Source organism: Plecotus auritus, assembly GCF_963455305.1.
Source record: "Plecotus auritus genome assembly, chromosome: 7".
Taxonomy (NCBI): domain Eukaryota; kingdom Metazoa; phylum Chordata; class Mammalia; order Chiroptera; family Vespertilionidae; genus Plecotus; species Plecotus auritus.
In genome coordinates, this window is record NC_137774.1 from 174,069,902 (window position 1) to 174,141,990 (window position 72,089).

At 46.8% G+C, this 72,089-nt stretch overlaps 1 protein-coding gene across 1 annotated transcript; it reads right to left on the bottom strand.

Annotated features, from left to right (window-relative positions):
- Positions 1-16,486: 16,486 nt before the first annotated feature.
- TARS1 (threonyl-tRNA synthetase 1) lies at positions 16,487-43,115 on the bottom strand. Its single transcript, XM_080678408.1, has 19 exons — positions 42,889-43,115; positions 39,105-39,185; positions 34,651-34,832; positions 32,426-32,549; positions 31,063-31,184; positions 30,184-30,301; positions 29,897-29,961; positions 29,734-29,812; positions 28,789-28,935; positions 27,181-27,279; positions 26,071-26,237; positions 22,985-23,147; positions 22,531-22,668; positions 22,111-22,188; positions 21,855-21,955; positions 21,593-21,697; positions 19,805-19,877; positions 17,682-17,796; positions 16,487-17,016 (listed from the first exon to the last, which is right to left on the bottom strand). The coding sequence occupies exons 1-19, from the start codon at positions 42,943-42,945 to the stop codon at positions 16,868-16,870; spliced, it is 2,163 nt and encodes a 720-aa protein (XP_080534534.1). The 5' UTR covers positions 42,946-43,115; the 3' UTR covers positions 16,487-16,867.
- Positions 43,116-72,089: the final 28,974 nt, after the last annotated feature.

A 72,089-nucleotide genomic window follows, 5' to 3' on the forward strand; every position in this document is an offset into this window, starting at 1 on the left:
AGGGCAATGGCCTGCTTCTCAGCTCTCTCACCCAAAACAGCGTCCTTCTCACGGCCGTTTTCTGCATGTTCAGTGCTTCGTGTTGGTGATTTCATGTCGGGGATTTGGCTGCTTAAGGTGGCCTCCAGTGCAGTGCGGAAGTGCATGCCGGTGTGTCCGACACAAGCATTGGGGAGCATGATCTCTGTGGAACAGGGTGTTATACAACCACACGGCTGGGGGCCAGCACTCACTTTGCATTTCATTATCATTAGCCTGCAGCACTGGACCACAAGCCCATACAAGAATGCTCATGCAGCTTTATTCAGAACGAAGAAACAAACTGATCTGTTTATACAATAAATACCAGGAAATGAGCTATTGTTACATAACAATATGCAAGAACCTCAAGACATTATGCTGAGTGCAAAAACTTTTACCCCAATGAATACATACCACGCAATCCTTTATCCCAGTGGTCGGCAAACTGCGGCTCTCGAGCCACATGCAGCTCGCGAGCCGCGGTTTGCAGATCTGTTGACTATTGAGTTTGCCGACCACTGGGATAGGGGCTTAATCACAAGGAACAACAACAGCCTGTAATTATTGGAATGGAGAGTCTAGGCCAGTGGTTGGCAAACTCATTAGTCAACAGAGCGGCAAACTGAGGCTCTCGAGCCACAGTTTGAAGACCACTGCTTTATCCTATCTAATAAAGAGGGATATGCTAATTGACTATCACTCCGTCACAAAGATGGCTGCACCCACAGCTGAGGTCAAGTTCCCATAAGGAGCCTTAATGAGCAAACAGCAGGGACCTGATGCTATGCCCTCCCCCACCCAGCAGGGCTTGACACGGGACCTCAGGCCATGCCCCCCGCCCTGGTGTCAGGCCAGGGGACCTCAGACCGCAACCCCCACCCGGCAGGGCTTGATGGGGGACCTCAGGCCATGCCCCCCGCCTGGCGGGGCTTGACAGGGGACCTCAAGGTGCACCCCCAGTGCTGGGTCAGGGGAACTCAGGCTGCCCCCCCACACACACAGCGGGGCTTGACAGGGAACCTGAGGCTGCGCCCCCCCACCTGGTGGGGCTTGATAGGGAACCTCAAGGCATGCCCCCCGCCCCAGTTTGGGCTGGGGGACCTCAGGCCATGCCCCCTGTCTGGCAGGGCTTGACAAGGGTGGGACTGGCCGGGTCTGGATCTAGCCCAATGGGCAGGGGGCGGCTGGGTCTGGGTCTCATGCGATTTTGAGGTGCATGTGGGTGGGTGGGGACTTGACTCTGGGTCCTGTGGCGCGCCCCAGACTCTGACAGGAAGAAGGTTTTCATATACATTTTACTAATTTTCTTTTATCTCTGACACTTCTATTATAGAGAAAGGGCAAATAGCAATATTAAATTATTTCCTCTAGTTAATCCCCTTTTAATGTGCACAAATTTTGTGCACCGGGTCACTAGTTTTAAATAAAATCTGAAAGCAGGCCATAACAATGTATAGTGGGAAAAATCAGGATAGCAGTTGCCTGTAAGGGCTGGGTGGGGGTGCGGATTGACTAGAAAGGGCACGTGAGATATTATGGGCTCCACCCCCAGGATTTTGGGTACAGAACCAAGAATTTGCATTGGTAACAAGTTTCCAGGTATGACTGATGCTGCCAGTCCTGGGGCTCACACTTCCGGAACCACTGCTCTCACCTCGCCCTGCTGGATGCAGAAGCCACCTCTGGTGCCCACGCACGCGCCAGACCCCTCTCTGCTTTCTGCTCCCGGGCACCCTAAAGTCAGGAGCAACCCTCAACCAATGGGGGACAAAGTAGGGTGCAAGTTCTGGGCCCTCAACCAATGGGGGACAAAGTAGGGTGCAAGTTCTGGGCCCTCAACCAATGGGGGACAAAGTAGGGTGCAAGTTCTGGGCCCTCAACCAATGGGGGACAAAGTAGGGTGCAAGTTCTGGGCCCTCAACCAATGGGGGACAAAGCGGGTCCATGTTCTGGCCCCAGGCTCCAGGTGCACAGAGCTGGAGGATACCGCTTACTTCGTGGGAGGTCCTGGCATTCCTGAGCCCGGTCGCCCACCGCAGCCACCGCATTAACACGCCCTGAGGTTGGATTTTCCTCCTTCCCTGTCTCACTCCCTGCTCCCTCATTTCTGTTTCCCCAGGTCCCCTCCCAAATAAACTACTTGCATACAAGTCCTGGTCTCGAGCTCTGCTTTTGGGGAACCCAAACTAAGATCATCGGGTGTGAGTTGGAAGATGAAAGGATGTGGAATGGGATCAGAAGGTCAACATCTTCATGTGACGTAGAAAAGAAAGACCGTGGACAGCGGCTTGGGGGTGCTGCCTCCTTATCAAATCTGATGTTCCCACATGTCCCACTGGACCCTGGGGGCCCACTCCGATCTTCTGCAGACCAGGATCCGCCTGCTCTCAGGTCTGCCTGGTGGGGCGGAGCCCAGGTGGTGGCGTGGTGTCACAGGGATGGGTACGGCTGGCTCAGAATCAAGGCCCACCCTCCCCACCCCGCCGCTGGTCATTCACGCCTGTTTCTCAGGACACTCGCTGGATTCTGACCTCTGGTTCCCTAGGAGCTCCGCCTGATCCCAAGCCCCTTGGAGAGTGTCCTGGTCACAAATGTAGCCTCACATTCCCATATGGATCCTTCCTCCTTGGGATTAGGTCACCTTGCCTGATCCTCGTCTGTAGGGAGAAGGGTTGGTGAGAATGCCTCTTCCCCCCGCATCACATATGGGACACAGAAGGATGGCCGTGTACGGAGACGGGACCAGGCGGGACCAGGCCTGGCCGCTCTGAGTACTGAGGGGTGCAGGTACGCCTCTGCTCCCCAATCCTAAAATCTTAAACACAGAAACTGTCGATACTCACAGGGGAGAACCACAACTCTCTGGAATCTGGGGAACGAAATAGTATCAACCCGCAGTGAGAGGAGTTCGGAGACACCCAGCCCAGCCTCGGGTGCGCTCCTTTCTCCCGCGTCCCAGGCAACCCCTAGCAAGCCCACACTTCCACGCCCCTCTAGCCTCTTCCTCTCTGAAGACGGAGTCCAGGGAGCCTCCAGGGCAAGGGCAGTCCTCCTGGTCTCCTAGCGGCTGCCCTTTCCAAACCTCTTCAGTCTCCCCGCTGCCCGAGGTCATGGTACTGCCTTGGTCCCAAACCTAGGCCCAGTCATGCGTAGGCTGCCCCCTGGTGGCTGTCTTCAGGAAGAGAAGAACTGTGCAGCCAGCACATAGCTGGTATTTCCCATTTAAAACCCAACACAGATGTAGAAGGATAACCGTGTACGCCTGACATTTTGTTTGTTTTTTTACCCCAAAAATTTAACTTAAAAGAATAAAATCAACACCGAATCTCAGCAGGAAAGAAGCCCCGTGTGAGGAGAAGTCAGAGGGGAAGGCAGTGGCGGTGCTGATCAGCTGGCAACGGGGATCACCTTTCTCCAAGTCTGTGGACAGAATTGCCAACAAAGGCCGATGCGTGGGGCCGCAGGGGACCAGCTTCGCTCCACAGCTGCACAGATGGCAATGTGCTTCCAGCCGATGGGCGTGCATCTGGCCTTGATTTTAGACCACAGATGAACTAGCTAATGAGGCATGCGATTCAATTAGCTCCCCTGGCCATCGTGGATTGAGAAATGGTCTCCTTATGTATCACTGAGGAGCCCAGTGTCCTTTATTGCGCGCAGAGCAAGAAGAAAACTCTCCTTCATTTGTCTGGTGATTGGGGACCCGCTCAGCTGAAGGGGCGTCTGAACCTCAGAAGGTGAGGACAAAAGACACAAGCTGAAACACATTTCTTCTCTCCTTTTTACTTAGGGAGATACAACTCAGAGGAGCAAGAGCATTATTTTTAATGTATTTTTATTGACTTCAGGGAGGAAGGGAGAGGGAGAGAGAGAGACACATCAGTGATGACAGAGAATCAATGATTGATTGCCTCCTGCACGCCCCACACTGGCGATTGAGCCCACAACCCGGGCATGTGCCCTGACTGGGACTCGAACCGTGACCCCTGGTTCATAGGTCAACACTCAATCACTGAACCACGCCGGCTGGGCAAGAGTATTATTTTTATTTTTTTAAAAATATATTTTATTGATTTTTTTACAGAGAGGAAGGGAGAGGGAGAGATAGTTAGAAACATCGATGAGAGGGAAACATTGATCAGCTGCCTCCTGCACAACTCCCACTGGAGATGTGCCCGCAACCAAGGTACATGCCCTTGACCGGAATCGAACCTGGGACCCTTCAGTCCGCAGGCCAAAGCTCTATCCACTGAGCCAAACCGGTTAAGGCAAGAGTATTATTTTTAAATTAACTTGTCAGATCACTGGGATCAGGGACATTGGAAATGAAGATAGCACAGCTGTGAACCTCCATTGTCAGGGTTTTTGTAGGGATTTTGTTTTTCGAGATAAACATCGTGCGGAAATCTTGCTGACTATTCATTTGTCCCTAGTGCTCCTAGGCTCCACATATAAACACTTTCCCAGCACGATTCCAAATGCCAGCTTCCCAGACCAAGGTGCCTTTGCAAGACGATTGTTCTTGACTTTGAGGTCCTATGTGGGAAGGGAGGACATCCACCCTGGCCAAGAAAACAGCAAGGGTCCCAGCAGGTTACTCAGCACATGGTCCTCCGAGCCATGTGTAGTTGGCATGGCCTTGTCCAGGGTCTTTGGTGAACGACAGTTGCTCTCCTGCCATGGAAGACGGTGCAGGTGAGACAGTGGGAACCTGGCGTTAGCGTAATTTCCCGGTTCCAGCATTCATTCACTTGTTCGTAAAGATTTTATTGACTTCCCATTGGGCAACTAGCGCTGTGCTTTAAGCGACGGGGAATTTGAAGAAGTTTTAAGAGAAGTCTTCACCTGCCAAGAATTCACCATCCAGCAGAGAGCTAACCCAAACATCTAAAAAGAGAACTTCCAAAGCATGATACAGTAAAAAGGAGCAAGACACCACATAGCAGAAGAGTTAGTGGACAGGGGATCAGAATAATGAGCCATCAGAGTGTGGAAGAAAAATCAGTTAGCAGCCCAACCTCAGAGGAATAGACCCCATAACCAAAAGCAAGTGAAAGTGGTTCTAAAGTCTGCCAGCATCTCCCAAAGAAAGTGAGGGCACGCAACTCAAAACCTGCCGCTATATTGCTTTCCATTCTTTCTTCTCCCTTCTCGCCGTCCTGCTTTCAGAGACCATATTTTCGGAAGCCCCAGTTCTTCCTGCCTGTTGTCAGGAAACCCCAACCCTTCCCCATTCACCTCCTAACCACGCTCCATCGGCAGCATAAACCCCGAGAATGACCTCGTCGGTGCCAGGGCCTCCTTAGAGGGTGAGTGCAGGAGGGAAGCTGGGCCATCCGTCCAGGAGAAAGTGGGAAGGGAGCACAGCAGCACTGAGAAACTGCTCCCGTCATCACCAAGACCAGCGGGTGGGTGGGACCTGCCGCCTGGAGAAGTAGCTTTGGGGATGAGCAGGGAGACAGGACACAGATCTCCCCTCCCCCGTTTCCCATTCCCACCCCTCCTGGTTCCTGGCACAGAGCTCCTGACCCCTGACATTTCCCGAGTGACAGGAGTGTCTTTGTTACTCCTAACAAGCCCTTCTCAACCATCTCGGAGATTATACTCAGATGAGTCGTGCTAAGGCCCCTCCACAGCTTCCGGATGGGGGCCCTCACCAGGCAGTCGAGGGTTTAAAGCAGCCGTGGTCAAACTACGGCCCGCGGGCCGGATCCGGCTGTTCTATCCGGTTCTCTTGCTCTCCCCTCCGCTCCTTTACTTTGAATTTATATTAGTTCACACAAACACTCCATCCATGCTTTTGTTCCGGCCCTCCGGTCCAGTTTAAGAACCCATGGTGGCCCTCGAGTCAAAAAGTTTGCCCACCCCTGGTTTAAACTTTCAGCCTCATCTCCTGACCTCCAGGGAGGAGAGAGGGGCGAGCTCAGTCGCCAACAGACAACGGCTTAATCAATCAACCTACAGAAAAAAGTCTTTGATCAACACTCCTGCACAAAGAGATTCAGCGAGCTGGTGGGTGACAGTGACTGTGTGGGAGGCTGGCCGGCCTGGTGAGGGCATGGAGCTCCGCTGTGGGCTGCGGCACCGAACTTCCTCTGTCCTGCGTTTGGCTGATGGGGTGTGAACCATGGACTGATGTTCGCCCAGAGCCCCACGGGGACCGGGCTCTGTGTGCTGGGCTCAGCTCTCACGGGGCTTGGAGGGAAGGAGTCAGAAATGGATCCCAGGTTCCCAGTTCATTCTCCAGCTCCCCGCTCAGGGCCTTCTAGCAAGACAGACACATTCGGCTGTCCCAGCTCAGAGGCACAGCGAAAGGGGAGTCTCTCTGCAACCGGAGCTCTCCTGAGCCCTCTCTCCTGGGATATGAGGCAACAATGAACCACGTCTTCATTCCAGTCCGCTGCACATTCCCTTCAAATGGGCTCCGTCTCTTAGTTAGACACGCTGGGTCCCTCCAACAGCTCCTCTCCCTCTGTGCCTCTCTGGGACTGGGTGTGACGTTGCAGGATATGGCTTAGTGACCTGGTAGCTTTGGGGGGAGCTGGTGCCCTCGGGGAGCCCTAGAGACCTTGGGCTGCCCGGTGGATCTCCTTGCTTCTGGAGGACTTGCTTTTCCTCCGGTGGCCAGGCCCCTGCTGGCCCACGGTCACCCTGTCTAGGTGGGTATTACTCAGGGTTGTTACTGTTCCTTGGGCAATGCACCCAAGTGAGTGAAGTGAGAGTAGAAAGGAACTCTGGGAAAGAGGAAGGCAGGGAGTTCTGGAAACTTCCTCCAGGCACGGTCTTGTTTGAGCAGAGTTCCTGAATAGTTCCGGATGACCTGTAATCAGGATGGAAATTAGCTGCTCTGAGTGCAGAGAGAGAATAATGAAGGACAATTTCCCACTCCATTGAAACAGGGCTTGCCCACAGGGCCCCTCTGCCCGCTTCCTTCGTTCCTGTCCCCCTGGGAGCCACGTTCCCGACCATCAGCAGGGCCGGTGGCAGGACAGGAGGGGAGGGCCCGAGGCTGGCTGAGACCCCCTTGCTCGGGCCTGCTGATCTGCATGGCCACGTCGCCTGCTTCCTAGGTGGCCTGGCAGCCTGGGCTTCGGGTGGGCGTGACTCAGCAGCTGCCACCCTTGTCGAGGCACCCTTTCCCACTTACTCGGCTACCGCTGGGTCCGAGAGAACCCTGGATCCTACTCAGCTGCAGGTTCCCCTTCCCCAGAGGCTCTGCTCCCTGCTGTTCAGTTCTGGGAGCTGCACGGAGTGGGCGCCACAGCCTCTCCTGGACCACAGAGGCCCTGCCCCGAGGCCGGCCTTCAGGGGCCAGTGCATCCCAGACACCGAATCGCAACACTTCTCCTCTTGGTGGCCTCGGTGAGATTTCCATTTTTGATAAGTTTCGGAACCAATTGTACGAGTAAGAATGATTGAAAAGGGACGCCACGTGTGTGCTTTTCCTTTTCAGACACCAAACACGTCGTTCCAACACCGATTCTCTGACACCAATGGGACGCCCTACAGTTGAGTTCAACCTGACCCTCCCGGGGTGAGCGCAGGCCCCGCAGGCCAAGGGCTCGGCTTCACAGGACGGCCCACTGCCCGCGCCTTCGCAGTGGGGTCTGGGGCTCCCTGTCAAACGCGTTCCCACCGTCCAGCAAACTGAACTTGCTGGTATCACCCAGGAACACCACCTGGAAGAGGTGCCCGGGGCAAGGGAGCTGGGCGGGGCTTCCTCCTGGGGCTGGGGAGGCTCTGGGGAGAGAAGCCACCCATCGCCCGCCCTGCGCTGGTTCCACGTCAGCATCAGGGGGGACTGTGGCAGGAGGACAAGCAAGGCTTTGGGGGGCTGAGCCGGCCACGCCATGTGCAAGGGGGAGGGGTCCTCCCAAGCGTCCCTGGGGTGATGGCCCAGCGTGCAGACCTGCTCCATCCCGGTCCACTGAGTCACAGGCCTTGCTGACGCCAGGAACCCTCTAGATCAGTGGTCGGCAAACTCATTAGTCAACAGAGCCAAATATCAACAGTACAACGATTGAAATTTCTTTTGAGAGCCAAATTTTTTAAACTTAAACTTCTTCTAACGCCACTTCTTCAAAATAGACTCGCCCAGGCCATGGTATTCTGTGGAAGAGCCACACTCAAGGGGCCAAAGAGCCGCAGTTTGCCAACCACTGCTCTAGATCAGTGGTTCTCAACCTTCCTAATGCCGCGACCCTTTAATACAGTTCCTCATGTTGTGGTGACCCCCAACCATAAAATTATTTTCGTTGCTACTTCATCACTGTAATTTTGCTACTGTTACGAATCGTAATGTAAATATCTGTGTTTCCCGATGGCCTTTGGCGACCCTGCTAGCGGTTCTCAACCTGTAGAGCCTGCAGCCTCATGGCCAGCCCCTCCTGGCCCAGGACCAGCCCCCGGCGGAGACCTCCCCACGGGGGGCAGTTCCTGCCGCTGGTGCAGGAGCAGCTCGAAGACCTGGGGTGCGAGTACATCGGGGTCCTCCTTCGGGATCACACACAGGCCTCAGGCTCTGAGCACGGGTCGGTGGCGGACACCGGCGGTGCCAGGCCGCGGGCCCTTCAGACAACAGTGTCTGCGGAGGAAAAGTCCGAGCCCCACCCGTGCAGCCACCGTGCCCCTGTGGGCATTCGCACGGCGGGGCAACTGGGAACAGGAGTCCGGGCGGCACCTGTGAGGAGGGAATGGAACCTGGGATCCATTTCTGACTCCTCCCTCCCTTTCTCTTGCTCCCTCTCTCTCCCTCCTTCTCTTTCCCTCCCTCTCTCTCTCTTTCCTTCTCTCTCCCTCTCTCCCTCTTCTCTCCCTCCCTCCCTCTCTCTCTCTCCCCCTCCCTCCCTGGTCCCTCTCTTTCCTCTTTTTACGCCCCACTCCCCACCCCAGGGGGGCGCCTCTGATGGGCCGGGGAGGAGAAAGTGCCAGCCACCCCCAGCCCCTCCTCTTACTGCCAGCCAGCCGCCCCAAAGCTGGCTGCTCTGCCCCAGTCACCCAGTTACCTGGGGTCATCCGCTGCTGGATGGTGGAGAGGGCACTGCCACTCCTACCGCTCAGAGGGGCAGCCGGCCCTGTCCTCACGGGGCAGCCCTGTGCTCCGAGCAGATCCATCTGTGAAAAGGTACAGACTGGCTTTTCAGCTGCTGGACTTCTCTCCCTCCCTCCCTCCTCCCTCTCTCTCTCTCCCTCTCCCTCCTCCCTCCCTCCTTCTCTCTCTCTCTCCATCCCCCCTCCCTCCCCCTCCCCCCTCCCTCTCTCCCTCCTTCTCCGTCTCTCCCTTCCTCCTCCCTCCCTCCTTCTCTCCCCCTCCCTCCCTCTCTCCTCTCTCTCTATCCCCCTCCCTCCCTCTCTCCCTCTCTCTCCCTCTCTCCCCCTGCCCCTCCCTCCCTCTCTTCCTCTCTCCCCCTCTTTCCCTCTCTCTCTCCCTCTCCCTTTCTCTTGCTCCCTCTCTCTCCCTCCCTCTCTCCCGCCCTCCCCCCTCTCTCTCTCTCCTCCCCTCTCTTTCCCTCCCTCTTTCTCTCCCTCCCTCTCTCTCCCTCTCTCCCCCTTCCCCTCTCTCTCTCCTTCTCTTTCTCCCTCTCCCTTTCTCTTGCTCCCTCTCTCTCTCTTCCTCCCTCTCTTTCCCTCCCTCCCTCTCTCCCTCCCTCTCTCTTCCTCTTTCTCCCTTCCGCACCCTCTCTCTTGTCTCCCTCCCTCCCTCTCTCTCCCTTCCTACCCTACCCCTTCCTTCCTCCCCTCTCTCTCCCCCTCTCTCTCTCATTGCTTCCTCACCCAGCAGAGAGAAAAAGGGGCATTGCTTATCAAACCTTAAAACCTTTATATTCTTCTCTCTCCTTCTCTGGTTCCATCCCTGGCTAATTCCCGGCACCTGGTCCTGTGACATCCTGCATTTAACTAACGGTTCGGTGAGCTCTCTTAGCCACAGGGCTTGCCGGGCGCCCTTAGGGGACAATGCCAGAGGAACGTGTGTTCCCGGGCTCCACGCTTCGGCCCATCCAGCTATGAACAGATATTTCCTTCCTGCTTAAGCTCTGCTCCTTCAGCACCCCCGGCGCTCGCCTTCCTATCTTGACCTTTCTTCTTCCTGCTTGAAGCCAGAATCTGTCCCCCATCCTCCAGGGCCATGCCCCATCTGCTCTACTTTCCCTCAGGACAGCTGGGGCCAGAAAAGGCGCCCCATGCGGCTCTCCAGGCTCTCATCACGATTTGTCATCAGTGGTTGTCATGAGGAGCAGCTGAGCTGGCAGGGCAAGGTGCTGATTCAAGATGTAAACATCCTATCTAATAAAGAGGGAATATGCTAATTGACCATCACTCCGCCACAAAAGTGGCTGCACCCACAGCTGAGACCAAGTTCCCATAAGGAGCCTTAGCGAGCAATCAGCAGGGACCTGAGGCTACGCCCTCCCCTGCCCCCATGGGGCTTGACAGGGGACCTGAGGCCACTCCCCCCGCCTGGCAGGGCTTGATGGGAACCTCAAGGTGCGCTTCCATCCTGGTGCTGGGCTAGGGGACCTCAGGCTGCTCCTTCTGCCCCAGCACCAGGCCAGGGGACCTCAGGCCACACCCCCCACCAGGTGGAGCTTGACAGGGGACTTCAGGCCGCCCCCCCACCCCAGAACCAGGCCGGGGGACCTCAAACCGCACCCCCCGCCTCACAGGGCTTGATGGGGGATCTCAAGGTGTGCTTCCTGTCCTGGTGCTGGGCTAGGGGAACTCAGGCTGCTTCCCCCACCCCAGCACCAGGCCAGGGGATGTGAGGCTGCACCCCCCTGCCTGGCTGGGCTTGACAGGGGACCTTAGGCCAAGCCCCCACCCAGCGGGGCTTGATGGGGGACCTCAAGGTGCACCCCCAGTGCTGGGTCAGGGGAACTCAGGCCATGCCCCCATCCAGCGGGGCTTGACAGGGGACCTGAGGCTGCGCCCCCCTCTCAGTGCTGGGCCAGGGAACCTGAGGCTGCACCCCCCCACCTGGTGGGGCTTGATTGGGGACCTGAGGCTACGCCCCCTGCCCGGCAGGGCTTGACAAGGGTGGGACTGGCCAGGTCTGGATCTAGCCCAATGTGGGGGGGGCTGGCTGGGTCTGGGTCTCATGCGATTTTGAGGTGCATGTGGGTGGGCGGGGACTTGACCCTGGGTCCCGTGGTGCGCCCCAGACTCTGGCAGGAGGAAGGTTTTCATATACATTTTACTAATTTTCTTTCATCTTGTTAGAGAGTGGGAATTTTTGAGCATGCTTACTACTACCATTCCAGAGAGGCCATGGACTACGCCCCAGATAGAGTTGTCAGTGCTGATACCAAGCCAGGCCTTGAGATATGGTCTCATGGCCCCTTCCCAGCATGGAGGCCTTATTTCATAGAACACTGTCAGCTTTCTGAAGAACAGGATGACCCTGTGGATAACATGGTCGTCAATAGCACGATCCTGACGTTGCTTAGGAAAAACTGTTTTGTCTTGGGTTACTTGCTCTGCAAAAACAGGATGTGGTTAATGTGCTTAAAAGTGGTCCTGCACAATGGGTTGGGGCTGTTCTCTGGACTCCCTGCGTGGAGAAAGGCAGAGCAGTCGCTGACCGGCTAATAAAGGCTCCCTACATTTTAATTTGGTCTGGACTCCAGTGGTCGTTCACTCGCGCTTGCTCCACAACAATCTCTGACACTTCTATTATAGAGAAAGGGCAAATAGCAATATTAAATTATTTCCTCTAATTGTGCACGAATTTCCCTTTTAATGTGCACGAATTTCGTGCACCGGGTCACCAGTAATCAAATAATGTGGTTTGATTCCATACCCTTCCCCAGTGAGGGCACACGCAGGAAGATGGTCCCCCTGAGTCTGCTTTGGCATCTGTGGGCATCTCTCTCGAACAATTTAAAGGCGGCTCTCCTGCGACCGTGGACATAAATGTGGGTGGAAACATGCAGGGAGCTGAAAAAGCTCTCCTGGAAGTTCAAGCGGCACTAAGGTTATTTTAACTGATTTCACCTCTGCCTTATCTGCTTCATCAACCTGGATAAGGCAAGACCGCCCTCTGCTGCCCAGAATTAGAATAGCCTCCAATTTTCCAAAGAGCAAGCACATAGGCACACCCCCCCTTCACAGAGTTCTCCATGCTTCCCTCTTACACATGATCTCTGACAGTCAGGCCTGCTTATGATACAGAGACCGAAACATAAAGAAGGGGATGTAAAGAAAGTAAAGATAATACGAGGTGCTAAACAAGACTCCAATGTCATTTAAAGACGTACCTTAGGTAAGAGAAATTGAATCCAAGGAACAAGAATAGAATGCTTTAATATAGGGAATAATATAAGAAAAAGACAACTTGAAGACTAAGGAAAAAAAAAAAGCTTAAGTAAACACACACATGAATGATTGAGAAGAAAACGTTTGAAATATCTCCTCTAAGTGGAGTACCAAAAACAACACAGAAACATTTCTCAGAACCGAGGACCTGGCTGTCCAGAATGAAAAGGCTGCTCACCGTGATGGAGGCAAAGGACCTACGGTCATCAGGAAATTTCAGAACGAGGCGGCAGAAAAGAGATCTAAACCTTTGGGAGAAAGAAAAAATGGCAGGTGAGACACCAAGGACTGGGGATAAGAATGGGTTCCTGCCCTGGCCAGTTTGGGGCAGTGGATAGAGCAGCCGTAGGCAAACTACGGCCCGCGGGCCGGATCCGGCTGTTCTATCCGGTTCTCTTGCTCTCCCCTCCGCTCCTTTACTTTGAATTTATATTAGTTCACACAAACACTCCATCCATGCTTTTGTTCCTGCCCTCCGGTCCAGGTTAAGAACCCATTGTGGCCCTCGAGTCAAGAAGTTTGCCCACCCCTGGGATAGAGCATCGGCCTGCAGACTGAAGGGCCCCAGGTTCGCTTCCGGTCAAGGGCACATGCCTCGTTTGAGGCTTGATCCTGGCCCTGGTCGGGGAACATGCAGGAGACAACCAATCAGTGTTTCTCTCTGTGTCTCTCCCCCTCCTCTCCCCTCTCTCCAAAATCAATGGGAAAATATCCTCTGGGGAGGATTAACAAAAAACAGAAAACAAAAAATGAACAGATTCCTCATGGAAACACTAAAAGGCAGAGGAAAATGGGAGCAATGTCTTACAAATTCTGAGAAAAAAAATGTTTCAACCAACAATTCGATACCTTGCAACCGTGTTTGAAAGGCAACTGGAAGTAGTTCACCAACATGAAACCGTGAACCCAGAAAAAGGAAGATGTGGATCCAGGAAAGAGAACCGAGCACGGGAGGGAGGCGGAGGCTAACGGGAGCGCTGCCTCGGGCCCAGGTCGGGGCAGGAGGCAGACCGTTCCGAAGGGATTTGTCTTAGAAGGTACTAGTAATTGCAACTAGAGAACTGTCTGCCAGGTGTGACTACCGGATGGCAATTATGTGAGGGATGGAAGTGCTCACAAACCTTCAAACCACCACACTGTACCCCTTAAACTTACAGAGACTGCCTGTCAATAGGATCTAAATCAGTGGTTCTCAACCTAATGCCGTGACCCTTTAATACAGTTCCTCATGTTGTGGTGACCCCCAACCATAAAATTATTTTCGTTGCTACTTCATAACTGTCATTTTGCTACTGTTATGAATCGTAATGTAAATATCTGTGTTTTCTGATGGTCTTAGGCGACCCTGCTAGCGGTTCTCAACCCGTGGCCAGGTTAATAGGGGCATTATAGTACTGTGGTCCTATAATGTGGCCAGGTTGAGAACCACTAGCAGGGTCGCGACCCACAGGTTGAGAACCACTAGCAGGGTTGCCTAAGACCATCGGAAAACAGATATTTACATTACGATTCATCAACAGTAGCAAAATGACAGTTATGAAGTAGCAACGAAAATAATTTTATGGTTGGGGGTCACCACAACACGAGGAACTGTATTAAAGGGTCGGGGCATTAGAAAGGTTGAGAACCACTGATCTAAATAAAGCCGGGGAGGGGAAGATTTGACTTTTGGAAGAACTGTAATGCAAGGTATAAGAGAGTGTTCAAGTCAGATATTCAAAGAAGTTATTTTATTTTTTATTGTGATGAAAAACATATAACACACAATTTTCCACTTTTTTTCAGTTATAGTTCACATTCGATATTATTCTGCATTAGTTTCAGGTGTACACCACAGTCATACACTTCACAGAGTGGTCCACCTGACATTTCAAGTACCCTCCTGCCCCTGGCCGGTACATAGCCATTACAATATTTTTAAAAAGGGATCATTTTTAAGTCTAAAAAGTACTAGGAGAAATCATAAGGTACTACTTACCAGTAACAGAGCCTGTTCATGGACATAGTGACAAGGACACTGGTATGGATCTAGAAAGCTGAGATAGATCAGAAGCATGGAGGGGCAATGAGGGTGTGATGACACCCTCCTCTGCTGGGTCAGTGCAGCAGCTCTGACAGTGAGGAGTCAAGAACCAGAGCAGAGGCACATATCAGCATGGCATGAGGCACACACCAGCACAGCAGGAGGCACATGCCCGCACGGCTCCAGGCACACGCCAGCACGGCTCCAGGCACACGCCCGCACGGCTCCAGGCACACGCCAGCATGGCTCCAGGCACACGCCCGCATGGCAAGGCGGCTGCCTGGGGCTGGTACCCTCAGCGTCACCAGGACAAGAGGCTGCTTTCTTGCGAGCCTTTTATTACTATTCGACGTTGCTAAGGCAGGAGAGGAGAGAGAAGGCGAGTCCGAGTGGGAAATGAGAGCCTTCTCCCCGGAGTGTGCTCCTCAGCATCTACTCGGAGCTCGTTGGGTGCAGAATCGTGAGACCCAGCCCAGGCCTGCAGGACGAGTCTGCAGTTCCACCTCCACGCCCAGTGCACTTGGAAGTGCTGCTCCGGCAGTGCCGGTGCCCGGGCCGGTGCCATCGCCGCAGTAAAGGTGAGGGAGGGAAGCAAGGAGTCACTGGGCACATGGTGACCGGGATTCAGGTGTGACCTCAGGTCACTGTCCTGGGTCCCTCACCCTGCCACTCACCTATACTGTTAACCTACTCTCCACCCTCCTGACCGGTCTCATTTTGGTACCTACTTTGTTTGGGGCACCTATTTCTTACTTCACAAGTCTGTCTGGACAGAATTTATCACACGGTGGTTGCAATTTATCATTGTTCTCAAATCGTCCCTGTATATTTAATTACCAGGATGACTCTCAACAGACGCTCCTAGAGGCTTAGCAGTTGGAGTCTTTCCGTTATGTCGTATACCTGAACAGAACAGGCGAGTAAGTCAGTAACTAGGACAGCCTCTGGCTCCAGAAAAGGGACGAAAAAGCAAAAACAGGCCCCAGAGCAGAGAGCTTTGATGGGACAAGCCCGCCTGCAGAGCAAGAGCCCGTCAGGGTGGTTCCCTGAGGTTCCGGGAAGGACTAGGCTAAGGGCCTGCCAGAGAGGGTTCTCCCACTCGCGGTTCTGCCACGCTATGTCTTTAACAACTTTTGTATCTTTAAAGTTCTGAAAGATCTATAAAGCTTCTGCAGTGATCGCAAGTACACTGTTAATACATTGTGTAAGGCATTCACTGCTCTTAGCATAAAATAGGTAAGAAAAATCTATGTTACACATTTGTTATACCAAAAGTTAAAACCATAGTTGGTCTTTGGAGTACAAATTAAAAATGTAATATGAAAATTTTAAAACTGAAGAAAAATCGAAACTAAGATACTGTGAATTTTAAAGAAATAAAAACAAAACAGTTTTAAAATGATTCATACTAGATGCTCTTGACGTTAGTATTGTGACTTCGTTTTAATATAGCTTCCCTCAAGACATCTATAAAAAGTAATTACAAACCCATCCAAGGCCGTCTTAAGACAGAAGCAAGGCTTTATTACGAATTCCCCAAATCCCTGATTAAGATCCTATCTCCTGTGTCAAAGTGAGGGGTAACCTATGCAAATTGGCTTTGCTTTCCGCGACCTTGCAAACACCCGATTGGGATATTACAAACTGCCAAGATGCTGCCTTTTAAAAGTGATTAGAGATTCATATCTATCTACATAAGAAATTCCTTATTTTGTGGTGTTCTCTCACTCATCATTCACTGATAAAAAAAATTCAAAAATTATCCCGAGAGAGAATTGGGAATTTGTATTAACAGGAGACTGAATGGCCCCAAACAGTGTGCCATAAACATATATTCCTTTAACGAATGTATTTTAAAAACCTGTGCAAATACTCTCCATTAGACCCGTGGTTGGCTTTAATTGCTTAAGAGGTTTATGTCCAAAAAGAAGCTGAGTGAGACGGTGCTCCCAAAGATGCCACTCTGTCACCGGGAAGCAGGCTCTCGATCACGGTCCAGCTCGAGACCACACACTGCAGACTCGTTCCCCTCACCCACCCAAGACGTTTGCTATCAAACATTAAAGATGAATCTTGAATCATGCAATCTGTTCCGGGGTATGAGGTATGTGACGGTCAGAAGTCTTGAAATTTACATGAGTTAAAGTTTTTATTTTTATGCCATAATCCAATTATAATCTTTCTTTTACCCGAATCAAATTTGAAAACTTCTATCTTTCAACTGCATTCAATTTACAAAAAATGTTCTCCCTCATCACACTTGCGGTTTATTTCCAGTGCTCAGGTAATGAGTGAATAAAATCATTTAAATGGGTCTCTTTTAATTATCTCCAGCAGATACACATCATCTAAAATCTGTCGAGGTCAAAACAGGTTCCACCCCTGCAGTCACCTCCGCAGACTCGGCCACACAGTCCCAAGTTCAGGACAGATCAAGGCTGTCCAGAGCACAGAGTGAAGGAGCACCACGGACACCCCGCTCGGCCCTCCCGCTGGGCCCACCGGCCGTGCTCAGAACTCCTCCTCGGCCTGCCTGCTGCGGGCCTGCTGCAGCTGCTGCAGCCGCGCCACGGTTTCGGAAACGGTGCGCTCTCCGTGAACCTTGTTATCTCTCGTGCGGATGTTAACGGTGCCGCTGGCTTTCTCCTTCTCACCGACAACTAAACAGAAGACAGAAAGAATCCTTAGATGGAAGCGTTCTTATTGGGCATCTGAACAGAAAGGACCCCAGGACCCAAAAGCCACCCTGCTGCTGCTTCTGATTAAAATGTACAGGTGAGCCCAGCCCGCGTGGCTCAGTGGTTGAGCATCAACCTATGAACCAGGAGGTCATGGTTCCATTCCCAGTCAGGGCACTTGCCCGGGTTGCAGGCTTGATCCCCAGGAGGGGTGTGCAGGAGGCAGCCGATGCATGATTCTCTCTCGTCAATGTTTCTATCTTTCTCCCTCCCTTCCTCTCTCTCTAAAAAAATCAATAAATCTATGTTTTTTTAAACGTGCAGGTGACCATGCACAGTTGGGCAACCCATTCTGCAATGCCAACAGTGCTGAGCTTATTGAGTCACTGAGTCCGGCTGGCTAAATAAAAGCTGGCCGTAGGAAGAGATAAAAGGTGAAGGGGGGAAAGTTTTTAGACAGAACTGTACAAATTATTCGTTTTCACACCACGGTTTTCCTTTCCTATGTCAACGGAACAATGTCACAGGTTGAGAATCAGGATTAAAAGGAACTAAACTGATGGCCATAATGCTCTCAAGCTACGTCTCAAGATTTCAGAATTTCCCAGGCTGTGGCAGCTTTGCTTTGGGTCAGTCTCCTTTCTCACCCAGGATGAAGTTGTACTGCGCTAACTGTGCGTTTCTGATCTTCTTGTTTAACGTACAGCCCGGGTCCAGGTCAACGTCCACCATGAATTTAGCATCATGGAATTGTTGCCGCACCTATTTAAACAGAGACACAGAATTCTTCAGATCCAAAATTAGAATTGTATTTTGATCTTAAATGATTTTATGTAACCTATAATTTGGAAAATCATGTAAGCATTAAAAATTAGTTCTTCAATAATTTTGTGTATACAATGACCTAATTAAATAGAAGTCTATAAGAATCTATATACACCAAGTGGCCAGATTATTATGATCTCCGAACGCATAATAATTTGGCCACTCAGTGTGTGAGTGTGTGTGTGTGTGTGTGTGTGTGTGTGTGTGTGTGCGCGCGCGCGTGCGTGTGTATATATATCATGCAATCTGTTCCGGGTATGAGGGATATATATTAGAGGCCCAGTGCATGAATTCGTGCATGGGTGGGGTCCAGCCAGCCTGGCCAGGGGGAGGGGACATGGGCAGTTGGCCAGCCTGCCTGCTGATTGAACTCCTGGTTGAGGGGACAATTTGCATATTAGCCTTTTATTATATAGGATATACACTGAGTGGCCAGATTATTATGTGTTCATAGATCATCATAATCTGGCCACTCAGTGTATATAAAAGCCTAAGTGACCTAATGACAGGTCGCTATGACATGCACTGACTACCAGGGGGCAGACACTCAATGCAGGAGCTGCCCCCTGGTGGTGAGTGTGCTCCCACAGCCAACCTCCCATGACCAGCCAACCTCCTGCAGGTGGCTAACCTCCCGCAGTCCCTCCTCTTCCCCCCACCCCCCAGCCAGCCAGCCCCGACTGGGACTGGGCAAGATGGCCTTGATCGGCCCTGATCCGCCCCAATCACTGGCCAACCTGAGGGACCCCACCTGTGCACGAATTTGTGCACCGGGCCTCTAGCAACTTAATAAAAAGAAAGTATCAGGCTCGAGAAATATTGAAAAGTTTTTTTTTTTTTCTCAACAGTGATTTCCTTTTTGTTTAAAAGAAAGCTTAGCCCTGGGCAGTGTCCCATACACCAATCGATGTTTTTCTCTAACATCAATGTTTCTCTCCCTCTCCCTTCCTCTCTCTCTAAAATCAGTCAATATGGTGGAAAAAAGACACACCACAAAATAAAAGCCTACCCCTACCTAATTCCAAATGCCACTCTACCCCCAGAGTGGAGGAGGTCAGTACTGTTTCCCGCTGAGAAATGAATATGAACATTTGCCTGCTGAGTGAGCTTTCATAATGCACATAAGATAAAAAACAATGACTTAGCCATGGAACATAGGTGATTTTCATCATTTATAACTTAAACTACTGGGGTGCAGTAATAGGAATACAGTTTGTCTGAATGGTTTGCTTATTAGCTGGTTTAATGTTCATGTATTTCTTAAAGACAGCTGAGATCTGAGTGAAATTTATTTTGATGGTCTCGAAACACGATTTTGGTGTTATAAGACTATTCAATGATATTTAGAATTTTGTCTCTTTAACTATTTTATTACTTTTAATTTGCAATTCTGAAACAATGCTCTTTAATAACACAACTTTTGATTATTTAATATTCCTTAATAAAGAATTGTTGCTGTAACAAAACAGACTGTCATAGTTTTAAGGTGTGAAGAATGAACGGATATTTCTATATCTGTTAGTGAGGTAGCTGTCTGGCCAGTAGGGTAAAACATTGGTCTGGCATGCCATTAACCTGGAAAAAGGTTTCAAATAACTGAAGAAATTTGCATTGAACATGAAGCAAAACTACACTCTGAGTCAAAAAGAAACTTCAACTGTATTATGCATTTGAATTTGCATATCATACTGAGGCATTCCCTATTTGCTAACACGGAACACTAAACAAGAGTGCATCCAACAACTACCCAGTCTGTCTTCTGACCAAAGAACCAGATAGGAAAGCATTAAAGAGGTAATGTGCTCTATTTAAGCTTACCGCAGATGGAAAATAGTAACGGTTCTTTCTATCACAGGCAGCTTCATTTACTAAGGGTGTAGCTTATGGGATTTGAAAGCTGAACAACAGATGTTAAATTTAAAGAAAAGTCATACTTAAGGATTACCTTTTGGGCATATTCATCACACGTTGGTCCCACTGGAACTACCATTACCTGGCAAGGAGACAGCCAGAAGGGCCTTAGGAAGAAATTAAAAATGTTTAATGTGGATTTTCCTAAACAAGGACGGCACATTCATTTATCAGTCCACCCTTTGTATCTTTTCCTGAAACGTGTGGGCCGTTTAAAATCATGGCTTTTATTTTAATATCCAATGAAGACTCAAGGGAGATGAAGGAGCAGGAAACCAACCCTAAGAGAGAAAAACCTGTAACTACGTTTTGTCTTGCTAAGCAGATGGCAAAGCAAACTGGGGCGAGACTACACCCCACACTTCCATACCACAGGTAACAGAACCCCATACACCACACAGAGGGTCAGCACGATGCTAACGAACCACACTTACTGTTATTTTATTCAAAGAGTCACTTTGCTCAAGCATTTCTTATTACCTATTCCTCCTAAGGGGACACAGACTGTGTCTTCAGTTTAGTCAAGGTCCATGTTGCAGGATTCAGCAGGTTGTAACCGATGGTGACTGCTGCGGGTATTTGGTGAAGATGAGTGTGTTCGCTACTTATTAAAAGATGACCCATCGGCAACTCTCTTTGGGGTATTTCAGTGTCACACTTCCCGACGCTGCAGGCACCAGTGTTTCTCTCGCTCACTCGTATTTTAAGTTGTCTGGCTAATCAGGGAAAGGCTGGAGGGGGCACTAAATTCTGCCCAACTGTGCGTTTGTCCCACCAAACACAGGTTTGGCAGAGCAGTCAGCGGAGGATCCCCTATTCTCTAGATCAGTGGTCGGCAAACCCATTCGTCAACAGAGCCAAATATCAACAGGACAACGACGGAAATTTCTTTGGAGAGCCATATTTTTTAAACTTAAACTTCTTCTAACGCCACTTCTTCAAAATAGACTCGCCCAGGCCGTGGTATTTTGTGGAAGAGCCACACTCAAGGGGCCAAAGAGCCGCATGTGGCTCGCGAGCCGCGGTTTGCCGACCACTGCTCTAGATTCACGTAGAGAATGTTTCCCGTATTTGATTTGATTTTGTGAAATATAACAGAAAGAGACTGTTATTTCACTGAAAAGTATGACATACTTCCCTTCAAGTCTGAACTAACCAAATTACAAGTACAACTGAAATAACTACAGTGTATAAGACAGAACAGATCTACAACAGTTTAACGGAAGTTTTGTATCAGTAGAATTAATGCAGCAGGCTCTACAAAACGGGTGTTTTATATATAACCAACTGCCTTAACAACCTGCGGGCCCAGACAAAACGGCTTAGAAAGTAAAATGAAAGTCATGTGCTCAGACGTTTCCAGCAAAAACGTAACCTTATAAAAGCAAGACACGAGATGCTGATTGTTCTGGAGTCTGTGCCCTCACTGGAAAGTGCACGGCTTCTAAAGGGCGTCTCACTACCTGCTGGGTATGGCCAGCGCCACCAGCAAGGGGAGCCAGCGCCTGCTCTTTGCTCAGACATCTCAAACTCCTTGAAAAGCCATCAAAACAGCCAACATGCTTCTTCCTGAATAATTCCTAGTTAGAAAGGGTAACATTCAACACATCGAATCCCGAAATAAAAATAAACCCTCACAAATACTCTTAGAGCCAAAAAATCTGGGTTTTAATTGTACTGCCTTCCTATTTAGTGAACATTTGTCGATAATTACAAGCGACTAACTGCAATCACTCTCCCTTTCCATCACATGCTCAATTGGACAGCAGACATTTCTTACAGCCAATTTCTATCGCCCAGAAGGAAACAACATGAAAATTACCATTTGCCCCCATAATTTTCAGTGAGGATGGCGATCATTCTTTCCACGGATCCCAAGATGGCTCTATGGATAATCACTGGCCTTTTCTTATCATCTCCATCATGACTAGAAAGAAAAGAATAATAATTTGTTTTCCTTTATCTTATATATACTAGTATATGTACATATACACATACCTCTATTTTATATATATGTATGTACACACACACACACTCCGTTAAACGTCCTTAAAGAATGTCCAGAACAGACACTAGGAACTCACCTCACAAAAGTCAGATTGAATCTGATGGGCAACTGAAAATCCAGCTGAATGGTTGCACACTGGTGGTACCGCCCAATGGCATCCTTAATCTGTATGTCAATCTGAGAAGCAAAGACCTGCTGTGAGGTGTGGTCCAGAGTGAAGCTGACGTAGTAGTTCTATTAGGGCTGATTTCCCCCGCCCGTTTTTTTAACCTACAGTAACCGCTTCACCCCAACATGAATGTCACTTTACTCAGATCGACTTTGGCACTGACCTTTGGGCCGTAGAAAGCTCCATCTCCAGGGTTTAACTCCCACTTTTCACCAAATTCATTCAGGCTGTTTTCAAGTTGCTAAAGATAAAGCAACACTGACTTTAATCTTTGTTCCTCTGCAACCGGTCTAACTTGAGCCTAAAATTTCCATAATTACTTTCACGGGTCACTATTCTCTGCTTCGTCACTTTGCCCACTTGAATGCACTCACACCCAAACCCCTTCGGAGGTTACAGCTCGATGACTGACACACATCCAGGCATGTCTGCACCCAAAAGCAAACAGGCAAAAACGAGTGTTCTCTAACCGAGGAGCCATCTCCAACTTCCTTTTACGCACGTAGGAGGCTGGCTTTCTCACACCGCGGACGAAGCGCTTTCCGCCACACAGAATTCAAGCGCGCTCAGAAGCACCATTTACCTTCTCCGCTTGATTCCAGACTTCAATATCTCCAAGGAATTTTTCCGGCCGAGTCGACAGGTTCAGTTTAAAAGAAAACCCAAATATGCTGTACACTGTACGCAGGAAATCCAAACAGCCTTTTATTTCTTCCTCGATCTTTAAATAAAAGAAAATGAGATGAACAAGAATAGATCCAGACACAAATGGCAGGGGAGGGGGCGGTTAGAGAGCAACCAAAGGACTTGTATGCATACATATTAGCATCACCAATGTACACGGACACTGGGGCAGTGGGGGATTGCCCGGGGTGGGAATGGCTGGGGCGGGGGGTCAATCGGGGAAAAAGGAGACATATGTAAACCTTTAGACAACAACAAATAAATTATTAAAAAAAAAAAACAAATCGACATGGCGGTAATTCTCCGTGACCTCCTTGACCTCTCCTTCAGCGCATTTCACCCCGGAGCCCCACCTGCTCCATGGCGCAGAATATGTGCGCGTCGTCCTGCTGGAACCTCCGCACCCGCGTGAGGCCCGTGAGCGCCCCCGACAGCTCGTTCCTGTGCAGCACCCCGAAGTCAGCGAGCCGCAGAGGCAGCTCTCGCCAGGACCTCGGGCGATGATCAAACATGAGGCTGGCAAAGAGAGAAGGAAAACCCCCGACAGTTAATACAATAAAACCGCTTCTCTGATAGTGTACGGAAGGCCGATGGCGTACGGAAGGCTGATGGTATACGGAAGGCTGACGGTGTACGGAAGGCTGATGTTGTACGGAAGGCTGACAGTGTACGGAAGGCTGACGGTGTACGGAAGGCCAACAGCGTACGGAAGGCTGATAGTATACGGAAGGCTGACAGTGTACGGAAGGATGACAGTGTACGGAAGGCTGACGGTGTACAGGAGGCTGACAGTGTACGGAAGGCTGACGGTGTACGGAAGGCTGACGGTGTACGGAAGGCTGACGGTGTACAGGAGGCTGACAGTGTACGGAAGGCTGACGGTGTACGGAAGGCTGACGGTGTACGGAAGGCTGACGGTGTACAGGAGGCTGACAGTGTACGGAAGGCTGACAGTGTACGGAAGGCTGACGGTGTACGGAAGGCTGACGGTGTACGGAAGGCTGACACTGTACGGAAGGATGATAGTGTACGGAAGGCTGATAGTATAGTATATGGAAGGCTGACGGTGTACAGGAGGCTGATAGTGTACGGAAGGCTGACGGTGTACGGAAGGCTGACACTGTACGGAAGGCTGATAGTATAGTATACGGAAGGCTGACACTGTACGGAAGGATGATAGTGTACGGAAGGCTGATAGTATAGTATACGGAAGGCTGACGGTGTACAGGAGGCTGATAGTGTACGGAAGGATGACAGTGTACGGAAGGCTGACGGTGTACGGAAGGATGACGGTGTACGGAAGGATGACAGTGTACGGAAGGCTGATAGTGTACGGAAGGCTGACAGTGTACGGAAGGCTGACGGTGTACGGGAGGCTGATAGTGTACGGAAGGCTGACGGTGTACGGAAGGCTGATAGTATAGTATACGGAAGGCCGACAGCGTACGGAAGGCTGACGGTGTACGGAAGGCTGACAGTGTACGGAAGGCTGACACTGTACGGAAGGCTGATAGTATAGTATACGGAAGGCTGACACTGTACGGAAGGATGATAGTGTACGGAAGGCTGATAGTATAGTATACGGAAGGCTGACGGTGTACAGGAGGCTGATAGTGTACGGAAGGATGACAGTGTACGGAAGGCTGACGGTGTACGGAAGGATGACGGTGTACGGAAGGATGACAGTGTACGGAAGGCTGATAGTGTACGGAAGGCTGACAGTGTACGGAAGGCTGACGGTGTACGGGAGGCTGATAGTGTACGGAAGGCTGACGGTGTACGGAAGGCTGATAGTATAGTATACGGAAGGCCGACAGCGTACGGAAGGCTGACGGTGTACGGAAGGCTGACAGTGTACGGAAGGCTGACACTGTACGGAAGGCTGATAGTATAGTATACGGAAGGCTGACACTGTACGGAAGGATGATAGTGTACGGAAGGCTGATAGTATAGTATACGGAAGGCTGACGGTGTACAGGAGGCTGATAGTGTACGGAAGGATGACAGTGTACGGAAGGCTGACGGTGTACGGAAGGATGACGGTGTACGGAAGGATGACAGTGTACGGAAGGCTGACAGTGTACGGAAGGCTGACAGTGTACGGAAGGCTGACGGTGTACGGGAGGCTGATAGTGTACGGAAGGCTGACGGTGTACGGGAGGCTGACGGTGTACGGAAGGCTGACGGTGTACGGAAGGCTGACGGTGTACGGAAGGCTGACAGTGTACGGAAGGCTGACGGTGTACGGGAGGCTGACAGTGTACGGAAGGCTGACAGTGTACGGAAGGCTGACAGTGTACGGAAGGCTGACGGTGTACGGGAGGCTGACGGTGTACGGAAGGATGACGGTGTACGGAAGGCTGACGGTGTACGGGAGGCTGACGGTGTACGGGAGGCTGATAGTGTACGGAAGGCTGACAGTGTACGGAAGGCTGACGGTGTACGGAAGGATGACAGTGTACGGAAGGCTGACGGTGTACGGAAGGCTGATAGTATAGTATACGGAAGGCCGACAGCGTACGGAAGGCTGACGGTGTACGGAAGGCTGACGGCGTACGCAAGGCCGATAGTGTATGAAAGGCTGTCAAAAGCCACTGATTCTAGGTGGTTCAGACAAGCAACGTGCTCCAGCTCTGGGCTCCACACAGCAATGTGAGCACTGGCATGAACAGAACAGCAACTAGACTGTAACCCAAGCACCCGGAACTAAGGGAGAAGAACACGTGTATTCCCATAGTCCGCAGCCACGTCCTTGTGCTCATCACTCCCTTCATTTGAGGACGCCGTTAAGGTCCATATTTAAAGGTAAAACAGACTCAGCTGCCTACAAATCACGCGTCACTCTGGAAACTCAAGTCCGTGCTTTCCTGTCATTCCCAGAAGAGCTTCAGTTCCCTGTTGTCTGAGGTGCTTCAGACACGCTGCAGGAGGGACTCGGCAGGCCTCCTGGCCTCCAACCCCGGCCCCGGGGACATTCCTCTCTCACCCACCTGCCTCCAGGCACCGCCCCGAGCAGCTGTGCGCACCGAGACACCTGGAGCCACAGCTCTGCCTACTTTCCCCCAAGCTGTTCACCCAACTTCCATGGGTAGGGAGAGGAAGAACCCCAGGGCAAAGACTTCCCAAGGATGTTAATTCACTGGCACTAGGTTGTGACAGAACATGTTTCTTAAAAACAACTAATTTATAGTCTGCCCATTCACTGCTATTCTCCCATGTCTACAGATCTGAGGACCAAATCAGGCGTAGAAGAAACTGTAACACAATGATAATGCCGCATTTAAATACTCTTCTGATTACATAAGGGTTTTGAGGAAAATTCTTCCAAAGGAAGAAAAGCAATCTAGGACTCAATGAAACGCAAAGCTGAATCCGTGTCCCGTCCCGGCACTAAAGGCAGCGAGGGAGAACCCTCAGCGCCCGCGCAGCTGCTCAGTACCAGTGTCCGGGGCAGTTCATGGGCTTCAGGGCGAACTGCTCCTTCTCCACCTCGAAGGAGAACATGTTGTCGCTGTAGTGCTGCCAGTGGCCCGAGGTCACCCACAGCCGGCTGTTGAAGATGTTTGGGGTGACCACCTCCTGGAATCCTCGTTTCCTATATTCACTCTGTGAGAGAACAAACACACGTGTGTCTAGAAATCAGAGCTCATACTTCTGGTGGGAGTAAGAATTTAAATTCCTACCCTCTAGTGAAGTGTAAGATGCACTATGCTATAATCTAGATATTCCGCTTGGAGATATACACCAAAGAGGAAGCTCTTACACCCCCACGTAAGGAGGCTTGTCAAAATGACGCTACTGCGGCACAACAGTAACATGGGAAAATCCGAAATTATGTCCGTGTCCGCCGATAAAGGGACGGACATGCTGCGGTAGCTATGTGATGGAGTCGTATGTAACCAGTGACAATAGCGGGATCTGTATGTATCTTAAAAAAAACAATCTGACTGATACACAGTGAGCCTTCCTGTATGCAAATCTGAAATACACAAACACTGAGAAACGTATGTGTGGGGTAGGTGGACAACATGGACAGAACGGATCCACGCTACCTCCAAGGGCAGCTTCTTCTAGGAAAGGCGGGGATGCAGCCCGTGGCCCCCTCACTGTGAGCGTTACTTTACTTCAAACATAACCTGTGCAAATGTGTTACCTCAGGTGGCGAGTATACAGATGTTGGTGGTATTATTCTTCATCAACATATGCTTTCAACACTTCATAATTTACAAAGACAAAGAGCAAGGTAAAGACTAACCTGCTTTTTCAAGGAGATATAAATGTCAAAGAGCACACAGAGCCCCTGTGCAAAGGGTTACAAGTCCTAGTTCAAGTGCAGTCGCTGGCTTCTCTCGTGTGCACATCCATGTATATGGACGTTACGCATTAGGAAGAAAAGTTCTTAAAAATTTTATGAGATCTCAGACTACCATTACTTATTCTATAAATGATTCTTTTAAAATACAAGATTATCTTTCCTCTTAGCAGACCTTGTTTAATAAAATCGATGCATGTCCCAAATCTACAGGAGAAAGTAACAAATATGGTTTACCCTCAGGAACTCGATAAGTGTATTATAAATGTACGCTCCCTTCGGCAGGAAAAAGCAACTCCCAGGGCTGAGTTCATGGAAGAAATACAGCTCTTGGTCCTGTAACAAAGAAGACAAAGAACGCTCACTGCTTGCGCATGTACACAGCATCAACACCAGCGTCCGTGTTCCTGAGAAGAGGGTCCTGATGCCTCCTACTCTCATCTGGGCCACTCCCCGTGCAAAGAAAACAGGCCCACATCTCGGGTGTGCAATTCAATGGTGTAGATTCGAGGCTAATTTACAACTTGTTCCCTGCCTGTTAGATTCCTAAATCCAGTCAAATGTACCAAAGATGATATGAACAAAGGTCCAGTTCTCTTCTACCGAGAGAGAGAGAGCACACATGGCTTTAATTCCTTAAAGCTCTAAGATCTGGCTGTTTTAAATTTTTCTTTATTATTTTTTAAGTAGGAGTGGCAGTAAGGCAGGGGTGGGCAAACTTTTTGACTCGAGGGCCACAATGGGTTCTTAAACTGGACCGGAGGGCCGGAACAAAAGCATGGATGGAGTGTTTGTGTGAACTCATATAAATTCAAAGTAAAGGAGCGGAGGGGAGGGCAAGAGAACCGGATAGAACAGCCAGATCTGGCCCGCGGGCCGTAGTTTGCCCACAGCTGCAGTAAGGAGTCTGGGAAAAAGACCCTGACAATGAAACAGGAGCTGGCTGAGTCTGGGTCGTGGTGAATGGCACCCTCTCCACCCCGCAAAGCCCACACTTTTCTGGGGGGTGCCGCACCAGTCCCTGCAGCTTCCTCACAGCTGGACGCTGCCTCCTGCTCAAGCTTCCTACCCCACCAACCAAGGACGCCTGGCACAGAGTGAACACGGTTTCAGAAAGAAATGTTTTCACCTGACACCTAACTTCCAGTTGGAAAAACCTTCAGGGGCAGAGGGATAAAGGCAATGCACCATGGAATCCAGCCGTGACTCGCTGCATCGCCTTGGGCAACAAGGACATGATTCTCTCTAGAACTCAGCTTCCACATCTTTAAAAGAAGTCACTGGTGCTCTGGCTGGTTTGGCTCAGTGAACAGAGCATCAGCCTGTGGACTGAGGGTCCCAGGTTCGATTCTGGCCAAGGGCTCATGCCCAGGTGGCAGGCTCAATCCCCAGTAGGGGGCAAGCAGGAAGCAGCCGATCAATGATTCTCTCCCATCACTGATGTTTCTCTCTCTCCCTCCCTCTCACTTCCTCTCTGAAGTCAATAAAATATTTTTAAAATAAATAAGTCAGTGAGACCAGGCGAATTTCCAAAGTATCTCTTATCTCTCAGCTCATGAGGCACTGCTATACTTCTTTTACTGAAAACTGTGGGTCATCAGCATTTGTCCTCAATAAAAGGAACAGTTAAAATGAGTTTTTGTGCAGAACTCAGCACACTCTAGAAAGATAATGTGGACAATCAGGAAGTAACTTATGGCTTATCTAGGACACAGTACAGTAATACTTGAAAGTGACAGCGTTTCTTCAAAGGGGAGTTGTTAATACAGCTAAATACCTAACACAGCTCAATTTCAAAGGGAAATAAACGCAGTCTGGACACAGTATTGTTCTTTTTTAACATACCCTGCCAATTTTCCTGTGATCTCGGTTTTTAGCCTCCTCTTGGAACTTCTCCCACTCTTTCAGCAACTTAGGATCTGGGAATGAAATGCCATAAATCCTCTGGAGAGTCTCCATATCTGCTTTTCCCTCCCAGTATGTGGAGGAATTCTGAAAACAAGGATCAACCGTGAAACAATATTCAAATCTGTCAATATCTCACTTACTTTAAGAGTTAGATGTTATTTCTCATAGGCACCTTGTGTATCGAATTCATAGCCGTCCTTATACAAGAAAAATCACAGTAAGTTCACACCTAGTGAGAGCCCTCACAGTGGCTCGGGGCGGGGCTGAAGAGCGGGGTTCACTCGGCAGCACAAAGCTGGCTGTTCGGTTCCCTCGGAAAACCCACCCGCCACGCCCCCTCGAACCACAACTCCACGAACACGACTGACTGCAAGAGCATCTTCCACCGAGTGAGGAAGCAAAAATGGGAAATAAAGCAACAAACAGAAATCCTGAAATGACTCAATTACGCTTACGACGTGAAGTGCATTGTAGTCATCGCCCATAAAGTATTTCTGAACTAGCAGAGACTGGCAGGACTAGCTTGGTTAGCAAGAACCACTTGGGTAATTACCACCTCAGACACATAAAGAGCAAAAGCACATGCTGCTGCAGCGAGTCTAGAAGCTTCTGGAGCCGTGATGGCCCATAACCGCGGGATTTTGTGAATCCCCCACTCCACCCCCACGTGCTCTAGTGGTGGGTGATGGTCAGCCACTGCTTGAGAGACTTTCTGCTAAAAATGCCTCGTGACATATATACAGCAGCACAGGCAGGAGAGAGCATGAGAAAAAACCCACCCAGAAGCAAACAGGGAGAAAGAGAAACCAACGGAAGTTTAGCTATCGAGCCATCCGACACAAATACATTTACGTGGAGAGCCTGTTGGGTTGCACTGCTTACTTTGTGTATCTTCAAAGTCTTGATTTTGCCAGTGTGTCTGACATGAGGACCCCGGCAGAGATCGATCAAGGGGCCACACCTAAAGGTAGAGTGAAAGGAATTTTAATAAAGACTGAAAATGACATGTACACCCATTGTACTTCACAACATTTGATCGTCTCACCTATAGACTGTGGTAGTTGGCGTATTCACCTTTTCATTCAATATCCGACATTTGAACTTGTTGTACTGAAAATAGGAAAAATTGTATTTTTAAAACTAGCCTTTTTTACCTCTAAATACTATTGCTAACATAGAACTCAAAACACATCTTATCAAAGCTTGCATACTTATGTTAATGTTGCACGTCTTGAAAACAGTGTTAAATTTTCTAAGGACAGAGTAGGTTTCAACTTAGTACACTACACCCGAGGGTAGTGACTTCAAATAACATGTTACAGTTCCATGTACCTTAAACATTTCCAATAAAGTTTCCTTCTTAACTTCCAATCTTTCAAAGGCTTGTTTTTCCTTAATGATTTTCTTACATAAAGTCTCTAAAGAGGAGAAATCATTGCTGGACACACCCCTGGAAGAGAAGAAAGTATAAAATTATTTCCATTCCATTCTACTCACACCACGGGGGATCGGAGGATGTTTCTTTTGAACACTTCAAGGGATTTAATATAAAAAATGAGACTCTTGCATCATATATCAGAATTGTAAACGAAACATTCTGCATACATTATTTTAATAATTGGTATTTCCATGGGCTTCTGTCTTGGTCATCATGGAGATTGTTCCCCCTAGTGACTCCCCCCTCCACCCTCCAGCAGCTTAGAGGAGGGAGGACCGGCTTCATTTATTTCCCAGGGCACCTCAGGCCCTGCCTCCATCGACCTAGGAGAGAGCTCTCACGGAAGTCTCCGCACCTCTGTAAGTCACTGCACACTCAGGTTTCACCAGCGGCAATGCTTGGTGACCATGAAGCAGTAAGCGTTACATTATCCTCCTTTTCTGAGAACAATTTAAAAATAATGTATGGGCCGAAACCAGTTTGGCTCAGTGGATAGAGCGTCGGCCTGCGGACTCAAGGGTCCCGGGTTCGATTCCGGTCAAGGGCATGTACCTTGGTTGCGGGCACATCCCCAGTGGGAGGTGTGCAGGAGGCAGCTGATCGATGTTTCTCTCTCATTGATGTTTCTAGCTCTCTATCCCTCTCCCTTCCTCTCTGTAAAATATCAATAAAATATATTTTAAAAAAATAATAAAATAAAAAAAAAATAAAAATAATGTATGGGCTCAGGGTAACTCAGGTTTTATTTCTCTTTATCCAATGACATAACTTACCCTTCCTCAAGGTACATGTCATAATAGAATCCATTTTCTATTGGTGGACCGTAACATAAACATCCTCCATAGACTCTTTCCATGGCTTCACCCATTATATGGGCACTTGAGTGCCAATATACCTGAAAATTCAAAGAAAAATGAGAAGGTCTGAGACCGGGCATATGTGTTGTAAGTTAATATGGTCACCTGAAAGAGATATATAGAATTTATTATAAATAAACCCAGAAAGAAAAATCTAAATGTACAAATCTATAAACTGCAGTGTGATTCTATAATTTAAAAGGATGCAAACTGCTAAAGTGTATTTCTACCTTAGAAATTACTTAGTTTGTTTCCAAACTAATTAAATTCAAATTAGCATCATTAATTAAATGGATGGATTTTGTTCCCTGAAAACAATCGCCACTCACCATGTGACTGCCTTCTGGACTGCCAGGGCCCAGGCCTCCTGAGGCAGTGTGCCCACCCAGCCACGTGCGTGTTCTACCTTTACCTGGCTGTGGAGCATCACTTAGCATCATATCTGCCTTTTTCTTATTGGTCCCAAACTACTAGGTACAACTGGATCCCACAATACCACTAGGAAGTGCAAGGACAGTGAACACTGAAAGCAAATGGCAGTACTTGGCTTTAAGGTGGTCATTCAGATGAGTCACAATATATCCAGATCCACGTTTTTAAGATTTAACAGTAAGGTACCGAAATGTTTTTAAAATTCTCTTTAAAAACTTAAGGAATCCAGAATACTTTTGAAAACTATTAATTCACATACATAAGTAAACCATCATCAATGAAACAAACTAAAACAACACATTTTATTTCCCTTTATATGTATACCATCATGAAGAAATAGGAGAAAACCTTGCCATCAGATGCAAGTTGGTTTTATCCTTCTATATAATAAAAGGCTAATATGTACAAATGTACGTATCTTTTCAGCAGATTTGCATTTAAAGATGAGAAAAAAAATGGAAATCAACTTCCCAATGTAAGAAGTACTTTAGGCAATGTTCAAATTTATTTGTTAAATATATACATACATCTTGCTTAAGTGCTGATTGACAGTGTAGAAAGCAAGTTTTACTTGCTTAATCAATTTCTAATAAAATTTTAATAGAATTTCCATAAATATGCCCTCCTTTTATTATCTAGCAGTGAAAATAAATTTATTCAATTTCACCTGATTTCATAAAGCAAGCATTTTTATTATATTCCCTTAGTGAAAGACAAAAATGAAGATTTCGAGTATGATAAGACTTCAGTAAATTTTTATCACCTCCTGGCAGTAGTAATGAGCTGGAAAACCATGCAAATGAGAATCACCATCCGGAAATTTAATGAACACGGAATAAAAACTTACTGCCTGAGCTTCCTCATCCTCAAACTTGAGAAGTTCCAGGGTACAATCTTCCTCCAGAGGACGGTCTAGGTCCCACACAGCTTTATTCACTTTCGCAATAACAGTGTTGTCCGCCAAGCCTTGACTTAGTAAGAACAGGAAAATAAACACTACATAGTATACATACATACCTATATATATAAAAGCCTACGCGACCGAACGACCATTCGACTGGTAGCAATGACGTGCACTGACCACCAGGGGGCAGACGCTCAATGGATAGGCATGGAAACATGGAACAGACTGATGAATCTCCTGCGGGGATTGGGCCAAAACTGGCAGTCTGACATCCCCCGAGGGGTCCCGGATTGCGAGAGGGCGCAGTGGCCAAGGGACCCCACTGGTGCACAAATCCGTGCACCAAGCCTCTAGTATACTATAATACTACTAGAGGCCCGGTGCATGAAATCTGAGCGAGACTAAGCCAGCAGTCAGACATCCTTAGCGCTGCCACGGAGGCGGGAGAGGCTCCCGCCACCGCCACTGCGCTCACCAGCCGTGAGCCTGGCTTCCGGCTGAGCGGTGCTCCCCCTGTGGGAACGCACTGACCACCAGGGGGCAGCTCCTGCGTTGAGCATCTGCCCCCTGGAGGTCAGTGTGCGTCATAGCGACCAGTTGTTCCGCCATTCAGTCGATTTGCATATTAGCCTTTTATTTTATAGGAGGATATGTACTATATTATAGTATTCTATACTATACCACTATACAAAAAAAAAAAAATATATATATATATCTTTCTGAAATAAAATGGAAAAAGCAACAAACTCCCAAAATGTGCCAATGAACCTAAAAATATAACTACAAGATCTTGAAAATTTAGAACACTATTTTATGACATTTAATACTTATTTAAACAGATATAGCAACTCTAATAAACAAACAATGAGACTTTTCAGTAGTCTTGTTTATTCTTTACTTTCTCCAAAGAAGTTCTCCACAAAGCCAAGCTACTTAGATTCCAAAGGCACAAGGGGCCGGGGGGGGGGGGGTGGGGGTGGGGGGTGGTGGTGGTAGTAAATAACTTCTCTGCTCTACCTCCTTTTTGAAATCTGTAACAGAATTTGAGAGTCAATGCTAAATAATCTCACATGGACCATACTGGATCATTTCAATTTTCCAAAGAAGGGACAAAATAATCCTTACTTTAAGACTTAGAACAAAACAAAACTTCAAAGAAAACCCCTTTGAAGCAAATGGAACATGTCTTCTTTTTGTTTCCCTTTCATATTCATTCCTAATCATCTGAACCTTTAAACAGCCTGTTATTAGTGCTGTAATGTTTTACAGAACAGTAAGTTATTCTGGACTTTTGTAAAAATGTCTTCAAGCACCCTCACTTGCAGATCATGACTGAACCCCAGCTCTAAAGCTCATCAATATCTCATGTGATTCAATTTAAAATTTGGCAATTCTCAAAAAACTATTTTCAACTGGCCACTTGCCAAGTTACAATGGAGGAGGATATTGTAGAATGTAGAGAAAAAGTACCTGGATTGATAGGAGCCTGAATTTTAATACCCATTGCTACAATATCAATGTGCAACGATGGCGAAATCGTATCACCAAATGACCTTCAAAATCACCTTTAAAACGACAGATTTAACTGATATTTAAAGGTCTATCCAATTATTTGTAATCTCACATGGAAACTGACCCAACTATTGAGTCCCAAATCATATCGGATTAAGAAAGCATTATCTATTACAGAGTATGCATCTGATTCTGTTACTTCTTCTCAACCTGATAAAAGTGTTCAGTTTTAAGACTGGGCATGGCCCTCCTTTAGATTTATAAAATTAGTACATTTTTCTCATGTTGAAAATTAGTTTCCTAACTTTCCCCTGTGAGATGATCAACCATCATTTAACTTTAAAACCGAGACATTTAAATCAAAATAGTTTGTGAAACCTTATCGACTTGATTTTTGTGACATGTTTGATCAAGGTGGAAGAACTAATCATATAAAATCCTTCATAAGATAAAACCAAACTAGAGCCTCTAAGAAATTAACTTTGAATCTTGACTATAAAGCTCTACATACTCTTGGTTTTGAAAAAATCCCAAATAACGTAAATTAAACATTAAAAATATTGAACAGTAACACAAAAATGTTTTGAGGATAAAACCTGGCAAAGTAAGTTTAAGTTTAATTGCGAACAGCAGATGAGGACAGGTGGGGCCTGTACCTGATGCCACAAGCAATCTGATAAGGCGTAGTTCTCCAGGATTCTGCGGCCACCTGTTTACCATCGGGGAGAGTGACTGTAATGGGCTTGCTCTCTTTTTCTGCCAGAATGGCATCGTGTTCTGCTTTTAGTTTATTATACATCTCAAGACGCGAGTTAATATATTCAGGCCAAGGATTCAACTGCAAAACAACAAATGAAGAAAGGAACAATCAGTAAGTACTTGCTTTCCTTTTCAGAAAAGGGAAATACTAAAAATAGACAATACAAAAAACATGATTACTAATTCATTTGGTAAATGGATTGCCAAAATCAACAGGCATTACCTAAATGTTGTCCTAAATAAAAGAAAGGAATTTAATGCTCTCTTCTTATAACTTTAAGAAATTTTTAAAAATAGGAAAATATAATAACAATAAATATCTGGCTGCCAACATTCTAAATGAACAATTATTACCATTTTGCTATTATTTGCATAGGTAATATTTTCCTTTTAGGGTATGCTCTTAAGGACTTATCTAATTAAACAATCCCACAAGTACAACTATAAACAATACTGGGAATAAAAACTGGCTGGCTTTTCCATTTTGTTTCAGTGTTGTTCAAGGGATGATCTGTGAAGCTGTCAGAGTGTATGTACACTCACAATTTTTAATTAACCAACTATAAATGTACTTGACTTAAGGGCTCCCATTCAAGAAAAGTATTTACAAAATTCAAAGAAGCCATGAGCTTTGAGTATACCTTTCTTGGGAATATTTAATTAGCAAATCTACACTAATAAAAGAGTACGATGCAAATTGACCGTACCTTCGTGACGCCCACCAGCCAATCAGGAGTGAGTATGCAAATTAACCCACCAAAGATTGCGGGTTACTTTGTATACACAAGCCCCGAGCGGCTGGGGGCAGGGCGGGATGCTTGTGTTGTCGCCATGGCGACAATGCAGGCATTCCGCACCACCCCAGCCGCTCCAGGCCTCTGGGCAGCGTGGAAAGGCAGAAAGGCAGCAGCTCCGGGTCGGAGCAAAAAGGCGGCTCCAGCCAGAGCCAAGGCAGTGCCGGCAGCCAGGGAAAGGTAGGCCCATTCTTGCACAAATCTTCATGCATCAGGCCTCTAGTATAAGAAAATAGCATAACACTACTGTCTAAATACATTAAATTAACCAAAATATTTTCTGTAAAACACCTACTCAGGCCCTACTGGTTTGGCTCAGTGGGTAGAGCGTTGGCCTACGCACTGAAGGGTCCCAGGTTCAATTCCGGTCAAGGGCATGTACCTTGGTTGCAGGCACATCCCCAGTGGGAGGTGTGCAGGAGGCATCTGATAGATGCTTCTCTCTCATCGATGTTTCTAACTCTCTATCCCTCTCCCTTCCTCTCTGTAAAAAATCAATATGAACAAACAAACAAACAAAAACACCTACTCAGGTTCCCAAAAGTCTGACCAAGAGAAAAGAAAAAGACAATAATCAGAGATTTGACTTCCTCTACTATTAGAGACGCCAGTCTTCAAAACATTTCAAAAACCAGGTGGTGAACCTATGGTCACAAAATAGTCAAACACTAACATTTACATAACTTATGATCTTCAAATGGAAATAACATGGATAGCCCTGGCCAGATTGCTCAGTTGGAGCACCATCCTGATAGGCCAAGGTTGTGGGTTCAATCCCCAGTCAGGACACATACAAGAATCAACCAATGAATGCATAAATGAGTGGAACAACAAATCAATGTTTCTCTCTCTTTTTTTTCCCTCTCTCTCTAAAATCAATTTTAAGAAAATAACATAGATATTAAGAGCTACATACAAAAGCAAAGAGGAGATGGTTTAATTTTACCATGAGTTTCTATCTTCACATAGACTTAAATCAATCAGCTGTAATAGTTTCTTCAAATATACGCTTTAAAACTTGTTCAGTTTTGATAATGCTACTTAAAATTCTACATATAATAGGTATCAACATAACACACTTAATCTGAAATTTCCTTGAGAAAATGACTTGTGATAATCTATATATATAAAAGCCTAAGCGACCGTCCGACTGTTCGCTATGATGCACAATGACCACCAGGGAGCAGATGCTCAACTCTGGAGCTGCCGAGCTGCGGTGACTCAGCAGCTGTGATTCTCAGGTGACGCACCTGGAACCAGAGAGGAGGGAGTCACCGAGAACCGCCCTCTTGCACTCAGAGACCCCTCGGGGGATATTGGAGAGCTGGTTTCAGCCCGATCCCCACATGCCGGCCCGAGGGACCCCACCTACTGGAGGGACCCCGCTCACTCTGCAGACAAACTTGGAGCCGTGGCACTGCCCCAGGTGTGGCTGGCCAGGGAGGGACCACGGGAGGTTGGCTCCAGGGCGTATCCGGCCTGTCTTGCCCAGTCCCGCCCCGCTGGCCACCTTCTAATTAATTTCCTTTCAATGTGCACGAATCCGTGCACCGGGGCGCTAGTAGAAAATAAAAATCAGCCACACTGCATGGACTCATTGTTCACCCAGTTTGGATTCCATGGTTTCTGGTGGTCATAGTTACCCACTATGTCAACCTCAGAGGTTAATATTTCCCTAAATATCATAGTAAAAGAGAAAAGCATATCATTAAAAATATATTTTTCCAGGCTGTGTGAATATAACTTATTAGAACAATGTTTCTCATGTGAAATAGTACACTTTTTTCCTCTTATAAAGTATTTCCTTCTCATTTCACTCATACTTTTTTTCAGCCTTTACCTTTTGAAATGGAAGAGCCCAAATCTCTTTATAACTCCCTCCCTCAGCACCATGTCTTGCTCTAGTCACTTTATTAAATTATCCCGGGGGTGCATGACCCTCGATGGTGAAGCCCCAATGAATTAGCTAAAAGCTCAGAGCCTGTCATTCTGCAAACATGTACTCTGAACCCCTCGGGCTGAAGGAAGCGCATTACACGGTCCTGCCTACTCGGAAGCGTCAATACAGCCCTACCCACCCACATGACGCTCTGCATCTCTCGGCAGCTGATCTCCACAGCCACGTGGCGCTTCCTACGCAGAAGAACTTAGTGTCAAACAATTTATTCAACGTTCATGGAGCAGATTCTCCTGGAAATGCAGAGTAATGAGACCTGCACGTTGCTCTGCTAAGAGTAACACACATAAAGGATGGGCACGGAGAAGGAAGAAGGAAGGTCTTAGACATCTCACTGCACACTTTTTCTCAGAAATATCATGTAGTCACATGTAATCACATGTAATCGCACTTAAAATTGCCCTTTCAGAAAAGTCCTCGAATTACACCCTTGGTTTCCTATTTCCAGGCTAATTCTCAAGCTGTGACAGAACAGCATGCACGACTGTCCCGGAAGTACAAAAAAGAAACCAGGTAACATATGCATTTTTCTATTCGCCTGCAAATTTTACAGTTCACGATCAATAATGTCCCCCACAATTACAGGGGGACGTAATGGACAAAGCGCAGGAGAAAGGGCAGGGCTGTAAGCAACACTCAGTGACTCCTGATCACCCATAAACGTACCCCTAGGGCAGGGGTCGGCAAACTCCTCAGTCCACAGAGCCAAATACCAACAGTACAACGACGGAAATTTCTTTGGAGAGCCACATTTTTTAAACTTAAACTTCTTCTAACGCCACTTCTTCAAAATAGACTCGCCCAGGCCGTGGCATTTTGTGGGAGAGCCACACTCAAGGGGCCAAGGAGCCGCATGTGGCTCGCGAGCCGCAGTTTGCCGACCAAACGGCCCTAGGTGAATGAAAGCACTACCCGTTTAGAAAGGCTGCATGTATCAAAACAGCCCCTCAAAGCCAGTGTGTTGTGCTAGCCCTCCTATTACCGCCTATTCCTTTGTTCTTCTGCATTCTGGCCGTTTTCTGAAGTCTCTGATAAGATGGTTGCCATGACTAAAGCAAAAAGTGAAGCACAGTTCACCGCCGTTCAACCTCAGAAATAAAGCGGGAAGACAAGCGTAACTGCCTCCGAAAGCAGAACTCCCGGCAGCCAGGTGGTCCCGGGCTGACGTGAAAGGCCGTGCCTTTCAGTCTGAACATGGGAAACTGGAAGCATATTCTACTTAAGAGGCAGATTTGTCTGGCTCAAAACCAGACCCACGGCCGGTCCAGGTGGGAAGAGTAGGAATGAGGTCAAGGAAGTGGGCTTTCTTGGTTTCTACTGTACTCAGTACAAGCTCGGACACCAAGTCTCTCCCCTTCAGCCTCTGGTTTTCGTATCTCATCCCGCAGATTGCTTTACAATTATATCTCAGTTGTTTTCCTTTTTCAATAACCAATAGCTGCAAGTCCTTCTTCCCCTCCACGCTTGCCTAATTCTGCTCCCGGAAATTTCCATCTAGTCCGCCTGCCAGGCCCATGTAAACCCGGAGAAGCTGACCCAGGATACGTCTGAGACAGCGCTCTGCCACCTGTCAAACCTGGTGACAGCCGGGGACACCGACCTCCGCGCGCCCTCCATCTCCAGACCCTTCTTTGTTCTTCTTCTTGCCGTCTTCCTTGTGCCTCTCCTGGCGGGCGCCCACCTAGACGAGCAAAAAGAAAAGACGGTTTCATCTTTCAGTCTAACGCGACACCCCTTCATGCTGCCCCCGGAAAAGTTTAGAGGGTGCCACTTTAGCATCTCCTTCCTGAAGAGTGAAAATCTGATTGTGAGGGACTAGAAAACCTGAGCACTGTTGACCCCTGTAAAGGGCAACTTAGCAACTTACAATGAAGACAAGTCCCAAAAGGCAGAGAGGGGCTTCTGGATAATGTTCAAGTCCTCACATGGCATGTATTTTGCCTGTTCCCATGACTCTCGCTGCAGGTTTGCCTGGACACATACTAAACATGTAGCCACAAACAAGCATGAGAGTTATTCAGTAACATTTTCGGGGGGAAATCAGTGCAATATGTACCCATTCATTCCACACGTACCTAGAGCCTGTGTGCTCATGGTAGCTTGTTAAACCCTGCGGAAGAAGCAAAACTAAGACCCAGTCCCTGCCATGTGCAAATGTAATCTCTGCAGGGAAATGAAGGCATGCATGTGTGAAAACCCCGCGGCGGGGAGGGGGGGAGAACACAGCTGCAACACTGTGAGTCCATGTAGAATAAGCTAGGACCACAGGCTGGATCTCGAGAACGGGGGACGTGTGTTCTAGGCGCACACAGACTCACTGTCGGACATACTAAAAAGAGAAAGACAGTGACAGAGCGTGAGAGTGAGAGGGACAGACGGACCAGGGATGACTAAGGCAGGACTGTTTTAGGAAATAAAATGTTAAGACAAACTAGGGCGCAGACAGAGCAAACCCTAAACGTTACCATAAGGAATGTGGACTTCCATTAGAAGCACACGGAGTCACAGAAAGTTTTAGGTGCAAAAAGGCCACCTACACCAGTGGCTCTCACCCGACGCTATGTGCCCCCGGCGGACATCTGACAATGTCTGGAGACATTTTTGGTTGTCACGACTTGGGGGTGCAATTGTCATCTAGTAGGTAGGGGCCAGGGGAGCTGCCAAGCACCCAACAATGCACAGGACAGCCCCCTGCAACCAAGACTTATCCAGTCCACACAACGTCAACCATGTTGAGGTCCAGAAAGTCTGAACGACATGATGGGAAAGAGGACTTCCTCAGAAATGCATCCCTTACTTCCCCGTCGCCTCAAGTGCTCCGAGTTCTTCTACAATCACAGCTGATTTTCATGGCCGCCCTGCGAGATGGCTATTATTATTATTATTCCCATTTTACAGATATGTTAATTGGAAAAGTTAGACAATTGTTCTAGGTTCACACAACCTATGAGTGGCAGGAAAGATATCTATCCAGGTGTTGACAGTGGCCAACTCTAAGGAGTTGCGATCATCAGTAGTGAGGAAGCTTTGAGGGTAGAACGAGGGATGGGAAGGGGGCTTTATTATAATTTTGTATGTTTATGACCTTTCATTTCAGGGGTTAACAGTGTGTTTTTTGAGATATTTCCCTATAATTCACCAACATAAAGTATACAATTCAATGGCTTTTAGTGTGTTCACAGTTGTGCAACTATCACCACCATCAATTTAGGACATTCTCATCACCCCAAAAGAAACCCTCACCCATTAGCGGTCACTCTCTGTCCCTGCCGCATCCCCCTTCCCCAGCACCTGACAATCACCAATCTGCTCTGCCTCTATCGTTGTCCATATTCTAAACATTTCATAATATGTGGTCTTTCGGGACTGGTTTGTTTCACTTAGCATAATGGTTGCAAGACCATCCAAGTTTCGTTTCATATTTCATTCTAACGCCTTCCTTTTGATTGTCAAGTAACATTCCAGTAACGGAGAACTCATCTGGAGGAAATAAACATTCCACGTTACGTTTCAGTCCTTCCTTCCTTTCCCTGTTTACTTATCCATTTAACAGCTGGTCATTTCAGTTGCTCTTCCTAATCTTATTTTGAGGACTGAATGAGTTAATGCATGTAATCAGTGCCAGACCCGGTAGTTAGTACTCAATCAATATTAGCAATTATTATCATAGAAGGGAGAAATCATGTATTTATTAGCCATACCTCCAGTTAAGAATGGCACAGCAGAATACTTATGGACATGGAACACTGAACTACAGACTATTAATTAAAAAGGAAAGATACCCTTTTTAAAAATATATATATATTTTATTGATATTCTACAGAGAGGAAGGAAGAGGGATAGAGAGTTAGAAACATCGATGAGAGAGAAACATCGATCAGCTGCCTCCTGCACACCTCCTACTGGGGATGTGCCTGCAACCAAAGTATGTGCCCTTGACCAGAATCGAACCTGGGACCTTTCAGTCCGCAGGCCGACGCTCTATCCACTGAGCCAAACCGGTTTCGGCAAAGATACCCTTTTTAAGTGAAAAAAAAAATACAGATGGGAAAAAGTCTATGAACAGACACCACTTACTACTTTTAATTTAATTTATATAGTTTAGAATGTGTGCACATGCATTTTCCCCAACCAAACCCTGAGTGAGGGACGTACTCGTGTCCTGGATGAGAAAACGGTGGCCTCTAAGAGGCCTGCCAGTCCGAGCTGGGTTGAGTCTCCTTTAGCTGAATGCCTCACCTCTCCCTTGGACCAGTGCGGCAGCCTCCTGTTTGTGGTTTCGCCTCTTCCCCACGCACCTCGCACCCCAATGCCAGCGTGATCTTTAACACTACGGTTCACCTCTGTCACGTCCCTGCTTTGAAGCCTTCACTTGTAGAAAATAATTCCAACCACTGGTTGCCTAAGATCCCTCTGAGGGCTGTGGCTCCTCCTTCAGCATAATCTCTTGGAAGCAAAGCAATCCCACAGACCATTCATTCATTCGGCCGCCTTTTCACTGCCTTCCCTGCCTTTACCTGGAAAGCCCTGCCCTGCCTGGTTTACCTGGGGAACTTACACTCATGCTTCAACCTCAATTCGAGAGCCTTTCCACGCAGAACTGGGCACCCGCTTCTGTAACCCCAGAGCAAAACGACTGTGTACCTGTCTCTCTCACACCTGGCTGTGAGGCCCTCACGGCCAGGCGGGGTCCCATTCACCTGCCTAGGTGTATGGCCCAGCGTGCAGAATAAATATTTGACATTTGTTAATCATAAAAAATAAATAAATACTTAAAAACACCAAAAACACCTCAACCTGGTGGCATGAAAGTGACCTGGGAGATGTTCCTAAGCAAGGGGTGACACAAAGGTCAAGTTCAAAGGTGAAACGACCAGCAGGTGTGACTGGGGATAAGGGGAAGCCTGAAACTTGTCCAGGTGGTCAGGTCATCGGCCTCCACCACTGATCACCCCCCCCAAACGTGGGCAGGGTGGCCAGACCTCGGGAACTCGGTTTTCTCTTCCTGAAACTAGAGCCTTTTACCCCAAGTGGGGTCTTAGGGTCCAAGGAAGCTCTGCAATGCTCTTCTCGTCGAAGGTGAAGTGAAATCACTAGGCTGGGGTCCCTAACTGTCTCGATTTCTAATCAGACGTGTGGTTCTGAGCAGCTCACTCAGGTCTCAGTTCCCTCGTCTGCAAAGAGGATGGAGCCGGAGGAGGCCTGCAAGTCGCCGCCTGCTTTATGAATGGACGACTCCTCCCCAAGGGGGCCCAGACTTGTCCGCCACCCGCCTCGGGTTCCTCCGTCCCACACGCCCCGGCCGCTGCCTCCTCCGCCCCCACTTCCCGGGGGGCCGCTGGGCACCAAGAAGAGCCCCTGCCCGGGCTCCGGACCCCACTCACCGGCTTCTCCTCGCCTCCCATCTTCCCTGAAGGGCTGCTGGCCTTCTCCTCGGACATCGGCGAACCGGGAAGAGAAGACGGAACTCAACAGCGACGGCCGGGGGCAGAGGAGCGGAAGGCGGCCTGAAGGGCGCTGCAGCTCCCGGGATCACGGCGCCACCGCCACCAGCCTGGAGAGGACCCGCTGATGCAATCCACCAGCGCCCGAACCCCGCCTCCTCGCGGGCAGCCAATCAGCAAGGGGGAGAGGCGGGCTCTCCCATCTCTAAACCAATGGCAAAGCTTGTCGGGGCGGGTCTAGGAAATCAGTGCGGCGTGGGAAGAGGCGAGGGACCGGTACTCCCCCCAGCCCGGGACTGCACCCTTTCCGGAGCCGAGGCCGCAGTGCGCGTGCGCCTCCTTCCAGCGTGCCGCGGCGCATTAATCCAGGCCCTCCCCGGCCACCGTAGCGAAGGAGAGGGTCTTGGTTGGAGCTTCCGGGAAGTCCCTAGCCTGGATCAGGATGGTAAGGCACGCGGCTTCCTCGTGGCCATGTAGGCTTCCCGGGACCCAGGCCTTGGGATCCCGGGACGAGCGCCTTCCCTCCGACGTTCCGAAGTACAGGCCGCGGCCAGGCCGCCCTGCAGCAGGGAGCGTGTCCCTGAAAATGCAATGCACTTGCACTTACGGAAATGACGCGGTGGCGCCGCGGGTTCTCAGGCAAACGTCTCACTTTTGAAGCCGTTTCTAACGTGAAATAAAGCGCCGTGAGCCCGTTTACAGTTTATGCGCTTCATCACCGAGTTTTGTGGATTTTACTTCCTACACATCAGTCCTGCGACAACGCACCACCTCCAGGGTCATCCTTCCACCAAGGACAGCAGCCTCCTGCCCGGCCTGAGGTCTTCATTCCTTCTTCACGTGGCACTTTAGATAGCCTTGTCAGTGCCAATGTAATCACGGAACCTCTTGCTTAAAACTCTCCCGTGACTCTTAGATGCTCTTAAAATAAAAATAGTCATGGCTTTGAAGGCCCCTGACGGCCCAACTTTCTCCACCCCCCGCAGTATACGGAACTCCAGCCACAGGGACCTTATCTTTCCCCAGGTCTCCCCCCAAAAAATGTTTGGGTACGCGCTGAGATTGGCCTCCCCACCCTCACCTCTGCCGGCCCCCGCACACTTTGTGCCTGTTCAGCATCTGTTTATTTGTCAGGTCTCAGGACTAGTTTTCTTTGGAGAACCATTTCCTGACCACCCGTACTGCATGGAGCAAGTCTCCCTGTTGTATCTGCTGGAAGCTTCCTGAAATTCTCCTGGTACCACCTATCAGTTCGATTTACAATTAAAAAGAAATCATTTTATTGTGTCCTAGATGGAAAAGGTCACAAAAGCACACTTTGGGTATTTTTACCCGCATCTCTAGAATGTAAGCATGGCACACAGTTGATGTTCAATAAATGTTAAGGGAATTCATGAGTATTGAGGAGTGTTATAAGCCAGTCAGAGAAAGACAAGTGCCATATGATTTCACTTCTATGTGGAATCTAATGAACACAATAAACTAACAAAATAGAAGCCGACTCATAGATACAGAGAAAAGAATGACAGCTGTCAGAGGGGAAGGAGTTAGGAGGTGGGATGAAAAAAAGGGGAAGGGATTAAGCAAAAACAAAACAAAAACAACACCAGCCGTGGCTGGTGTGGCTCAGATGGTTGAGCATATCCCGTACCTGAAAGGTTGCCAGTTGGATTCCCAGTCAGGGCACATGCTTATGGGCTGGGTTCAGTCCCCTGTTGGGGTGCCTATGGGGGGCAACCAATCAATTATCTCACATCAATGTTTCTCTCCCTCTTCCTCTCTCTCTAAAATACAAACAAAAAAAAAGCAAAACTTCATAGTTACAGAGAGGTAGAAGAGGGTAAGGGGAGGATAATGGAGATAGAAGACTTGATCAGGAATGGTAAACAAACAATACAACATACAGCTGATGTATTATAGAACTGTACACCTGAAATCTGTATGTTCACCCCAATAAATTTGACTAAAAATTTTTAAAAAGAAAAATTACCTCTTAATTTGTATTTGTGAAAAAGAACCCTAAACCCCTATACTAATTAGATTTAGAAGAAGGTTAATGTTAAGAGTAGATTATTGGTGGTACTTGGTGGGTATTCGCCTTAAAATTTCTAGGAGATAAATACAATTTTAGTCGAGTTAAGTTGATTCTAACTAGAATTGCCAGAATCATTAGAAGGATTATCAACGGGATCTCATCTTGCCTTCTAATAGAAAACAATTTAATTGTGCTCTTTAGACATGTCTGCCTGAATTGTGTATTAATTTTCAATGGGGATAATGAAGACCAGTAAGAATGAGATTACTGAATTTGCTAGAGGCTGACTAGCGCAGGCTAGCAATTACGAATTGTTCTTACTGCTGTGTATCTTGGTCTCTAGCATCTTCTCTTAACCTCTCTCGTTCTCTTTCAACCTAGGAACCGGTGCTGGCCCAAGAACCGCCAAAAGAAAAAGCAGAAATCTTTTCTGAAAGGTTGAATACGATGCAAACATGAAGGAGCTGTAAAAAAAGCAGTTGCTGGTATCCCAAGGGCACAGCGCCCTCTGGTGTTCGGAAGGGGTCTTCCATCACATGCACATTTAGGCCTAAGCAAATAAAGGGAGCATCCTACAGATCTCAGGTCCAGAGAACAACAGGTAATTAAGCAATTTTTATATATTTACCACCACCACCGCCCACAGGTTGTGCACCCATGAAGCCGGTCTTGGTGCCATGATGACTGACCTAGCCCTCGTGACCAGAAAGAAGTGTGGACTGTAGCAGCTGTTTCATTTCACTCTTCCCTTTCTTTTACCTTCTCCCAACTTTTCCTTCTGTCACAAATGAAGGACACCCAGAGTGGCTGACTTTGGGTTTCACGAGGGAATGTGTTTGAATCAACATGAGTCCATGATGACACACACTCTTAAGGGACTCATGTGTCCCTTGTGCTGGGGATATAAATTTTTCATGTGGATGGAAGACGAGAGAGGGTGTTGAGGGGAAAAGGTATAGGCTGTATCAATGGGCTCCTGTGCCTTTGGCTTCCGGTTCCTTCCAGCCAGTGGGACCTTTAACACGAGATGGGACGGCAGCGAACAAAATCAGCGTATTTATTCCCTTGCCTCTTCCCTGGGAGGAGGCTGCCTGGGACTGTTGAAGTTTTACTACCAAAGGTCACTGCCCATCTCACGGCAATCCTCTTCACACAGCTCTTTCCTCCTAGGTTCCAGTAAACTCACCCTCCTCACCCCTCCTGGCCTGGGAGTGGTTACAGATTTCCCACTATTATTGGCCCCAGGTGTCTGACCCTCTACACTTTCCCATCTTTTTATAACCCCTTGTAAATAAACTCTCTTTAAATGACTCTAATTTGAGTGTGCCCTCTGTTTCCTGTTGGGCCCTTGTGTGATGTATTCGTGTTTCTCAGCTATAAAATGGGGATAAGGCTAACCCATGATTCTGGAACTTGTTGGGAGAATAAAATGAAAGTAGATGTATGAAAAGTACTTAAAAAAACTCTAAGGGCTGTAAATTTTATGTTTGAGGAATGAATGTTCTGGCTAATTACCCTCTCAGGTTCATTAGAAATTATCCTGAAGAGTTTTGGGGAATTAAGTTCACTATTGTCATATCTATGTATGTATGTATGTATGTATGTATGTATTTATTTATTATTTATTTATTTATTTATTTATTTATTTATTTATTTTGCTGAGAACCTTAAATGGTTTTTCATTGACAAGAGCAAAGGTGATCTTTATCCTAGCATTCAAGGACCTTCACAGCTTACACTCTAATCACTTTCCTGTTCATCTTCCTTCCCTGTTCTCATCAATTCCAAACAAATAGATGTATCCCAGGAGAGCTGACACTATTTTTCTGTGTCCTGATCTTTGCTCATTGGTCATGCACTTACCCCCTCAGATTCGTCTAAACCTTGCCATCTCTCCATGCCTAGCATGAAACCTCAGCAAATTCACAGTTGCTATTTGTATCTGGATCACATATTGGGTATACAACTCTCTTGGAAATTGATGAAATGTTGGAGACTTTAATGTGCCTCATAGCCGTTACGAGCCACATTTTCAGAGTTTCTCCCCTCACCCTTTTTCTGTGCAGGCCCATAGCACTCATCCCACTTCCCTCTCTTCTTAAGATGCCAGAAGCCACGTTCTTTCCAGAGATTTTTCTCCTCCCAGGATGGATTGTGAGTTGGGACTCGTCTCACCCACTCTCTTCTCGCTTGCCCCTGAACTGAAGTGTATAGTGTTTCTTATTTTAAACATTTGCATTTGCCTGTGTAGAAAGTAGCAAATAAGGGGAATGACAGAGCTAGTAAATGAGAGGCTTGATGAATTTTGCTATACTCTAATGCTCTCTATCCTCTACCTATATTTCTTTGTCCTTTCCTGCTCTGACGTTTGTTTCCTTTGTCTCAACATGGAGCCCAAGAAGTACCACTTCTTCGGTCTCTCACCAGCCAGGGGCCCTCTGACTGCAGATGGTCATTTACGTCTCAGGAGGCTCCTGTGTAGCTGCCTCTCATTTAAACATCTGTGTTCCAGGTGGAAATCTCATCTTAATAAGAACTGCTGCTTTTGAGCAATTCATTTAATCCTCCTAATTATCCTGCAGGGTACCTCAATCACTGAGGAAACAGGCTTAGTGTGGTTTAAAGGTATACAGTTAGCAAAAGCAAGTATCTATTTATCTCCAAAATTTGTGTTTTCTCCTGTTCTTCCAAACTGCATTACCCACACTAGGTTATTTCCTGCAGTCACAGACTACCATATGAACACATAGGAAGGCACTCCTGTTGTTGTTTTGATCTTAATGTCTGTATCTTTTTTTTTAAAATAAATCTTTATTCAGATTATTACAATTATTTCTCCTTTTTCCCCCAATAGCTCCCCTCCACCCATTTCCCACCCCACCTTCTGCCCTTACCTCCCCCCCACTGTCCTCATCCATAGGTGTATGATTTTTGTCCAGTCTCTTCATGAACCCCCCATACCCCTTTCCCCCTGAGAATTATCAGTCCACTCCCTTTCTATGCCCCTGATTCTATTATATTCACCAGTTTATTCTGTCCCTCAGGTTTTTAATTCACTTGATTTTTAGGTTCACTTGTTGATAGATATGTATTTGTTGTTCATAATTTTTATCTTTACTTTTTTCTTCTTCCTCTTCTTTAAGAATACCTTTCAGCATTTCATATAATACTGGTTTGGTGGTGATGAACTCCTTCAGCTTTTTCTTGTCTGTGAAACTCTTTATCTGCCCTTCAATTCTGAATGATAGCTTTGCTGGGTAGAGTAATCTTGGTTGTAGGTTCTTGCTATTCATCACATTGAAAATTTCTTGCCACTCCCGTCTGGCCTGCATAGTTTCTGTTGAAAAGTCAGCTGACAGTCGTATGGGTGCTCCCTTGTAGGTAACTAACTGTTTTTCTCTTGCTGCTTTTAATATTCTCTCTTTGTCTTTTGCTCTTAGCATTTTAATTATGATGTGTCTTGGTGTGGTCCTCTTTGGATTCCTTTTATTTGGGGTTCTGTGGGCTTCCTGGACTTGTAAGTCTATTTCTTTCACCAGGTGGGGGAAGTTTTCGGTCATTATTTCTTCAAATAGGTTTTCAGTATCTTGCTCTCTCTCTTCTTCTGGCACCCCCATAATTCTGATGTTGGTACGCTTGAAGTTGTCCCAGAGTCTTCTTACATTATCTTCAACTTTTTGGATTTTTTTTTTTTGCTTTTTGCTTTTTCGGTTGAGTGTTTTTTGCTTCTTTGTAATTCAATTCTTTGACTTGATTTTTGTGTTCCTCTTGTCTGTTTTTGGGTCTCTGTATAATATTTTTTATTTCAGTCAGTGTATGTTTAATTTCTAGTTGGTCCTTTTTCATATCTTCGAGGGTCTCGTTATATTTATCGGCCTTTTCTAGGATATTCTTAAAAAGCCTTATAACCGTGGTTTTGAATTCTATATCCAGTCGTTTGTTTTCCTCCATTTCTTTCGTTTGTGATCTGATTCTTTGAAGCCGCATTTTCACTGCTTCCCTGAGTTGGTAAGGTAGATTTGTGTGCTAGGTTTCCAATATGGCCCAGTGGGTCTGCCTCCCCAGTTAACCTGAGGTGGACACTCTTGGTGCACCCCTTTGTGGACTGTGTGTACAGCCTTGTTGTAATTAAGTCTTGATTGTTGTTGGTATCACTGGGAAGAATTGACCTCCAGGCCAGTTGGCTGTAAGGATCAGCTGTGTCTATGCTGGGAGAAGTTCGGTTCTGGAGACAGCCTTATAGGATTAGACTTGCCAAATTGCAATAGCCTCTGTGCTCAGCTTGGATGGGGTGGAGTCTTAGTCTTGGCTTCCCGTCAGCCTTGCCCTTGCGCGCACATGCGTGCCTTCAGACCTCTGCCTTCCCGGCTCCCGAGTCTCCGCCCGAGAGTCCAGACTCCCCCCACAAGAGCGTGGGTCCCCAGGGGCTCGCCTGGAACTGGGGTTCACTGCAGTCAGAACTGGGGCTCAGTGCAGTCAGGAGCCTCTGACTCCCTTCCACTAGGGAAAGCCTGTGGCAACCTCCGCAGCCTTTGTGTGCACTGGCGCGCGCGCGCGCTTTCAGTCCTCCGCCTTCCCCAGCTCCCGAGTCTCCGCCCGAGAGTCCAGACTCCCCCCACAAGAGCATGGGTCCCCAGGGGCTCGCCTGGAACTGGGGTTCAGTGCAGTCAGAACTGGGGTTCAGTGCAGTCAGAACTGGGGTTCAGTGCGGTCGGGGGCTTCCTTCCCCCTTCCACCAGAGAAAGTCAGCCAGGCTTTCAGCCGCCCTTCCTCTCTGCGCGCACAAAGACCCTTTGCCGTACCTCCAATTCTCTGTGAGCTTTTCTCTTTCCTTCTAGTTGTAGAATTTTCACTCAGCCAGCTTTCCTGTGGTTCTGGATGGTGTCCATTCTGTCTTTTAGTTGTAGTTTTGAAATTGTTGTGCGAGGTAGCAGTTTAGGTGTTTACCTATGCCGCCATCTTGGTTTCTCTCTCCAATGTCTGTATCTTTTATAAATTTTAATATTGAAGAATATTATCTTCATGTTACTTACAAAGCTAACTGAAGACTGAACGTTGTTTTCTATGTCACTGCATTAGCCATTGCCCCGTTACCGGAGGTCAATGACTTGCATGTGTTCAGCATACATGTATCAGTTAGTTGTTCCTAAAAGGCTCTCAAGTTAAATAGGTTATCTTAATTATTTTCCTTCCTTACGTATAGGGTAATTGGAATCCCAATTCTAATTCTTCTGTGCTGAATGGCAATCTTACAAATGAAGATTAATCCCAGCACGTGGAAAACAAAACAGAACTGACAGATGTTTGAAATGGTGTGTCTCTAAGGGTCCACAAAGAAATGGGGCAGTGGAAAAGAATGGGACGGCCTTAGGAAGTGAGACCCGTGGAGGGTGATTCGGTCTGGAGAGGAAAGGCCTTGTGAACGGAGACCTCAGAGAGCTCGTCTTACCCCTTCTGCTGTGTGAGGACGCAGCATAAAGAGCCATCTCTGAAGGGGGCTCTCACCTGACCTTGACTCCCCTGGCGCCTTGATCGGGGACTTCCAGCTTCCAGATCGGTGAGAAATAAATTGTTGTTCTTTATAAGCCACTCAGATTGTGCATTCTATATGTATTTAAAGAAGGAGATAATTCATATTTCCTATCCTACGTAATAAAAGGCTAATATGCGAATGGTGGAATGACCAGTCACTATGATGCATGCTGAACACCAGGGGGCAGACACTCCATGCAGGAGCTGCCCCCTGGTGGTCAGTGCACTCCCACAGGAGGAGCGCCACTCAGCCAGAAGCCGGGCTCACAGCTGGCGAGCACAGCGGCAGTGGTGGGAGCCTCTCCTGCCTCCGTGGCAATGCTAAGGATGTCTGACTGATGGCTTAGGCCAGCCGTGGGCAAACTACGGCCCGCAGGCCGGATCCGGCCTGTTCGGCTATTCTATCCAGCCCGCGGAGCCGAAAGACCGTACCCTTTTATGTAATGATGTTTACTTTGAATTTATATTAGTTCACACAAACACTCCATCCATGCTTTTGTTCCGGCCCTCCAGTCCAGTTTAAGAACCCATTGTGGCCCTCGAGTCAAAAAGTTTGCCCACCCCTGGCTTAGGCCCACTAAGTCGTCAGTTGGACATACCCCCAGGGCTTCCAGACTGAGAGAGGGTGTAGGCCAGGCTGAGGGATCTCCCACCCAGGTGCACAAATTTTGTGCACCGGGCCTCTATAATAATAAAAGGGTAATATGCTAATTAGACCAGACGTCCTTCCGGACGAAGCAGGGCCGGAGGGAAACCAGCCCAGGTCCTGGGTGCTGATGGGCAGCCGGAGGGAAGCCCGTGTCCCAGGTGCCTGCAGGTGGCCAGAGGAAAGCCAGCCTGGGTCCCAGGTGCCAGAGGAAAGCCGGTGCTGGCAGCCAGGGGAAGGAAGGCCTACTCTTGCATGAGTTTTGTGTATCGGGCCTCTAGTCTATATACATAAAAGCCAAGCAACTAGAACAGGGGTGGGCAAACTTTTTGACTCGAGGGCCACAATGGGTTCTTAAACTGGACCGGAGGCCTGGAACAAAAGCATGGATGGAGTGTTTGTGTGAACTAATATAAATTCAAAGTAAAGGAGCGGAAGGGAGAGCAAGAGAACGGGATAGAATAGCCGGATCCGGCCCGCGGGCCGTAGTTTGCCCAAGGCTGAACTAGAACGACAGGATGACCAGAATGACTGATTGCTATGACGCCCACTGCAGCGGCCAACCAGCCCTATCGGGGCCCCAATCCCCCCCCGCAACCCTTATTAGGGGCAGGGCTGGCCGGCCAACGGCCCACAACCCCTTCCCTCGGCTGGCCCAGCCCCCGATTGGCCCCCCATCCCCGATTGGGGGCGGGGACAGCTGGCCAACTGCCCGCAGCCCCCACTCCCGCCGTCCCCACTCCTGATCGTCCCCCCCCCCACCTTGATCGGGGGCAGGGCCAGCTGTCCAACCTCCCGCATCCCCTTCCCCCCAACCGGCCCGCCCCTATTGGCCCCCCTCCGGGTGGGTGGCTGGTCTCCACCCGTGCACAAATTTGTGCACCGGGCCTCTAGTTTAGGATATAACTTTCTATTTCACACTGAGATAATGCATTTGCCTAGTTTTGCATGGAAACAGTTGGGAACTGAATTTGAAAGACTTGTTCTCAAAATTGTTCTTGGAGTCCTGTCTTTCAGAATTCTCTGCACTTGACTTCAGGGGACAGAAGCCCACTCATTGTAGTTTAAACACAAAGCAAGTGGCATAGCCAATCCAGTGGTTGGTTGTTGTTGTTTTTTGCTAATCCTCACTCAACAATATTTTTCCCATTGAATTTTAGAGACAGTGGAGCGGGAGAGACACACACACACAGAGAAACATCGATGTGAGAGAGACACAGTGATTGTTTGTCTCCCACTTACACCCTGACTGGGTCAGGATCGAGCCTGCAACCGAGGTATGTGCCCTTGACCAGGAATTGAACCCAGGACCCTTCAATCCATGGTAGATCCAGTGGTTTTGATGACACCACGCCACTGTTTCACTCTATCTCTGCTTTCTTTCATTCACCAGCTTTATTTTTCAAAGAGCTTTTTCTGCATGACAGGAAAAATGGCCACTGGGTATTTTGAATCTATATCATGTTCACATATTAATGCTCAAGTTTCTAGAGAAGGAAGAGGCATCTTTCTCAGTGGTTCCAGCAGAAAGTCCTTAAACCAGTCTCTTTGGTCAGGGTGAGGACAAACTGGAACTGGCCACACCTTAGTCATGAACTTCTGGGGCTGAGGGAGATTGGGTCAAGTGATGGAAAATGGAGATAGGTGGTTTTCCAATGGAAAGGTGGGAAAAAGCAGTTCAATCAATAAACTTGTCTTCTTTTTAGTCACACATGAAATGCACAATTGTATTCTTATTTGATAAAATTTCATGCTCCTTACTATGTACATTTTGAAAGGATATATTAACAATACGTTATTAATTCTTTTTTTCTTAAAATATATTTTTATTGATTTCAGAGAGGAAGGGAGAGGGAGAGAGAGATAGAAACATCGATGATGATATAGAATCATTGATCGGCTGGCTCCTGCACGCCCCCTACTGGGGATTGAGCCTGAAACCCCTCAGTCCCCAGACCGATGCTCTATCCACTGAGCCAAACTAGCTAGGGCTGTTATCAATTCTTGATTGATAGGAAAGTAGGTTGATATATAGGTAGATTTGAGCATCAGTGATAAGCTCAATGTAACTCTTGGTACTTAGGCTGCAAAAATGAGTGAGACCTGAGGTTCCTAGCCCCATGAAACTTAGAGCTAATGGGGAAAGTTAAACAAGTAAACAAACATTACAAAACTGTAACAGGTACGATGACAGATAATGACCTTGCACAAAGGAATGAAATAACTCTTGGTCTTCTATGGCATTATTTCTTGCCTTTTCTTTTGGCTTTTGTGGGGAACATCCTATCTAATAAAAGAATAATATGCAAACTGACCATCACTCCAACACAAAGGATGGCTGCCCCCATGTGGTCAAAGATGGCTGCCCCCATGTGGACACAAGATGGCTACCACAAGATGGCCAGCAGGGAAGGGCAGTTGGGAGGGACCAGGCCTGTAAGGGAGGGCAGTTGGAGGCGATCAAGCCTGCAGGGGAGGGCAGTTAGGGTTGACCAGGCCGGCAGAGGAGGGAAGTTGGGGCGACCGGGTCTGCAGGGAAGGGCAGTTGGGGAGGACCCAGGCCTGCAGGGGAGAGCAGTTGGGGGGGACCAGGCCTGCAGGGGAGGACAGTTAGGGGTAACCAGGCCTGCAGGGGAGGGCAGTTAGGGGCAAACAGGCTGGCAGGGGAGCAGTTAGGCATCAATCAGGCTGGCAGGGGAGTGGTTAGGGGGTGATCAGGCTGGCAGGCAGAAGCGGTTAGGGGCAATCAGGAAGGCAGGCAGGCGAGCAGTTGGGAGCCAGCAGTCCTGGATTGTGAGAGAGATGTCCGACTGCCCATTTAGGCATCCTACCGGGATCAGGCCTAAACGGGCAGTTGAACATCCCTCGAGGGGTCCCAGATTGGAGAGGGTGCAGGCTGGGCTGAGGGACACTTCCCCCCCCCCCCCCCCCCCGCATGAATTTTGTGCATCGGGCCTCTAGTAAATATATCAAAGACAAACACACTGGATTTTGAGTCAGTCGACTTGGGTAACATCTAGCAGTGTGTCCTTAAGCAAGGCTGTGATGACTTTGGCTTTCAGTGACCATGAGTGTAAAATAAGGAGGTTGAGCTAGATGACCCTCTAGATCCCTCTATGTTTACAAATTCTAAATATTTGCATGTATGAGATTGTAGTAACCGATAGTGACTTCATGGGAATTATTGGCTAGTTAGGATGCATATAAACCGAGAAGCCACTAGATGTCATCCATTTCACAGATTTTGCTTTTCAAACCATATTTGAAATGCCAGGATAGCTGGGAGCTGATTGGTTCTTTATAAGTGTTCAATCATGTCAGTTAAATAAAAACAAAAGTAGACTATTTGGACTAGATAGATCAAATGACTTAGTTAAGTTCATGTAGCTAGTTAGCATTAAAACCAGATTTACTGTCTCTATTCCAGTGAACTTTCCTCTCTTTGGGGTGAATAATGTTTAGAAATGATGTTTTTGCCCTAGTTATCAACTTTGATACTGTGTTGTTGTTTTTCTTTCTTTTTCTTTTTGAACTATTATTCAAAATAACTTCAGGATCTGGGATAGATGGTCCAAATTTCTGTGATTTAAAATAATGCCAATAACACTAGACAAAAAAAAAGTATTACTATTATAGATGACGATTCTGCCTGGAGACCTGTTTGCAGATAATTCACCAGAGGATGTAATAAGTTGGGTAGATGTGAATGTAAGTGGAAATCAAACTTCATAACACCTAGTTTAATCTAAAGTTTAGATTTTGACAAATTCATGTTTTCCTTTCTTACCATGGCCCTGAATGGAAAGTATGATGAAAAGGTTTACTTTGAGAAGTGAAATAGCTTTTTTAAGGGCTGCACCAAACCTGTTAACATTAATTTCTATGTCATCCCTTAACCTAATCTAACATGCAGTTCTTACTAAACATGGTTATCTAATTTTTGGTTTAGATGACTGAGGGATTTGAAATAGAAATGGGACTGTAAGAGGCAGGCCCACTAATGTAACAGGTAACAGCAGATAGCCCAATTAGAAGAATAAGGGGGAATTGCTAAACGCAAAGAAACAAAACTATATTACATCATCATAAAATAACAGATGCTTATAGTGACAACCTCGTGTCTTCAAGAAAAGGTTAAATTACATGGATTATCCTTTATGACATACACGTTTTTTGAGATGGATTTCCTACAAAATATTTAAATGATGCTTTGGTATCCAAAAGGAATTAAGTGTTGCTTACCTGAGAAAGTTATTTATGTAATACTTATACATGTGAAGGTACTATCCTTTTTTCAGGATAGAGGTGGGAATGGATCATGTATACAAATAGTGAGTCTGTTGATGCTGGCTTCATTTCCTGAGTAAATTGGGAATAATACCACTCCTGCAAAGGGGTGCTGTGGGGTATTTGAAAGAGAACAGAAAGTGGAAAGGACGACAAAATTGAAAGCTCTGAAAATGAGGACAGCAAGAAGTGAGTGCACACACCCTCCCGAGGAAAGCTCTCTCTGAGGAGATGAACTGAGAAAACGGAAGAGCTCAGAATTAGACGAGAACAGAAAGGAGGGCCGGGGTTAACTTCTCTGTGGGTGGGGAAGTTGCAGAGCTGCTCTACTTTCCAAAAGATAAGGAGTGATCAGAGAGATTCTGCCAGGGACAACGAAGTACTGAGATGCTACCCGTCTGTGCTCACGAAGGAGTGTGTGATGGCTCTCCAGCTGGGATGGAGCTCCCTCAAGCCAAGAGACCCACCCTGTGCTTTCTCATTTAAAAAAAAAAAAATTATGCTCACTTCCAACAGGAAGTAACACCAGGATCTGTACAGTATCTTCCTTAAGCTATATTGAGTTTTATTTGCTATCTGCCCTGACTTGGACAACTGGGATTTTCTGCTGTTTTTCCTGTTTTATATGGTCAAGCTTTAGTATTTTTCTTCTTTTTTAATCCTTTTGATGGACTTACCCTTAAAAAATGAAAGTTGCTTGTTGTAGGAAGATTCCAGTTTGTTTCAATGAGGAAGCAAAACAAGTTGGCCATCACACGTGTCCACATCTCTCAAGCACGTGCTGATTGAATTTCTATATTCTCTCGTCACCCACCATGTTGTGTAAATGTATTATGATGTCAGAATCCATAAGTAACCAGCAACATGTGCTTAATTTCATTGTGAGAATTTTATATTTTCTTGTAGATTCCTGGAAAGTAATTTATTTCCCACGTATTTTTGTGACATTATAGTGGCATCGGTCATATTGTTGTGCTAAGATGGTGTCCACATTCCCCATATAAACTTCGTCCGGCTTTTGTAACTTGACTGTGAAATGCTGCCTGGAATTTGAGATGCTCCCAATCTCAGAACCACGTAGAAAATAATAAAACACATTTATCTTAAACTGAATACATGTTAGAGTCAAAATAACTCATGGTGAAAACCTCCAGTTTGTTCAAATCTGGTTGCTATTTTCATACACTCCAAACCCGAAAGCATAATTTTTGAGCTCATTCTGTATGACTTAGTATAGTTTGGAAGTTCATCTTTAGATCAGAGAAGGTCATTTCATCTCTGCAAATAAACCAACTAACATCCGGGTGAGGAAATATTTCTGTTTTACAAATAGTAAACTAATAGGCCATAGTTTGCTAACGTCTGGTTGAATGCATGCATGTGTACTCATATACCAGGCAAGTGCTAACTGCTTTACCTACATCTGTACACCTAATGAGGTAGGCACTGTTATTGTCATCAATTTATGAGTAAAGAAGCCAAAGCTCAGAGAGGTTAATCCACTTACTCAAGGACACATGCTGGTAAGTGGCAGAGCTGAGTTTTGGCATCAGATATAATTGCTTTAGTTTCCCTAACCCTTTTCTTCTTCTTCTTTTTAAAAAAATATTTTTATTGATTTCAGAGAGGAAGGGGAAGGAAGGGAGAGATAGAAACATCAATGATGACAGAGAATCGTTGATTGGCGGCCTCCTGCATGCCGCCTACTAGGAACCGAGCCCAGAACCCGGCCATGTGCCCTTGACCAGAATTGAGCCAGGGACCCTTCAGTCCGCAGGCCAATGCTCTATCCGCTGAGCCAAACCAGCTAGGGCTCTTCTTCTTTTTTAAAAAAATACATTTTATTTATTTCAGAGAGGAAGGGAGAAAGAGAGAAAGATAGAGAGAAACATCAATGATGAAAGAGAATCATGATCGGCTGCCTCCTGCACGCTCTACACTGGGATCCAGCCTGCAACCCAGGCATGTGCCCTGACTGGTAATCGAACCATGGCCTCCTGGTTCATAGGTCGACGCTCAACCACTGAGTCACACCGGCAAGGCCACCCTTTTCTTTAGACAGACTTAACATCCTACCTAAGAGAGTTTCCATAAGGGAATTGCTAAACCCAACCGCATAGATTAGACCCAAATCCTGATAACGCCATCTGGCGAGTACCATAGAGTAGCATCTGAAGAGTGTGCTAGAGAACTTTATTTTCTAGATGATTTTCGGAATTTAGCTTGGTAATATGGGTCAAAATAATTTTTTTTCTGATATGTGACTATACTGTGTCACCCATATTTTACCTTAAAGGGGTGTTATTCTCCTTCTCCACAAGCATATTTAAATTATTTTTCCATTTGTTTTTCTCCCTTGAAAACAAAAGAACTATTTATTTAGACCCAAGTTTCTCTTTTTTAAAAATTTTTCTAAAGTAATTTGTTATTTAGAATAATTTTACATTATTTAAAAATATTTTTATTGAATTTATTGAGGTGACATTGGTTAATAAAATTATATAGGTTTCAGGTGTACAATTCTGTAATACATCATCTGCATATTGTATTGTGTGTTCACTGTCCAAGGTCAAGTCTCCTTCCCAAGTTTCTCTCTTAACTGGGAAAACAAGAACAGCAAAGCATATTTTTTCTGTTTTTCCCCTGAAAGCGGGGGAAAAAAATGGAAACAATAAAAAAAGTTTGGCAAGTATCATAGATATGGTGAATTATATTTCAACATGTCATTCCCATCCTCTTGTGTGATTTGACAATCACTGAAGGGCTTGTCTTTCAGCTGTATAGCATTTGTAATGTGGAAAAGTGTATGCATTTTTACAATAAGGTTGTTGGAACGTTACTCAGGCAGAACAGCTCATTTGGCAAGACTGAGAAGTATATTGAGAATCCAACTTGGTTTATCTCCATCAGGGTGGGGAGAGCTCCCCCAGTGCCTCCTGTCTTCCAACTGGCTCTGTCTGGCTTCCTGGGGAGTCTGGAACCAAAGACGCACACAGTACTGACTGGAGAGTTCCCACGTTTTCAATGTGGTAGAAAGAACGAATCGCCAAGCTTTTCTGTAGACTGGCTGTGATCTGCGATGCCCCGCAGGGCTCTTCTTTCAGATTTCCTGGGAGATCCTCTGAGAGGTAGTCTGAAAGGGAACATGGACGCAAAGGAAGGTCTGTAATGAATCAAAGATTCTCAATGAACCCGATCTGGGTAAGATGACCTTCCTCACTTCCAAGGTTACCTCTTTTTTAAAAAAATATATATTTTATTGATTTTTTTACAGAGAGGAAGGGAGAGGGATAGAGAGTTAGAAACATCGATGAGAGAGAAACATCGATCAGCTGCCTCCTGCACACCTCCCACTGGGGATGTGCCCGCAACCAAGGTACGTGCCCTTGACCGGAATCGAACCTGGGACCTTTCAGTCCGCAGGCTGACACTCTATCCACTGAGCCAAACCGGTTTCGGCCCAAGGTTACCTCTTAACCAATCGGGTCTGGAAGGGCACAAACAGTCCCTAAGATGTGAACTTCCAGGACAAAGTAGACATACATACCCATGTATGTACGTTGCCATGACAGGAACCCCTGGCGCATCCTTTCTTTTTTACTGGAACACCCCGGCTTCTGAAGCGTGGTGAGCATGCCCTGGTGGACAGCAAACCTTGACAATTCTCTGAAGGCCTTGGATGAACTCCGGTGGAGGTGGGATTCACCCAAATCAGCACTCGTGGTTTATTTTCTGGGATTAGTGATGCAGGTGCGTAGTGGCCTCTAATGTCATCATCAAGCAATAATTTGTGACCCATCTGGGGTAACACTGTGCATCAGTGCCATCACTTCTCTTTCCAGAGTCTTCTAAGTCTTTCCACATTCTGGGGTCCCTGTGCTGATCCCTCGTTTTTATGCCGCAACCAAGCCTGGCCTTTCCCGGCTTGCTGTATATATATATATCTTCTTTATTTCCCTAACCCAGGCGCAGACATGCTTGGCATAAGGTCTCCTTACACTGTTTTTAGGAAAATTAATCTTCCTTTTTTATTGTAATTGGGTCTGAAGGGGTGGAAATGAGATAAAATGTCTTGTTGCTTTTTGTTCCTGATTAACAAAGGAATTTCAACTGTATGAGATAGTAGGTTGAATTACAGTTCTCCAGGAGAACCAATTTGTGTATATATATAAATATCTATAAAACATTAAGATACACGGTTATGTTAGCGATAACATTAAACTTTTGAAATCCATGTGTGTCCAGGGGAACTCCTTAAGAATGAGCTAGAAAGTACACAGTTATGGTAATAGGATATAGAACAGCTACACATGTAAACCATTTCATCTCTTTATAGAAACACCAGGGCAAAGATGTGACATTTGAGCGCCCGAATTGTCTGGAGAGTTCAATTAATTATCGACTTATTGATGTAGAATTTATCTTCTAGGAAATCACAGAGCTTATTTGTATGATTGTTCCCAGAAAGAGGTACGTAATTACCTTCTTCTTTTTCATTTTGAGTAAAATCTACTTTGCTGGAAAGAATAAAGCCTCAATAAAATTAAATATCGAACTACAAACCGGCTGCTGCGAAATTGGTCAATTCTATATAGAAACACATTTCACTTTACTCCATTGTTTTGCTACGTTTATCATGAAATACCTTTCTTCTAAATATACAGTAGGGTCAGAGTTTCCTGAGGTAATCATACTTTCTGAAGCAACTGAAATTACTGACCGTAATACCACCTCCTCCCTGACCAAAAAATTTTTTGTTCATAATAATAATAATAATAATAGTAATAATAATGTACCTCCACCCTAGAATATTTGGAAGGTAGGTAATATATAAAATTACATAAATTATATAAAATTACATAAAATATAATTCATAATCCTACTGCCCGTAAAGAACCCTGCTACCATTTTGGTATATTTCCTTCCACCCCTTCTCCATGCGTGTATCCGCCCGTGTACATATACCAATGGGGTCACAGGGAGCCTATGAACCAAAATTGAACTGGATTACGTCCTCATTTGCATAGTTCTAGCCCGCAACCACGGCCCTCCAGCCTCCCTTCACCCACTTATTTCTGGAAGTCTCCGGGGGTGTCCCAGATGAGCTTTCTCGTGTGCTGCTGTTTCTCTTACGGCTGTCGTCTGCCCTTGCTTCTTGCTCAGGGCAGTGTCCTCAGAAAACAGACTGGCTGGTGCCGAGAGCTGCTCCATAAACAGGTATTGATCGTTGAACAAGTAAAAAACCTCTGGAGGGACATGCCCAAGAATGTCCCAAACGCGGGTTCTCTTCCCGAGGACGCTGCTGTCCCAGCAAGGGGGTGGTCTCCTCATGCTCCTCCTACAGGTCTCACTGCGCTGTGCTGGGGGGATGCCGCACCCCGCGTGGGGAAGGCTGCTTCCCAGCTCCTGCCACACCTTGTCCCCCAAACACCGGTACCCTACTGAGCCGGTCCTCACGTCTCCCAGAGGCCCCAGCAAGCATTTCCTTTGGCTGCTTCCTGCAGTCCCCTGTCCTCTGGACTCAGGCATCGGGTTGGGAACAATGTCTGGAACAGACACCATGATGTCTCCCTCAGTTCTGTGTCCTGTTTTCTCCTCCCTCCAAACGTTTTCATGCAAGTGACATTTGGTTAGAAGAGAGAAAAGAAATGACATAAATGCCACTCAGCAAATATGTTAGAGGGCTTGAGCAGTGGGGAAAATCACCTCAGTGGTGTGTTTTGCCTAAAAAATGCCCGAGAAAGTGTGAGGACAGTAATACTGTATCATTTCTTTTGGTTATCACTTGGTGGTGGTGGTAGGAGGTGCTCTATTAGAGCTGCACTTGCCTCTTCACATTGTTGTTAAACCTCAGCTAGATCCTTATTTTCTTCCAGAATCAATGCCAGTCCTCCATCCCAGAATTCTCTCCCTCCCCTCCCTCTCTCTCTTCCTCCCCCTCTCACATATATGTGTGTGCACACACATTAGAAGGGTCATCTCCATCACTAATGGACAAATGGAATAGAATATGCCTTTTCTCTCTCTCTCTCTCTCCAGACAGTCTTCCTGAGAAGCTAACACTATTGGCTGACGTCCCTCAGCTCTTTCCTGAAGAAATCTTACTCATGGATCTTTTTCAGATTTTGATGAAACTCTCATGTTTTAGGTTTATTTATTTATTTTTGTATTGGATTAATTAAATACTTCTGAGCTGTGAAATCAAATTCACTGTCTTATGATTTACATAATTCATTCATTGATACCAGACGACTCAGCCCTTGATACAGATGGGAAATGGAGCTTGTGCAAGACAAAAGGAATCAAGTCCGTTTTAATAATCAAGATCAAGTGCTAAAGGGAAAAAAGTGATGACAGCTTCGTGTTTTTTTTTGTTTGTTTTTTTTGGCGCAATGACTGTTCCTGTTCCTGGCACGTTGGTGCGTGGGAACTTTTGGAATTCGTCATTCGAAACCCTAAGCATGGCACCTTTGGGGCTGGGTCGCTCCAAGGGTGTCTGAGCCTTGGGGATGCCTTCACTTCCAGCAAAGCTGCTCTCAGGGGACCTCTCTGGGCCAACAGGATATTTTGCAATTGAAGATGGAAGAACAAAAGTGGGGACAGTACCCAGAAAAGAAGGTAATCTGGGCTTCCTCAGAATGACTTTGAAAACTATCCCAAATCTTATTTTTCTTCTTTCCCATATGAACTCAGTCCCTGGCTCATAGCAGATGATTTCCTGCCTGTCTGTCTGCTCTCATGTTGTTCCCAACTTGTCACCAAGTCCACGGGAAAGATACCCAAATGGCCCTCCTGGTCCCTCCCTGCAACCACCTGTGATGTTCGCGGCCTGGCTGGAGTCCTTCCTCTTCTTTGTCGCTATCCCAGCCCTGTGGAGTTTCCTCCCACTCTGATCGCCTCCAGCACTTGGAGTCTCACACTATTTAGCAGTGAGCTAATAGTCGGTATTGGTCTAAGCCAGTGGTCGGCAAACTCCTTAGTCCACAGAGCCAAATATCAACAGGACAACGATTGAAATTTCTTTTGAGAGTCACATTTTTTAAACTTAAACTTCTTCTAACGCCACTTCTTCAAAATAGACTCGCCCAGGCTGTGGTATTTTGTGGAAGAGCCACACTCAAGGGGCCAAAGAGCCGCATGTGGCTCGCGAGCCGCAGTTTGCCGACCATGGGTCTAAGCTGTTGACTGGGAGTCAGGACACTTACGTTTAGCCCAAGTTCATTTACTAGGTTGATGTCCTTAGGCCATATCACCCTTCTGACTTTTGGGGTCTTATTTTTCTCACATATAAAACAGAGGAGTAGGTAGATCATGTCTAAGATGGCTTTTAGTTTAATTATATTACTTCTGCTGCTTATGTAGGATGTTTTCATTTTTATTTTTAAATACTTTTATGTTCTAATTATAGTTAGCGTACAATATTATATTAATTTCAGTTTCACATAGTGCTTAATTGCACATAATAAACGTAAGAGAATTATGGAGATCAAAAATTAAAAACAAATATCTCAAAAACATACCTGTTTTTGTTGTAGAAAAGTTTCATGGGTGATCCATAAAGCATAACGATATATTTCATTTCAGATACATTCTATGGGAGTATTCTCTTTGATGACAAAAAAGCAACAATATGAAGTGTGCATTAAATAAGTGTTCCTTTACTTTCAAGTGGATGGGTATCAGATCACTGTGGTTCTTAGATGTCATTGGACAGATGCGTAAAGAGATGCAATAGCATTGTTTTTTAACGTTATTGGCAGTACTGGCAATATCACCCTTTGTGATTATATTTATGGTGAACATTTCAGAGGACAACTTAAAATGTGTGAACGGGCACTTAACTTTCGATCGTTTGGGGAGTAAGTAATCCAGAAAGTCTGACGATCGCCATTATAGGGAACTTGCCAAGTACAGCTTGGCTGGCACGGCTTTGCTTGCAGGTGGCACGGAGCAGCCTGAGCAATGGGAAGGGGAGCAGGGGAATTAGCCAGGCATGTAGTCTAGTGGGTGAACCAGGGAGGGGCCTTTGCAGCTCAGAGGGAAGGCAAGTGGCTCCTGCAACCAGCGCGGGAACCACAACATGGTGACCCTTGTCATAAAGGTTCAGCTCCACAAAGATCCGGCCAGAGTAGTGACAGCAAGTCGGTTTGGGCAACAGTTGCTGTCGAGACAGGTTTCCAGCTAGATGGGACCCACCCAAGCGGTTCCAGCCAAGCGCACGTGGTAAGTGGGAGCCATTGCTGAGGGAGCGGGGTTGTGATGAGTTCACGGGGAGGATGTTTCTGCTAGGCCAGTGGCTCAGGGGGCGGGGCCACATGCCGGGGTTGCAGGCTTGATCCCCAGTGGGGGGTGTGCAGGAGGCAGCCAATCCATGATTCTCTCCCATCACTGATGTTTCTACCTCTCTCTTCTTCTCCCTTCCTCTCTGAAATCAATTAAAATATATTAATTTTTTTTTAAAAAAAGGCCGTTCCCGGACCACTCATCGTTCGACTCATAGAGTCTGTGTGTCTTATGCATGGAAGTTCTCGCCCACCTCCGAATTTCACGCCCCACTTCGAAAAAGGTGGAAAGTGTTCGTGGGTTGCCTTGAATGATGGATGGGTTTGCCAACTGAAGAAGCTCAGGGTTTCTTGGCAATTCCATTACAATCTGTGCCAATACACTCCCTTTCCAAAGCCAGACAATATTTGGTTAATTCAACTTCTCCATTTTGTGCATAGAGTATTTATACTTCAGTGTTCTCTGGTCTGCTGGGAGAATTCCTGCAAGATTTCACCTATTATGGCAGTGCAGGGGCAATTCCCCACGTTATATGACCCAGGTGTTCAGTTGCAGCTTGTTTATCTTGTTTACTGGCCAAATGTACATTCAAAAACATCTACAAGGCAAAAATGATTTTTCAGATTTCCTATCATTTCACGTTATCCAAACCCCGATTTCTACTCTCCTTTCTCCAGTTCCTTTAGTAACACAGGTGATCATGATTATAAATTACAAATTATATTTCTATTTCATAAACACTCCAAGTTCCCTAGAGACTACTCTTGCCTATAGAGGAACATCTAGCTTTTTAGCCTGACATCCATCATTTGCACCAGCCCATAATTCTTATTTCATCTTCCATCATTTCCCATGTGGAATAGCAGCTCAGTCTGGCTGTTCCATTGCCGTCTGAACATGACTTCAGGATATATGTGGCAGTAGGTGCTAGATTAAGACAGAGACAAACAGGGGCTAATAGGAGATCCCTTTTGCTGGGACAATCAAGGAAGCTTTCATAAACGAGATGACATTTGAACTGACCCTTGACATGTTGGATTTTCTCCTCATGGGCTTAGAGTGGAATGCTGAGCTGTTGGTAAGGAAGTAGGCGGGGCCTGGCTTTCTAGGACATGGACTCCAAAAAGGACACCAGGAAGTCAGGCGCTGTTTGCCTTGGTCTTTCCTCATTACGTACTGAGAGAGGGGTGCTTAGGCCTCTTTCCAAAATGGATCTGTGAAGTAGGAGGTAAGTCCTGAAATTTGATCCATTCGTAGGCAGACTTTGGGATAGAACAGTTCTGTTCAGTGTCCTGTTTGTGGTGGTTTATTATTATTATTATAATCACAAAGCAACTTCATTCTTGTATTTCACCCGCAACACTTTAATATAGGCGCCATGTAGAAGAATCTCTGGGCAAAATGGTGATCCAAGTTTTTATTGAGAATAAAAAAAAAAAAAGAAAGACCTTGACTGAAGAACCTGAGAGAGTGTAGACTCTAGATCTGGCAGTGCCACTGAGGAGTTAGATAAAAACAAAAGAATAACTTTCCTCAGCCTTAGTTTCCCCTCTGTGAATATATATAGAATAACTTCCTATTTGTAAGAGTGTAGTGAGGATTAAATCTATTAATGTATGTGAAGTTTTCCAAGGAATTAAAAATCCCCAATTGCGAAGGATGAAATCCCAGGCGCCTTGTTCTCTCTGAGGGTACAGTTTGGTCAATCTGAGAAACAGCCATTCCAGTGCCTTCGGTGGTACCGGTGAAGTCCAAGACAGCCGCGACGTTGTTTGCTTTTTGTTATATTCAGTGCCTAGAACAGTACCCGCCATGTCATAGGTCCTTACTGTGTATGTATCTAGAAAATGAAGGAATGAATGAGTAGCTGGAGGCATGCAGGGGCCTCCCTCGAGCTGGTTGAACTGGCTGCCAAAGCTCTATGTGCAGGTGCCTGGCTGAGCGAAGTCTGTGAACTGTGTTTGCGGAAGGACGTCCTGCTTCCACCTGCTCTTGCCCTGTCCTGATAATAGTAATAGCTAACAGTGCTTGAGGGTCACATGTGTGCTACAAGCTGGGGCGCTTTACAGAAACTATTGGTGAATCCTTACGACGCTGGCAGGCTGTGTGCCCTTCTTCTACACATCAGAAACTCATGCTCAGAGCGGCTAGGTAACCGACCAGAAATCACACAGCAGCTGCATCAATTTGGAGAGGCTAGATTATGCTGTGATAATGTCTCAGTGACTTAAAACACGAAGGTTTGTTTTGCTTGTGTCATGTGAGACAGCAGGTGGGCCCTGCCCATCGTACTTAAGGACCCAGGTCGCAGAGCAGCAACCATCCCGAATATTGCTGTGCCGGGGAAGAAGACATCCCTAGGAAGAGTCACATCGGCAATGAAAGCTGGGCCTAGAGATGATGCGACCTTTGTTCTCATAATGTGCCGGCCAGGATTGGCACGTGGCCCCGCCCAACACAGGCAGGCTAGGAATGTATCCCTATCACGTGCCTGGAAAACAGAGGGAGAAATTTGGGGGGCGGGGGGTGCAAATGACCACCAGATGTAGTAGGTGGAAGACTTGGTCTCTGAATCCAAAATGTATCTGACCCCAAAGCCAGGTGTATTTCACAAAACCACATTGCTTTACTCAACCCACCGGGAGTTCTGGGAGAGGGGAAGAGCCATCTCATTGGACTTGGTTGCTTTTCAGGGAGGGCTGTTGTCTTTTTGAGGCAACTGAGGCTGAATCTTCCCAGGTTGAGAATAATTCTTCCTTTTCGGTTGTCACACTGGGAAGTCTGACTCCTTTGGCCTACAGCAGGTGAGAGCTTGAAAGTCAGACCCTGATAGGACAGCACCGTCCCTGTCCATGCTGTCTACTGCAGAAATAACGTCGTTAGCTGCATTTCCTGCTCTTCCGGTCCCGGAGCCTCTGGAGGGACTTCCAGTCCCAGGGCTGCCGGAGTGACCTAGCGATTGGCCAGGTGCCCCCGGAATGACAGAAGACGGTCTCTGCACAGAGCAGCCCTCTTCCTGCAGACCTGGAAGGAGCTGATGACGAGGGCCTGCCAACAGTGCTGTGCCTGTGGCTTAGGAGCCTTCACATTTCCATCCTTGTAGGCAACCTGTGAAGTGAGTTTGGAGCTTGCCCAGCGAAGAGCCCGGATTTGGAAGTCAAGAGCTTTGGAATCAGTTCTGGCTCTATCATCACTAGCTTTGTGACCTTGGGCAAGTAATTTAATCTCTCAGAAGTCTGAGTGTTCTCATCTGGAAAAAGAATTCTAGTTTCAACATTCAGATTTTTAAGGTGAAAACTGCCAATCTGTGCATAGTGGGAGTGGCTAACATCTGAATCGCACTTAATATTTTACAAGGCTTTTCTTCAGCTGCCCTGCTATGCAGACATGATTATCGTGATTTCCCCAGGGTAGAAACTCAGCCTTGTAGGACCAGGCAAATTGCCCAAGGTTTCACACTTAATAAATAGCAGAAGTAGGACGTGAACATAAGTCTTCTGTCTCCACAGATGGCATTCTTTTCCCTGCTCTGAGTGAGTGACGAGGGCAGTCCATAGGAAGTGAAAAAGAACCCACAACAAGTGGGTGGCAGAGAGAAAACATTAGAGGATTTGGATCCTTGAAGACTAACTTTGAGTTCAAGTTCTGCCATTTACTGGTTTATAGTCCGAGAAAAAACACTTCTACTTTTTCTTTATTTTCCTGTTCGGCAAGTGTAGGCAGGGCTGATAGGCATCTGGTACACACTGGGCCAGCCATACCGTTGATTACAATGTTGCTGTCCTTCTGTACTGTCTGTTGAAGCCACTCCAGTGACCCCCTCTCTTTGGATTTCCTCCCACTTCCCCACGATTCAGCACCCAAGGGCTTCATGTGGGGCTCAGAAGGGGGCATTCAAGACTTGTTCCATTTCTGGGCTCTGGTTGGTCCCAAGTCATAGTGGTTGTTAAATATTTGTAATATCACCAGTGATTGAGGGTAATAATGCTAATATTCTTCCCAGCTTTCACGGTTGCTATTGAAGATCAGACAATATAAAACAATGAAGGGGACCAGTCGGCTCTAACCCTTAAAGGCAGTATTTTTTTAAAATATATTTTATTGATTTTTCACAGAGAGGAAGGAAGAGGGATAGAGAGTTAGAAACATCAATCAGCTGCCTCCTGCACACCCCCCACTGGGGATGTGCCCGCAACCAAGGTACATGCCCTTGACCGGAATCGAACCTGGGACCCTTCAGTCTGCAGGCTGATGCTCTATCCACTGAGCCAAACCAGTCAGGGCACCTTAAAGGCAGTATTTTTTGAGGTGTCATAGCAATGGCCTTTGTGAAAACGAATTCTGTTGTATAGAAAATAATGCATAGGGTTTTACCTTAAATTGCCTATTAGCCAATTTAAGACTCTGAGATAGTAAAGGAATTTATTTTAGATTTTTGACTTTGACTTTTCGAATATTTGAAAATATTCCACATAATACACCTATCACCCCACATGATTAGTCTAAGCCAGGGGTCAGCAAACTATTGCCTGCAGGCCAGCTAGTCCCAGGTCTGTTCTTTGAGCTAAGAATATTTTTTACATGTTTATAGGATTGAAAAAAGAAGGCTATACTACAGAGATTATAAGGGCTTGCCAAGCCTAAAATTATTATTATTTTACTTTTACAGAAAAATGCCAATACATGGTAGTTTCACTTTGCTTATTAGAGTTGGATTAGAGTTAGGCATGAGGTCCATTAAACGTCAAATAGTTATTAGTCCTAACCTGCTATTTTGGGATATATCAGTAAGCAAAACAGATAAAAATTCCTGCCTTAGTGTATCTTATATTCTAGTTCCAGTTAAGGAGATATAAGTCTGTTGCTGTTTAGTAAAGGTTTCTCACACAATAGTGAAAAAGATATTTCTCTCATTAAATGTGATACTCCTAACTTGTGCTCATGAGGGAAGCCAGCTCAGGATACAGTCAACACATCAATGGTGATGGAGAAGAAATTTAGAAAGAAATTAACTAAGCTACTGAGTCAACCTTGAAATAGTTTCCAATCCTAATATATAAAAAGCCAGGGGCTGTCACAACTGAAACAACCGGACAGATGACCGAACAGCAGGCTGTGTGGGGTGACAGGGCCAGCAGGGGGGTTAGTGAGGGACAACCAAATGACTGAACAGCAGGTTGCATGCGGTGACCAGGCCAGCAGGAGGATTAGTGAGAGATGGCCAAACAACTGAACAGCAGGCTGCATGGGGCAATGAGGCTGGTGGTGGTGGTGGCGGGGGGGGCAGTTGGGGGTGATCAGGCTGGCAAGGGGGGGGCAGTTGGGGTGACCAGGCCGGCAAGGGGGGCAGTTGGGGGTGACCAGGCTGGCAGGCAGAGGCAGTTAGGGGCAATCAGGCAGGCAGGCAGGTGAGCAGTTAGGAGCCAGTGGTCCCAGATTGTGAGAGGGATGTCCGACTGCCGGTTTAGGCCCGATCCCTGGAATTGGGCCTAAACCGGCAGTTGGACATCCCCTGAGGGTTCCCGGATTGGAGACGGTGCAGGCTGGGCTGAGGGGACCCTCTCCTGTGCATGAATTTTGTGCACCAGGCCTCAAAATTTAGTATATTAGATAATAAATTTTATTTGTTTAAGTCCTTTTTTCCCCCCTCAAATACATTTTTATTGATTTCAGAGAGGAAGGGAGAGATAAAAACATCAATGATGAGAGAGAATCATCGATTGGCTGCCTCCTGCATGAGCCCACAACCTGGGCATGTGCCCTTGACCAGAATCGAACCTGGGACCCCTCAGTCTGCAGGCTGATGCTCCATCCACTGAGCCAAACTGGCCAGGGCTGTTTAAGTCCTTTTAAATAAGTTTTCTGTTAACTTGAATTAGTTAACTATATACATTACTTAATTTAATCCTATACCAACTCTATAGCCAATGAATTACTCTCATTTCACAGAAATTAATTAATTGCATAGTCAACACAGTAAGTGAAGGAGCCAAGATGGGAACTCAGGTCTCTCTGGATTTCTCAGGTCTCTCTAGACTCCCCCTCTTATGGAAATTCTAAGACGTGAGAATTGTTAGAGGGAAAGGCAGGAAGTCAACCTGGGGACAGTTTTTATGTCTGGAGCCTCTGTATATAACTGCATTACTGAGTTTCATCCTCTTCCTGAGACCTCGCCCAGTGTTTCTTGACCCCCCTCTCACAACGAGAAGGTAGCATTTTTTCCATTTGCTGAGACGTCATTATCCTGACAGTTGTATTAATGTGTATAAGAAACTAAGCACTGACATCTCCCAGAGAAGGGCAACTTTATCAAGTTCTTTCCATTTCTCCCACCACCATTGAGGTCACCTCTCACCTTGTCTACTGCAATAGTAGACTCCCACCTGGTTTATGTTCAGTCCTCTCTGGTCTTTTGATCCAATCTCCACACTGTAACTAGAGGATAAAGACCAATTTTCCATATGGTCTGCAGAGCCTGTTCAGCTTCATCTTTCTTCTCAAGCACCCTCCTGCTTTCTCTGTTCCACCACACCAACTTTTATCAACCATTAGCTTCTGCCTGGAATGACCTTTCTTTTCTTTTATGCCAAACAAACACCTATGTCTTTTTCATTTTATTTATTTTTCTTTTTAAAAAGGGAGAGAGAGAGAGAGAGAAACATCAATGATGAGAGAGAATCATAGATTGGCTGCCTCCTGCATGCCCCATACTGGGGATCGAGCCTACAATCCAAGTATATGCCTTGAAAGTTTCATTTAGGAACTATTTACACAGGTGTAAAGAAAACCAGCAAGGGATAGTGAAACACCCTGGGGCTAGCAAAACTGGAGAGAAGTTGGTACCCTTAGAACTGGGCAAGTGAAGGGAAAAGTTCCACCCCAAAGAGAACCGCGGTGGTTCTAGATGAGAACCACAGGATAGGAACTGTGCCTAATATAGACAAGCCCAATCAATCTTTGGAAACTCTCCAGTGTCCAGGTATGTAGTTATTACCTGCTAGGGTCTAGCACTATGATAGTCTCTCCCGGGGAGTTTTGTTGCTGTTGGGCAAGCAACAAGGGATGGAACAGTTGGAGACTAAGTAGGCCAGAGAATAATCAAATATCAATTATCTATTAAGATCCGCAAGAAAGATGCTGGTCACAAGCTCTGGCAGATCTGCTGCATAACTGGATCACTCATCGCCCTTGCCCAATAGCACGAAAAACGAGTGCATTGTAGATGAATTGCATACATCAGTGAGTGAACTACTGAGTCACTTAGCTACGTGCAGCTAAACGGCCGTTGAAGCCAATAAAACAGGAGCAGTTTAGATCTCCTTACTGGGTGGCTCTACCTCAAGACAGTACTGACAGCGCGCCACCCAGCTCAGACCCATTGTGTGAAATGACAACTTTCTTCCACTTACTAAAACCCCTGTTTGCTTACTTGGTGCCAAACTGCCCACACAAACACTGACTGATAGTTTAAAGACCACATTGTGTTTTCTTTGCCATTGCGTGAAGGGCATTATTTTCGATGTTGATAAGATCTGAAGGGAAGAATAAGGCACAATGGACTTTTATTTTAATCATTAAACACCCATGGTATCCCGAAGAATGCCCGGGGCTTTGTTCTATTTCTTTTGGTCTCAAGGCTTCTGCCATTAGGAACGTAAAGACACTTGGCTCAGCATTGACCCCGAGGGGATTGAACCGTGTTCTGGGAGCTCATTGGAAAGGAACGGAGAGGAGAGAGAGATGAAGAAGCAGAATTGGAGGGACCAGAGGGCAAGCTGAAGAAACAGTATTTATGCCTGGAGTTCCCTGCATGCGATAAGATTCTTGCTGTCAACTAGCTGAAGCATACTGAACAGAGAGGGGCAGAAGCTACCCGAGTAGATGAATCAGGCCGACCGCCAGGACAGACTCAAATAAGTCCCCCTTCACCATGCAACCTTTCCCAGTCCATCTTCCACTGTGTTGATCTCTAGCTTCATATTTTCTCCAAACAAGTCTAGTAATTCTTTTCTCCCCGCTCCCTTCCCACTCATATTAATACCTGTGTTGTCTCAATGTACTCTTGAATTTGAAGTTACATTGGACCAGGAATCAAGAGGCTTTAGCTTTTCTGTGTATCTTAACACGTGGCCTTTTAGAACTTCCCATTTTCTCAGCTCTCCAGATATATCTATTTGCTGTAGTTAACGGGTGAGAAGCCAGGGAAATACGCCTAGAGTTCTAGCATCCCAGAAAGTTCTCTCATGTCCCTTACATAAGTTCTCTCTTATTGTTAGAACCATTTAGAAACTGAAAGTTACTATACAAAACCTAGTAGTCTTATTGTTTTTCTACTGGGTGGTATATTATTAAGAAAAA

Excerpts from the sequence above, each read along its gene's own strand:
- TARS1 (XM_080678408.1), bottom strand. The coding sequence starts at position 42,945 with ATGTCCGAGGAGAAGGCCAGCAGCCCTTCAGGGAAGATGGGAGGCGAG. Across the intron at positions 22,189-22,530 it reads TCTGGAATCAAGCGGAGAAG|CAACTTGAAAACAGCCTGAA; the intron begins GTAAATGGTGCT and ends CTTTATCTTTAG. Across the intron at positions 21,956-22,110 it reads GAGCTTTCTACGGCCCAAAG|ATTGACATACAGATTAAGGA; the intron begins GTCAGTGCCAAA and ends TTTGCTTCTCAG.